Source organism: Aythya fuligula, chromosome 1 (assembly GCF_009819795.1).
Source record: "Aythya fuligula isolate bAytFul2 chromosome 1, bAytFul2.pri, whole genome shotgun sequence".
Classification (NCBI taxonomy): domain Eukaryota; kingdom Metazoa; phylum Chordata; class Aves; order Anseriformes; family Anatidae; genus Aythya; species Aythya fuligula.
In genome coordinates this window covers 79,114,718-79,186,806 of record NC_045559.1, presented here as the reverse complement: position 1 = coordinate 79,186,806, position 72,089 = coordinate 79,114,718, and the positions used below count along the sequence as shown (strand labels likewise).

Sequence of the window (72,089 nt, the reverse complement as noted above, 5' to 3'; positions counted from 1 at the left end):
AAACAGGGTAATATGTTCTTAATCTTTAGGGGCAAATTGTCATACAGACTGAGTTACTAGGTTGGGTCCCAGTGAGATCTACGGGAAAGAGAACCACTGCTTTTTACCACAGAACTGGCTTTTGACTTCTGCACCACAAATATCACATCAGCATCCTAATGTGCTCCATTAGAAGGCAGAGTGAGTTTTCTTGATAAAAAGATACAGTAGTGATGGGATTAGCATGACACCACAGAGAGATGTGTAGGTGGAGTAAGTACTGTTGGTATCTCTGGAGCCTCATCCACTTGCTGTTTGTCATTGGCAGAGGGTATGGGGAATAGACTCACTCCATTTACATTCTCTCTTTGTACACAGCTCCTGATCATGGTCTCCTCTACATAGAGAATTGAACAACTTGGTCTGTGCCATCATATTCTGTGACCACTGAGTGGGACACAGTTTGTCTCTCAGTGTTCTGCAGTTTGCAAACATGAAGCAAACTAAACTAAAATGCATAGTTTTGGGGTCATATTTTCTGATGGTGCAAATCAGCACAGCCTCAATGAATTTGGTTAGCAATGCTGACCCTGGAGTTATAAATGTTGACAAAAAATTGCTGTGCATATTATGGCAGTGCGCAGAAGACACAAAAAGAGCAAGTGTTTTTTTTTGTTTGTTTGTTTTTTGTTTTGTGTGTGTGTGTGTGTGTTGCTGTTGGTTCATTTATTTATTTATTTATTTATTTATTTATTTATTTATTTATTCATAGACGCAATTTGAAGAAAGGTTACAATAGTGGTCTGTCTTTGGTTCAGAGTTCCAGAACATGGTTCTAAACATCAGCCACAATGAACACTCCACTACTCCACTTGCCCCAAGTCTCAAAACAATCATCACTGTATGCACTAGCCTGTCATGTTCAAAGTACTATTTTTGCACTAAAATCCCCTTGAATTATATTAACAAATAACAAATAAGCTTCTCCAAGTTTTCATGAGAATCCTACAAGATATACTAGCGTAGGAACATATGAGGACTCTCTTTTTTTCACAGCTGAAATCCTATTACCTTCTATGCATAGAGAGTTGCAACAGAAGGGTCCATATGGAATCACAAAAGGAATGTTTCCTGTGCATTTGATGTTGGGAACAGCACACAGGATTCCTTCTTAATACAAGCATATGAATATCCTTTGCAAGTGAATGGAAGTGCTAGAAAAACTCGATGTCCACTCTTCTGATTATTTATTTATTTATTTATTTATTTTCAGTGTGACTTAATTTTAGGATGCAAGTGCAGCAAGTCTCTTTCCAGTCACTGACAGTCTGAAACCCCAGAAGTCTGGATGTGTTTTACAGTCATTTCCCCTAAGAAACTGAGCAGCACAATCAGGATCAAAGGCAAAAATAATAGCAGCTTTCACAGTAGCAACCAGTCTTTACTTTCTGGATCCTTTTGTCTAGCTCACTAGTAGATTTAGGCAAATTCAGTTTTAAACAGAGAAATCTTCTAGGCCAACTGAGTACCTAAGTATCACAGAATGGCAAAAGGTCTGCAAGGAAGAAAGTAGTTATTTCTGCCCCACATTCCCAAATATTCCAATAAAATCTGGAAACAGGAAATAAAATACTGGCCTTTCTACCTTTACTTTTACAGCATCTTTACCTGAATTTAATAGTTCATGACAATAGTAAATCTCAACACAAAGGATGACACAACAGCAGCTGTTGATTAGATACTCAGGTCTGTATTTCAGGAGAAAAGTTCCCAAAGGGCTAAACAAGCCTCTGTTATTCCTTTCCTCAGTTCCTTGTCTCAGCAATACGCATAAATGCAGCATGCTTTCCTTCCTTGTGTGATTTTTGCTGTCATTGTTTCCCATCTTAGTCTGGATAGCAGGGGGAAAATGGAACAAAAGTCCCAAAGGGCACAGCTGTCCATTGAGGCTGTGAGTAGCAGATGTCAAGTGAAGTGGATGCCAGAGCAGACAAGTGCCAAGAAATTAAGGAAGTGAAGTTCGAGAGTGAGGTGCATTATCAGCACTACAGAGACTACTTACCCAGCACTTGCCTGTTTTGAACCTAGCTCAAGCTAAATATGCGAGCCTGTGGATGCTCACAAGTTCTACATCTAACTGTTGGTTTTGAAAGCCCTGCAGGAACTTGCTTTTTCTCCATTTGTGTCCTCCTCAATAGCTATACCACCTCCAAGTGTGTGTGCTAAAGGGAAAGTTGGTTGAAGCAGAAACTCTATCAACAACTCTCAAGAGAATTGTTCCTTATATCCATAAATCAAGAAACTGAAATGAGGGGAGAAGAGTGAAACCTATCTTTTTTTTTTTTTTTTGGTCAAGTTTATATATATTTTACTGTATGGACTCCTTTTACTAAATAAAACTACCTGTGTCTGTCTGTGTATGTGCATAGTAAGAGTGAGTGTATTTGCATATGTCTGTCTGTTTTTCCCACCAGTCTTAGGAAGTCATATTTCTCTTGTCAGGCAGGTGAATGATCATACCTTGCACTATAATTATCAGTGTCATAGCAAAACATACATTGGACAGATATTTTATCAACACCAATAATGGTACTTGACTGCTGAAAGACTTGATGATTTGCATAACTTTTGACGAGATGGGTTCTTTTAATATAGAAGGCAGGGCCTACTTCTGAATATAAAGCAGTACCTATGTTGTCTATTTTATTTCACCAACATTTTGCTAAACTAGGGTTATAATCATTTGGTGATTTCTTAGCTTGTAGCATAGTCACTAGCAGGGTTCTGCATAGCTCCATTTTAGGGCCAGTTCTCTTCAATGTTTTCATAAATGACTTGGATGCTGGACTTGAAGTTACACTAAGTAACTTTGCAGATGACACTGAATTAGGAGGAACTGTTGACTCCACTGAGGGTAGAGAGGCCTTGCAGAGAGACCTTGACAAATTATACAGCCTGTCAACCAACAGCATGAAGTTTAACAAGTGCAAGTGCCAGGTTCTGCATCTGGAATGGGGCAACCCTGGCTCTACTTACAGATGAGGGTGGGAAGCTGGACAGCAGACTTGCAGAAAGGGATCTAAGGCCTCTGGTCAACAGCAAGTTGCATATGAATCAACAGCATGCCTTGACACCAAAAGGGCTAAATGTACCATGGGGTCTATCAGACACAGCATTGCTAGCTGATCAAGGGAAGTGATTGCCTTGCTCTGCTCTGCACTGTTGTGGCCTCACCTCAAGTACTGTGCAAAATCCGGGTGGCCACAATACAAGAAGGACATAAAGCTATTAGAGAATTTCCAAAGGAAGTCTACAAAGATGGTGAAGTCCCTAGACGGCAAGACATATGAGAAGTAGCTTGAGGTCACTTTGTTCACCCTGGAGAAGAGGAGACTGAGGGGAGACCTCATGGTGGCCTGCAGCTTCCTCATAAAGGGAATGGAGAGGCAGGCGCTGAGCTCTGCTCTCTGGGGACCAATGATAGGACCCAAGGGAATGGCATGAAGCTGCATTAGAGCATGTTCAAATTAGATGTTCTTGAAACTCAAGATTCTTGAGTGAGGGGATGGTTGGGCACTGGAACAGGCTCCTGAGGGTCTTGGTCATGGCACCAAGCCTGCTGGAGTTCAAGAAGTGTTGGGACAACATAGACATATGGTCTGGTTTTTGTGTGGTCCTGTGTGGAGCCAGGAGTTTGACAAGATGATCCTTATGTGTCCCTTCCAACTCAGGATATTCTACTATTCCATGATATAGGCAGTGGCTAAGATTATGCTCCAGAACATGGGTAGTTCCTGCCCAACCCAGTCTGCATCTTCATCTGCAGACTTTCTGTCTTGCTTGGTGACGTGTTTTTTCACTGAAGTCAAGGTCTGAAAATCTCCAAGGATGGTGATTCCACCATAAGTATGGCTGAGTTGTTCCAGTGTGGCACCACTCTCACGGTGATTTTCTTATCCTTATATCTAGTTGGCATAACCTCTGCTGCAACTTCTGACCAATCATCATGGATTAAGCAGAATATTTTGGCCAGGGTTTGGTGAGTCTGAAATGTCTTCATGGCTTTACTGGAATCATTTCATTTTGCAAAGCCTGAAATATTTTATTTGTATTTGGATCTTTTTTAAGTCATTCAGAGAACTGACATTAAAGACTCATTTTGCTATACAGTCAATCGGGAATGAAGGGATGTCTTCACACTAGAAATTTTTAAGCTAGTAGTCTTCAGCTAGACAGCACGAGCACCTTTGCTTCTAAAGAGGGAGGACAGAAATAGAGAAGTTGGCACTCGTAAATCTTTCAGTGGAGTGTTGAGTTTGCTTTTCTAAAGGGTACTGGTGCGAATGTCCTTATTCTGTGGGAAGGCAAGGGGTTTCCAGAAGTGCCAAGGAAAGCTCATTGCAGAGTTGGTGAAAACGAGATTTGGTTTTTGCAGGTTTCATCCCGGACCTGGTCACTTGACTGTTACTACCCACTTTTGCTTTGATGACTCCTCATGTTTTCACTGTGCAGTGCAGGGCAGGGGAACAATTTTCCATGGAGTTGCACTGAGATGTTCTGTCTCCATTTCCAGAAGGCTTAGTTTTGTTTTTTATTAATTCCAGGAGTTGAGTGATTGTTTAAAATACAACAGTTTGGCACCACTGTCCTGTGAAGCATATGGGCACAAGACAAAGGTCTGACATGAGCCTCAGTCTGACATGATATCCACTGACATCAGAGTAACTACACCTGCTAACAGCAGCTGAGTGATCTAGTCTCTTGTGTGCAAAGCTAAAGGTTTATTTAAAGGGTGGCCTCTGCCAGGCTGAAGGACTTGTTTTAGCGTGAGAGAATGAGTAGTTCTGTACTTCCCACATATTTTTTGCAACATTTACATCAGCTTACTGATGAGGTCTTGAGACAGGGAGAAAGCAAGCCTGATTATTCTAGGGGTGCATATATTCTTTAGGAACCCTAAAAAGGGAATACTAGCTTCCTATGGCAAGAATTTACTGGAGTTGGAAGCTGATCAACTTCCCAGGGTCACCCAGTCCTCTGGCTCTTCTGCACTGTCAGAAAAAATAAATACTCAGTGGTGCCAGGAACATGGAGATTTAGATGGTCTCTGTTCCCCAGAGTTACTGCACCAAATCTATAGCTGGGAAAAGGCAGCATAATTCTGCTTTGCTGTCTTGTCCTATTTGAAGCTTCAGCTCTGAGGATTTGTTTATCAGCTCTTCAATATGCTGTATTTCAATATGAAAATTCAGCATGTTACTATGCTAACTAAAGCTGACACTTTATTTTATAAGATATCTCCTTTCTGTGTGTGGGAAGATGGGTTTTGCTCATGCACTGAGGCACACAATAAGGCTGTTATCGAACATTCCTGTGCTGTTTTGAATTAGAAGCAGCACAGTTTAAAATCAGTAAAGCTACACCAATTTAAAACCAGAAAGCTTTCAAAGACTTTACTGGGGCATTTTGTACAGATTGTCTCAAGTGAGTATTGAGGATCACCTTTGGTCTAGAGATACATCAGTTTATATCTGCTGAGAACCTGACTTTGAATGTGTATTCTACCAAGTTTGTCAGATTTACTATGCTGTTTTGCAGTAAATGCCTAAAGGCTTGTTTGGTGCCTGGAGCAATGAATAATAACAGGACTTGGATATGCCAGTGACCAAGCAGAACAGCTCACTTTCTGGGGAAAGAATTTTAGGAAGGTCATTCATGGGGAGGAGGAGGAATTTTTGGATCATTTCAGAGGCGAGGAGGGAAAGGGAAAAAAAAAGGAAGAACAGCTCATGAAGCTCCCCAGTATAGGAGCTGTGCAAGATCTAGTGCAGAGGAGGATGTGAGTCACCTTCAGGCTTTGGCTTGGATAGCAAGGGAGGTACTTCCATCTCCAAAGCTCTCCCTCCTTTTGCTTCCTCACTTGATTTTCTCCTCTCAGACTCTGTGGTGACCTTTGATTCTCAGTTCAAAGAGGGTAGCAGTGCTACACAAGTAGGAAGAGCAGAGCAGGGAAGTGCAGCACCTGCTATCTCAAGGGCTATCTAAAACATAGCCTTTTCACTGTGAATTTGGTCAGCTCTTAGAGGAATGGCCTAGGGGCTGTGGGTAAGTCTGACTCCCCTATCTTTTACATGGTCACAGTACACCCATGTAAGTGGGGGAGGAAGCACTAACAAATCAAAGCTTCCCCATTTCTTTACACTAGACTTTGCTTGCTTTGCATTATGCTCCACACAGAGATATTACTGCAGAGCCCTAAGCTGAGAGCCTCAAAACCACATACTCTCAGTACTGTTGTCAATAAAGAGACTAGAAGACATGTAAGGGACACTTTGCTTGAACTGAACTATCTAATACCTAGGCATAAACTCTGTGTTCATTCTCTAATCTTTCTTTTCTTAGTATAAAAAACTAGGTACTGCTACCAGGTGATTCATGCCACCCTGTGATTGATTTAACAGTTAGTGGTACAGGGACACATCTTCTAAAGATGCTGGTATGTCTCCACTGGCTGTGGATTTGCTGAAGACATCTAACTTCCAGATAGGTAAATTTAAGTGAGATAAATGTTATCTCAGGAAGCAATTTCTCCTGCCATTTCTCACCTTCCTTTGCAAATGCTTCCAATGAAACATATGCCATGACTTGTAAGAAATGAACATGGGCTCTGAAATCAATATCATGAAATGTTACTGGCTCTACCCATGTACCTATGGCCAGCTTGTAAGGGACTCAGAGCACAGGGGTTGCTGTTAGACCTGCAGTGGCAACCTGGAGGATGTCAGCACTAAAAAAAAAAACAACACTGGTTTGAGGACTCAGCTTGTTTATTTATACCCAAGGAAAAAAAAAATAGAACAAAACAGAGTTATCAAACAGTAAAATCAACATAGGCAAACAAACAAATGAAAAACATAAGCAATCTCCAACAAAAACAATGGAAACTTAGAAACAACAGAAATGTTGTTTTGAAAATACCTCTGTCATGATTATTTCACAAGAAAAAGACTCTGCTCCAACAGCATTAGTATAGCCTTCATGTATAGGAAAGGTACATATTTCACAGTACCAATAACAGGTAAGATGTCAGGCTGTATCTTCAAATCAAATGCACAAGAATACAGTGTGTAAAGATTTATTCCTAAACTTGTGCTTATTCCTAACTGGAAACTAGCTGGCTGTGTGTCTGCCCAGTAGATCTCAATCTGAGTAACATTACATGAGGGATCAGTCCATGAGTTTTAAAGAGAGCTGAGGAAAGTTGTTCATGTGCATAGATATTACCTGATTTAGTTATTGAGTGTTCTCTCTTATGGTCTTATTAAGCTACCAAATAGTTGCTTATTATGTTATGAGAAACTTGTTATGTCTTTGGCAGAGTTGTTTTAGGAAGTTAAAATAAAATATGCAGAATCTTCTTTAAAAATATTATGCAGATTTTTACTTAAGGTACTCTTGTGCCACTGACAGATCATATGCTTTTTGCCAAATATGCAGAACATTACAGGCCTCTAGTGGTAGAAATTTTATATATATATATCTGTGTAACTGTTCCTGATGGTTCTTATTCCAGTCTCAATAAAATGCATAATAAAAATGCTTTGTGTTTATAGATTTGGCTTGCTAGTTTGCTCTCTTGAAGGAAATGAAAATTCTGCAGAGACCAGAAATATTAGTGACAATTTCTGTTAGCCTGAAAACCACAATGAAAAAATAAACTAGGTCAAAAAAGAGGCAAGTACATGGTGTATAACCCTGCTCCTGCTCAAAGTCAAAGGCTATTTTCAGTAGCCAGAAGTACAATTCAAGCCCTTTCAGTGGTCCTGGCAGGTTACAACCATGCCACAACATATATACTGAGGCCACTGCTTTTTCTGCTTGGTGTGTGCATACACAGGGCCCTACCAGTACATCTCAAAGACTGGACATTTTCTGATGGATATCATCCCCCTGACAGCATCTTAGTTGTTAATTGTCCAGTGTCATCCCCTTTTCAGTTTCTGTAAAGGAGCATGCCCTCCTGCCAGGCTTATTAGGTAGCATTTAACATTTTATTTGCCCAGCACAAATTTATTTTGATATTTTGTTGACTACACAGTGGCTAATCTACTTCCAGAGAGGGGTTTTCTTGTTTGAGAACGACAATTTTTCAGTAATACTAAGAATAAAATTATTAAAAATAGCTTAATTTCTGAGATAAACAGTATGTGAACTTACACTTCCTGAGGCTGGACTTTGTACCATTTTCATTACCTTATTTCTTCTGTAGCATGTTTAAGAGTTAAGACTTTCAGGTGGAGAACAGGAGTGAAGATCTGGAGGATGCGATGGTGATGATTCCTGAACTTTGGATAATACTTACTGGAAAGTGATAATGAAACCCAAAGGCTGGGGATGTGGGGAAAATTATGTCTGCTTGGGATAACAGGGGCAGGAATACCTGCATGTATTAAACATTGACCACTAGCAAGACCAGTGCATGTTAATCAGTGTCTTTAAGTAGAGGAATCTCAAAATGTTAGAGAGCTAGCAGGGTTCACAGCAAGGGAAACAAGAGCTTCTCAGAATATGACTGCAAGTGCTCAGATGTCAAATTAAGCCCTTAATTCACCACCTTTGACTGTAGTGGCTGTTGTTTTTCTAAGTAGTTACTCCTGAGGAACAGAGCTCAGGAGAAGAGGCTGCAAAATGCCCAAGAGAATCTATTTGCTAATGGGGTGGTAGGAACCTAATGATACATTATGTGGATGGCTATTACACTACTGGTCAGAAGTTCACTGCACAAACCAGACTACTTAGGCTGGCAATATGTTTTTACTTACTGAAGTCCTAAATACATACTTTTTGCAGGGAGCAGAAGGAAACCATTAGATCTGTGTTTTTGTGTTACCCATTTGGAAGAAAAATGGAACCAGCAACCTGAGGTTCAGCATATTATTCTCATTTGAGTGCACAGACAAACCACAGTGAAGGAACTAGAAATAAAGAGACCTAGGGCACTCCTACTTCTAGACTACTTCAAACAACTCATAAAACTCCTCTGCCTCTGTTTCTGTTCTACTTTGTCAAGATATCCTCATCTCTTTAGAAGTACCCCCACCTCACATAAGCCTGCGAACCATGTGAACATTTATTGAAAAACAAACAAATAAATAAATAAGATTTTCCCTTGACTCTGCCCTCTTTCCTTATATCGTTAGTTTTGACATTCCTAGCCATAGTCTTGTAATCATATTTTTATTGTCTAATACTATATCCCATTTAATTATCTAAATCTCTTCATAACAAAAAGTCATTTGAAAGGCTTCCTTGGTATGTTGGATATGAAGGGAACAAGCTGTACACTATCCATTATGTTAGCAAACAAATGAGATTGAAGTATGTGATCTGCATACTCATAAAGAGTCCTTCTTTCCAATGTCAGTGTCTGCTTTGCATTACATTGTATCTCCTGTGGCAAATTGTTTTCTTCTCTAGATGGTAGTGTGTTGACTTCCAATTAGGAGTATATGCCATTACTAAGAATGTTTATTTTCTATACTGATATATAGTAAAATTGTGTTCCAAAACACTGGAGGGCAACAAAGACAAAACTGCAAGCCCAGGAGCAAGTGCAATACTGAATGGATCCGTTCCAAGCTTCTTTCAATAGTTAAAGTGGGAAGGAATGTATGCTGCGGTCTGAACTATACTGAGCTACTAAAGCAGGATTGCTAATCCACAAGATCACTTAGTATTTGGCCTATAGCCTGTAAAGACATTAGGACTTCTGATTATAGTCTAGGACAACTTTCTCTAGTACATCATGCTGTTGCAGGGGAATGGAAAACCATAGATTTCCCATTGCTGCACACTGCAGTAGGAGGAGAGAAAATTCCTGCATGTTACTCTGGTTAATTTATTTATTTATCCACCTTTATGAGGACTCTACTGGCCAGCAGCAACAGTGATATTAATGATGCTTCATATGAACACATTACCTTTTATCTGAAGATCTCCAAGCATATGTAAACAGTAGTTAAACTTTATAACACCCCAAGGAGTTAAAAAGGGTTCACGTCACTCACTTCTATGATGCAGTTCTGTAGCTGTTTGACTGCGTATGGTCTTGCTAGTTATGGACTGATTTACAGCTAACTGAAGGAGACTGCCATAACTGAAGTCTGAAGATTTGTTGTTGTTGTTGTTGTTGTTGTTGTTGTTTTGTTTTTGTTTTTTTCTTCGGTAAGAAGAAAAATGGAGGCCTATACAGGAAATGGAAAAGCATTTTCCTATTGCTTACCTACGCTACCTTCATTACTGTGATAGCAGTATACAAATCCCAGACAAAGTCCCCCTGCAGTAAGCAAGTACCCACTGTTAGTCTGAAGAAAGGTATTTTGCCCCAATAAGGATTTCATGTCACCGTACCTTTTCTTATGAGCTATAGTAATTCAAGGCAAAGCTTTCTATTTTCGTAGGCCATGCATAGATTCAGATTATGGAAGGGTCATAACAAAGCCAAATCTTTTTTGTTATTGTAAATGCAAAGCAATTTCAGGAAGGTGTTTGCTCTTTTCCAAACTGTAATTGCACCTGAAGGACACAGATTGGAACATAATGTATTACCTATTGGCTACATGATCCACTATTAGAAGATGGAAAGTTGAATTGTTCAATTTCTGGTTCCTATAAATATGTGCTCTATTTGGTTTCCAGATCATTGGGTGCTGACATACCACATCACTGGAGAAGGAAAGAGGATTTTGCATCCTCAATTTGTATTGCTATTATAAGTACTTTTGTAGTCACTGTAGAGGGAATTGGAACCTGAAGAGCTTGCAATCTGCATGTTATATAGGATTAAGTGCTTTGCAGACATAGGCAGAATAAAGGTAGGAGTAGGCAAAATGGGAATAAAGTGGAGAAAGTAGTTAGAGTTAGGGAGACATCCTGGTTTGTCAGTTACCTTTTGAGTACCACATCAGTGATTTGCAGGCATTATTAGAATGAAAGATTTTAAGGTGAAAAGGAGTGAAACGGTAGCCATACATACTTTGAAAGGGAGGTTTCTCCAGGTGTAGGGTTGAGGCAGAAGGGTATGAAAGCATGGTGGCATCACAGAGAGATTTAGGTAAAACTAATCTGAAGTAGACATCTTTGCAGAGGGAAGGTGAGATTAGTGTCTTCCAGGTGAACAAGAAGAGAGAATTGTGTCTTTAAACTGTCACAATCCCCATAAGGTTGACAGATTTTGTTGTGTTATTTCAGAGCATTTGAATTTGAACTCAGAATACACATGCTTTGCTTCTTCATTCCAGCATTCTGATTACAAGAGCATCTTCTTTCCTGTACTGTGGACCTTGGTGTGGATAGTGGAAGAATAGGTAGGTAGGGTACAGGTAGAGAAAATGACACTTCTTCTCCAGTCACAATGGATACTCACTGGCAAATATTTTCCCTTCGATAAGAACAGCAGGTCAGAATTCATTCTCAGTTCAGTGCTATTGATGGTTATGCTTGGGACTGAAATGCAAGAGGAAAACTTAAAAAACCTGAAGCACTCAAGTCTTAAAAGGAGAAGTTTGTAACATTTTTGTATTCCCTTGACTTTGGGTGGACAAACAAGAGACAGTGGCAATCATTGCAGACCAGACAGGTATTGCACTGTAGTCTTATTATGAGGATACTGCACTAGTGGCAGCAGCAATTCAATGTATATTCTGCCTGTGTGGCTCATGCATATTGTAAACATTGAGGACTGGTTTTGGATACAGGTACCAAGTGCTGTCTGTATCAGAGGCTTTGAACAAGCTAGTTCATTCTGTGTGCTTTGTAGAGCTCTAGGACTAAAGCAATATTCCTGACATCCCTTGGGCTGGGATTCCTCCTTCCACCTTTTTTGCACTGATTCTGAACTCATAATCAGTGACCCTTTCTATAGTAAATGGAGAGAGAGAAGCAAGTCTAGGTGGCAAGTCCTTTCTATAGCTGGCTTCTGAGTTACTGTAGGCAAGCTGGTTCCATGAGGATCCTATTTTTTTGTGCAACTATTCATGGATTCTGGAGTCACCAGTTCAGAACTGAGCATATAAAGCTAGGTGAGGTAACCCCCATCCTAATGTCTAGATGAAAGCTCATCAGTTCCACCCTTTCTTTCTTTTGGCTTCTCACTTCAGGCCAAGATTTCAGCATGAAAAACTTGTTTTCTCTCACCATTCCTAAAGACTGCAGTTTTGTGTGTAAAATACCTTTTTACCCAATTGATTAAGATATTATTCGGCTCATTTCTAGGAGGGTTTTTGAATAATTAGAATCAGCATTAGGTCACTTCCCCTTACCAGTAATGGCCCAGGTTTCACACAATACAAATTCAAGTCATGATGACCATTCAGTAAATTTTGAGATGAAACTCAAAGGTTTCTGAGTTCTCTAGGCCTCTATATCATTCAGAAATGCACTCTTGAAGACAAGGATATTTCAGGCTCCTACCACCAAAGTTGATGCTTTGTAATAAAAACATGTAATGAGAAGCACTTTCTTTAAAGAACTGGTCAAGTAAGTAGGCAATAACATACTGACAAAAGGTGGGAATAGAAATAAAGAGGACTTAATCAGAAACTATGCATAGGTATCTAATGCCACTGGAGATGCCTTAGGGAACCTCTGATATCCATGTGGAACTTACAGATATGGCACAAAACCTGAAGGAATCCTTTGCCTTCTGGTGAGCAGGAGGTCAAGTGAGATACCTTGGGGTATCTTGAATGCTAATACGTGCCTTTGTGTGGGCAGCCAACTTGGTTCTTAGAGCTTCTTTAGGTATAATAGGAGCTAATACTGAAGTAGATACATATATGTTGACACCTAAGTTTAGTTATCTTTATCTGTAATTTTATTGCCCAATGTCACAAATATAATAGCCTTAGAGTCAGAAATAGAACACAGTTCTTGCACCCAAACTGGCAGAACATGGCTGGTATAGACTCAGTGCCTCTAACTGTAGGTCACCTTCACCACACTCCTGTGAGATAGGCAAGTTTTCCCTCTGGTTTACAGTTTAGGAACTGAGGCAAAGAGAGGCTGATGAGCTTTTCTGAGTCCATGGCATATACTTCATATATCATATGCAGAAGAATGACACTGAAAAATCTGTGCTCCAAAAAAAATATGTTTTTTTAAGACTATGCTGTAATTTTCCAGTCCTAAGCACAGAGACAGGCTTCTCAGCACTTATGCCAAAACCTTTATTTCCTGTTATCTTCCTGTAAACCTTCCAAGGTCTGTGCAATTAGCTGCATGGTGTAGAAGTGAGGCAATACAGGAACAAAATTCCTGTGCCAGAAGGAGCTTCTTCCTTCAAGAGTTTCAATGTACTTATGGGCTTCTGTTTGTTCAAAATAGGCAAGAGTTTCGATTTTTTTCATACACAATAACTTTGTGGACTATAGCCAAATATACTGAAAAGTTTGGTACATTTGGAACCACTCAAGGGACCCATAGTGAAAAGTATAGCAGGCAACAATTGTCATGAAAATAAACTCTTTTAAAATGAAGTATTTTCCATCTTCCCCATCCCTAGAAATGTTCAAGGCAAGGCTGGATGTGACTTTGAGCAACCTGGTCTAGTGGCACATATCCCTACTCCTGGAAGGGGGGTTGGAACTGATTGTTAAGGTCCCTTCCAACCCAAACAATTCTATGATTGTATGATTCAATGTTTTTCAGAGTCTTGCAATGATGATTGATATCACCTTAAATCACCTCTAAAATATTCTTCAAAATGAACTTCATAATACAGAAATACATTTAGCTGTATTTCTCCAGAAATATACATGAGCTGGTAATTGCATATAAACATAACAAACTGAGTCATTCAATTAGTATTCTATAGGAAATTCTATTACCGTAAAAACATCTATTATTATGTTACACATTCTTGCAAGAGTACTCATAAAAACAGCTGTTACTTATTTCTGTCATTAGCAATTGAATGCTGATGTGATATTAAAAAGTGTAAGGTAGGGTGGGATTACATGAATATCCCTTGACAAATCTGCTCATGAAGATGCTATTTCAGAAGTTCAGAGCTTTGTTTGGATGACAGTCTTGCCAAGTAATAAGGTAGTACTTCATCTGCTGGTAGCATTAACAGTATGATCCTGTCTTTCTTGAACTTCTCATAATTTTGATTTTTGATTATTTACACACACCATATGAGGCATATTATCCCACAGGTAGCTCTAGATCTTCTTTGGCAAGAGTGCAGATGTAGACATGAGCTGAATTAGAGACTTGATTTTTGGGGGGACTTTCTTTCTGTGCTGGTGCATATGCACCTTTTGCATTTATACCTTATTGAAGTCTCTCCTTCTCCTGTACCCTTCACGTCAGATGCAGCTGGTCAGGAAAGTACCACCTTATATGTATGTTGCAAACCTAGTGCTGTAAGTCATCCTTTGGACTTCACCTCTGGTCAGGCATCCCGAAGCATAAGTTTCATACATACATGTAAGTTACAAGTGATTTTAAATATATGTATATCAATAACACATTCATGAAACAGTCAAGAGGTTGGGTTCAGCTAAATTGCATATGAAGTGAATTTCACAGAATCACAGAATCACAGAATTTTCTAGGTTGGAAGAGACCTCAAGGTCATCGAGTCCAACCTCCAACCTAACGCTAACAGCCCTCCACTAAACCATATCCCTAAGCTCTACATCTAAGCATCTTTTGAAGACTTCCAGGGATGGTGACTCCACCACTTCCCTGGGCAGCCTGTTCCAGTGCCTCACAACCCTTTCAGTGAAGAAGTTCTTCCTAACATCTAACCTAAAACTCCCCTGGCTCAACTTAAACCCATTCCCCCTCGTCCTGTCACCAGGCACGTGGGAGAACAGGCCAACCCCCACCTCGCTACAGCCTCCCTTGAGGTACCTAAAAAGAGCGATAAGGTCATCCCTGAGCCTCCTCTTCTCCAGGCTGAACAAGCCCAGCTCCCTCAGCCGCTCCTCGTAGGACTTGTTCTCCAGGCCCCTCACCAGCTTTGTCGCCCTTCTCTGCACCCGCTCAAGCACCTCCATGTCCTTCTTGTAGCGAGGGGCCCAAAACTGAACACAGTACTCGAGGTGCGGCCTCACCAGAGCTGAGTACAGGGGGACGATCACCTCCCTAGCCCTGCTGGTCACACTGTTCCTCATACAAGCCAGGATGCTGTTGGCCTTCTTGGCCACCTGAGCACACTGCTGGCTCATATTCAGCCGACTATCCACCATCACTCCCAGGTCCTTCTCTGCCTGGCAGCTTTCCAACCATTCCTCTCCCAGCCTGTAGCTCTGCTTGGGGTTATTGCGCCCCAGGTGCAGGGCCCGGCACTTGGCCTTGTTAAACTTCATGCAGTTGACCTCAGCCCATCGGTGCAGCCTATCCAGATCCTGAATTTGTTGGCATTCAAGTCTTCCAAGGGATATGCAATTTTCAGGAGGCATCTGACCTCCTCAGATCTTTAAATGTGTACTGGTAGTTAAGGTTTTGGTGCCTTAGCTGGTCAGATATTCTTTAAACTAGCTTGAAACTCCTTCTGCTATTATTTGTTGGTTTGTTGACTTCAGCAGGCTGGTGATATCACTTGAAGGTGTGTTCCACTGCAGAAAAGATCTTGTCTTTCACTGTTTTCAATATCACCCCATGCCTCCCTGCAATTTAGAGCCGATAAAGAAAGTCAATTTGCTTGTTTGGTAAACTTACCTCAGCCTTTTTTTTTTTTTAATTGTTGTTGATTATTAAAGTTCCTTGAACATGGCTTATACCTTTGTAACACTGGGAAAATGAAAATAAATTGGATATCAGGTCTGAGACTTTGAGACTTTCCCACTTTATACAACTTGGTTTTGATTCTGTGGATGACTGAAATAATGTAATGATGGTCTAAAGACTGGAAAAAGTTAAAAAAAAAAAAAAAAGAAAAAAAAAGGTCTTAAATTTGGTGCAATAACTTGGTTAATATCAAGAAACAGTTCTCACTTCTTCAAGCAATTTTATCTATATTAAAAGAAACTTTTTAGGTAGTTAAGTAATTTTGGTCTTATTTTACAAGAGAGTTAGCTAAATGCTCAGAACTACAAGGAGCATGGCTAAAAGAGGTGAAGTTAGAACCCATTATGTTTTGAAATCTAGATGAGTACAAAAGCACATCTATTTCTTATGAGGTGTAGGTGGGTAAAGCAAAGCACACAGGCTTGTCAGATCTGATAAGCCTCCACTGTGGTGTAAAGAGCATCAGTAGGATGTAGCCTAGATATCCAGAACAAACTGATCCACTTCTCTTTATCTTTCTCAAGTATTGAAACAGGTTTGTTTTGTTAGTGTGTTCTTTTAACAGTTTTGTTCAGAACAATCAGAAGACTAAACAACAAACACTGTATTGGGTAGAACCTCTCAGAACTATTTTACTGATGGTATTAATATTGATAACTAATTTGTGGCAAATACCAATGTAGTGTGCAAGAAATTTGTAGGTTTTAAAATAGGTAGAATATTCAATCTTTTAAATCTCAGATTGACTTGTCTGAACTGACAGTCGTATATTGTACATAACTGAATTGCTTTTACTACGCCAGCAATACATATTCCTACAACACCTTTTCTTCTTGACCAGTCACTGAATGAAAAACCCAATTCACTTTGGCATTCAGAGCTCCCTTAATACTTCTGCAGTGAAAGAGTTATATTTTTTTTCTGTTTCATGAAACTGAAAGCCACGAGGCTATGTTCCCCATAGACTTGCTCTGACAGTTGTACTGAAATCCGTCAAAGGCCACCCATCATAGGAGTGCACAAAGTACCATGTTATTGATGCAATCTGTCCATCCGCCAGTCATGCTAATGAACATCTGCAATAGTACCATTGGGAATACTTCAGGAACAGGACAAGTTTGAAAAAATGAAATACACTTCATGGTAGTTTTTGGAAAAACTCATTTCAGCTTACATCAGTAATATCATACTTTGCCTCAAATGAAGTGCACTTGTGAAAATTCACTTAGATTATGTTTTTGTTTGTTTGTTTGTTTGTTTTCCAGTGTAGAAAGGTTTGATGGAAAATATTGTGTCTGTATTCCTGAGTTTTATACTACCATATAAATATCTTCTCAGCAAACATTACTTAAAATTACTAGAAAACAGTAATAAAATATTCTCATCTATACATAATAACAGATGGAAAAGGTTTGTCTAATTTACTGACTCACACAGATAAATCACCCAAACCTTTTAAGAATTTGGGCACCAAAACTTTAGAAATGAATTTTATTGGCTAAAGTGAAATTAAAAACTCTGAGGAAGGATGTTTATAGGAAATTATGAAAAACAAAAAAGCAAACAAACAAAAAAACCACAAACAAACAACAACAAAAAAAAACAGCATGTAAAGTAGACTGTTGTGTCCTTTAACCTGAATCAATGACGACTTGGATAAAAAAAAATAAATAAATAAACAAACCATGATACTAAAGGTTAGTCCAACTTTCTCCTAATCTGGGTTACCCTTCTGGTAACCCCAACCTCAAAGCCCACATCCTAAATCACCTTTTCTAAAGGTGATTAATCTCCCTTATAATTTCCATGTCATGAAGCATATTAGTTGTCCAACAGCATTAACAGAGTGATGTGTTTGGATCAAAACCTCCTATCACATGATATTTCTAATTATCCCATTGTCAAAAGCTAATCTTCAGTGTTTTGCTCTTCAGAAGTGCTTATGACATATCTGGTAACTGACAAAATGCAGTGGAACTGCATTATAATGCTACTCTCTTTTTTTCAGAGTTCTGCTAATAAACCATGTCCACTGGAAAAATAACAGGGAAAGTATGCACCCCAGATGCAGGTACACCTCAGATGACCAAGCAGAACCACAGAGCATGGCATTGCACTGCTTATTGGTGGGACAGAGCCTGAGTGCTGTCTCAGCATTGGTACTTCCACAGAGGAATGAATCACATAAATCACAATTACTGATTTAAGCCAGTGCCATTTAAGGCTCTCTGTATTGTTCCTTGGTATGGCTGCTGAAGATCACAGATAGGAAAACTTGGTATCACTGTCAAACTCAATAATTTTTCATGTTTGTTTAAAATCAGCAAATGTGACTACCCAGAGCTTGGATATAAGCGGACGATTCCCCCTGAATTTGCTCTCCTTTCCTTGAGTGAATGAATGAATGAGTGAGTGGGTGTGTGTTCCTACCATTCCCTGCTTTCTCTTTTTCTGGTCTTGACTGAATTTGAGCACACAAAATGAAAACTAATGGCTACCTGTGATGGGCTGAAGCATTGCTCCAAACAGACTGTTTTCCAGGTTATTGTCTAGGCATGATTCCTCATTTTCTACTGTTTGAAAAGCTGTCATGTCATGTCCTGAAGAAATCTGCAGAAGAAATGCTGGTCTGGCTCCCACATGAAGATTTGGCTAGGCTCCCAAGTGTGAGACTAAAGGTCAGTGGTTCACTCCTGTGGAGTCCCAGTCCTGTTCAGCATTCATTTTCCTTTTCTTTCCAGTTCCCTAATCTGATAAATCATGTGGGGAGAGGGAGGGGGAGGAGTATGTGATGTAACCTCGTCTCCTGCAAAGTTACGAAACTGCCTTCAGCAACAACACGGTGTCTGCATCTCGCGGTGATTTTACGGTGGGTACTTGTGGGGGATGCTGTGTTGTACTTAAAAGGCATGAAGATCAGCCACATCTGTGTGAGACCCACCAGACAGACCACTTACTCACTTCGTTTCTTCAGAGGAAAGCTGGACATGATGTCTGCTTAATGGCACATGCTCTTGCAGCTTCTTATTTTGCTGTCTGCTGCATGTACCCAGAGTGACAGGAAAACAGGTGATATGCTGGGGACACCCTGAAGAAAGGGAGACTTAAGCCATCTGAACTGGTGGGGTAAGTCTATTCTTCCTTCACAGTTTTTTTCTTTCACTCATTTCTTTCATGAGGCATGAAGTCTATGGTTTGAGGGAAGCAAAAGAAGTGGAGTGGAGTGATCTGGAATGTGTAAGGAATGTCCAAGGGCATGTAGCCATATGAAATCCCTGCTGGATTGACTCTGAGCCAGCTGATAATCACTAACTAATCTCTCTGCTGGCAGGTTCTGCCCAGATTACAAGGGTGTGTGCCTCTGTGCCAGGATGCATACAAGATTCGCTCACTCTCAGAGCCTATGTCAGAGAAGCAGACCAAAGAGTGTTTTGACTGCAGTGATTGACTGCAGAAGAGAAATATGTGCAACTATGCTTATATCACCATAATGGTGCTGTGTTTGCTGATGCATGTCAGGCTGTGAGGTCTGCAGATGGGGAGGTGTAGGTAAAGGTACATTTTGTTGTGTTTCACCAGAGTAAATCCGTGTACAATTGGGATATAGTCAGGCATGTTAGTTCAAATTTTTTTTTTGTACATAGGTACAGCTGGTAAATAGTGCACTCTATGCATTTGTAGTTCGAGCAGAACTGTGTGGTCTGGGTATTAGGAAAATGTTTATACTCATAAAGCCCCTTAAAAACGTATTTATACTAGTATAAGAGGTCTTATATTATGCCACAGTTTTTCCTGCCATGTAATGTACAAGCTACTGTTCTTGCAGCAGGAACCTCAGTGGGCACAGGAGAGGAGACAGTTCCAGAGGTGGTATGGGTATTCTTAGACTCAGCAATCTATGAGAAGTCAAAGCAGAAAATGTGTTTTTCTCAGTACCAGGAGGAGATGAATCTGGGAAGAAGATGTCCTTACATATTTTCTAATGAAACAAAACTACAACAGATAACAAAGGCTGTTGGAAATCACTGCAATAAAGTGTTTTCTAGGTGAACTTTGGCACTTCTGAATACCATTGAAAAGATCTCCCTACTAAAGGAAAATAGGGAACAGAAGAAACAACATTTTATATATGAGTATTATACTTTATAATAATATACTATATTATAGTATAACTAGATAAAGCAAAAACAAACAAACAAACCCCACAATTTATACTGTTCCTCAGAAAGCTAAAGAACCAACATAGCTTAGTCAACATCTCTAGAGTTGCAAGAGTGATAAATTAGTCCTAAATTGCATGTTAGCATGCAATCTCCATGAAAGCCTCTGAAAGAATTCAATTTTGACACCTGGTCTGTGTCCTAGTGCAAATGTTGTGCCTACACTGCTTTTTCTGTTGTGCCTAACATAATCACATGGTAGACAGAGCTCTTTATATTTTGAATACAGATAGTCAAGGTATTTTTTGCTGGTGAAACATCAACAAGGCAGTGAAATCTTGACATACAGAAGGTAAACAAATAGCTAAACATTACAAGAGGATTCTTCTCCTTCCTTCTTAAAATATGGTTCTGATCCTGGTCCAAAGTTACAGTTCCTAGAGAGAGCAAATTATTTTGTTTTTAATGACTGGAGTCCTGAGCTTTGTCTAACGTGTCTCCTTTTTCAGGGCTCAGCCAAGGCTAGGATAAATGGGGCTGATATGATCCTGAGAATGTTCATTTTGATTTCTTTCTAGAACTTGTGATGGCTTCAACTTTGCAGAAAACTCAAGAATTCTACAACTGGATCCTTGAAAGTGGAGGTAGGTAGAGATGCTCTCTTAAATAGAAATTTCCACATGAACAGCATGATCACAAAGAACAAACCTATCAGTGTGATCCTCCTATGAGCCCACATTTTTTTCACTTTTCTTTCCTCATCATCCTGAACTTTCTTTAAGTCTTCAAATATATCTCAGGGACACTCCAGTTTTATGAGAGTAAGGATGATGGGGGATTTTCCTACATTGGGGAATTCCCAACAACTTTCTGTTTAACTTACAATGGACTCTGACAGGATGGCAAGAAAGATGTGCTAAGGACTATATTATAAGTCTGGAATATTATAGATTTTTTAATTTATTTTTAATGCATGTGTTGTGGGAAAACATAGTAAATCAAAGAGTTGATACTCTAAGATTTAAACTCCTTGTGATGCAAGTTCAAGTCAAACCAGTAATCAAGATACTGACAGAAAACACAGCTCAGTGTTTGAGGTTTTCCACTTTGTAGTTAGGAGACCTCAGGTCTTCAGTAGCTATAAATTCAGTTTGGCAAAGCTCTATGAGAACTCCAAGGTTAAATGTCACAAGTTTGTATGCAGCTGCCAAGAAAGACAGGAGGGTTATTGTTGTTGGTGACTCGATTCTTAGGGGAACAGAGGGCCCTATTTGTCGGCCTGACCCTACCCGTAGGGAAGTCTGCTGTCTCCCTGGGGCCAGGGTCAGGGACGTTGCCAGGAAGCTTCCTAACCTGGTACGCCCCTCTGATTATTACCCCCTTTTGATAGTCCAGGCGGGCAGTGATAACATCGAAGAGAGGAGCCTCAAGGCTATCAAAAGGGACTTTAGGGGAATGGGTCGGTTAGTGGATGGAGCGGGAGTGCAGGTGGTGTTTTCGTCCATTCCTATGGTGGCAGGGAGGGGTTCAGAGAGGACACGGAAAGCCCACCTGTTAAACACGTGGCTCCGGGGCTGGTGCCAACGCAGAAATTTTGGGTTTTTTGATCATGGGGCACTTTACTCAGCACCTGGCCTGATGGCCGCAGACGGGTCCCTATCTTTTAGGGGAAAAAGGATCCTGGGCCAGGAACTGGCAGGGCTCATTGAGAGGGCTTTAAACTAGGTAGGAAGGGGGATGGGGCTGAGGCTAGGATTGTTGGGGCTGTGCCAGGGGGAACAATGGCAAGGCCGGAGGATAAGGCAATGGCCCAGCTGAAGTGCATCTACACCAATGCACGCAGCGTGGGTAACAAACAGGAGGAGCTGGAAGCCATCGTGCGGCAGGCAGGCTACGACTTGGTTGCCATCACGGAGACGTGGTGGGACCAGTCTCATGACTGGAGTGCTGCAATGCCTGGCTATAAGCTCTATAGAAGGGACAGGCAGCATAGAAGGGGTGGTGGTGTGGCTCTCTATATTAGAGAGTCTTTCGAGGTTGTAGAACTCGAGGTTGGGAATGACAAGGTCGAGTCCCTTTGGGTTAGGATCGGCAGGGACAACAAGGCTAGTGTCCTGGTCGGGGTCTGCTATAGACCGCCGAACCAGGATGAAGAGACGGATGAGGAATTCTACAGGCAGCTGACAGAGGTTGCAAAATCATCAGCTCTTGTACTCGTGGGGGACTTCAACTTCCCTGACATATCCTGGAAGCACAACACAGCCCTGAGAAAGCAGTCTAGGAGGTTTCTGGAGAGCGTGGAAGATAGCTTCCTGACGCAGCTGGTTAGTGAGCCTACCAGGGGAGGTGCCCCGCTAGACCTTCTCTTCACAAACAGAGAAGGACTGGTGGAGGACGTGATCGTCGGGAGCTGTCTTAGGCAGAGTGACCACGCAATGGTGGAGTTCACTATTCTTGGCGAGGCCAGGAAGGGGACCAGTAAAACCGCTGTATTGGACTTTCGGAGGGCTGACTTTGAGCTGCTCAGGACTCTAGTTGGTGGAGTCCCTTGGGAGGCGGTTCTGAAGGGCAGAGGGGTCCAGGAAGGCTGGGCGATCTTCAAGAGGGAAGTCTTCATGGCGCAGGAACGGTCTGTCCCCACGTGCCCAAAGGCGAGCTGGCGGGGAAGAAGACCGGCCTGGCTCAACAGAGAATTGTGGCTTGATCTTAGGAGGAAAAAGAGGGTTTATAAGCTTTGGAAAAGTGGGCAGGCCACTAAGGAGGACTTTAAAGAAGTAGCGAGGCTGTGCAGGGACAAAATTAGGAAGGCCAAAGCTCATCTAGAGCTCAATCTGGCTACTGCCGTTAAAGATAACAAAAAACGTTTCTATAAATACATCAACACAAAAAGGAGGACTAAGGAGAATCTCCATCCTTTACTGGATGCGGGGGGAAACTTAGTTACAAGAGATGAGGAAAAGGCGGAGGTGCTCAATGCCTTCTTTGCCTCAGTCTTTAGCGGCAATACCGGATGTTCTCTGGATACTCAGTACCCTGAGCTGGTGGAAGGGGATGGGGAGCAGGATGTGGCCCTCATTATCCATGAAGAACTGGTTGGTGACCTGCTACGGCACTTAGATGTGCACAAGTCAATGGGGCCGGATGGGATCCACCCAAGGGTACTGAGGGAACTGGCAGAGGAGCTGGCCAAGCCACTGTCCATCATTTATCAACAATCCTGGCTATCGGGGGAGGTCCCAATCAACTGGCGGCTAGCAAACGTGACGCCCATCTACAAGAAGGGCCGGAGGGCAGACCCGGGAAACTACAGGCCTGTCAGTTTGACCTCAGTGCCAGGAAAGCTCATGGAGCAGATCCTCCTGAGAGTCATCATGCAGCACTTGCAGGGCAAGCAGGCGATCAGGCCCAGTCAGCATGGCTTTATGAAAGGCAGGTCATGCCTGACGAACCTGATCTCCTTCTATGACAGAGTGACGCGCTGGGTGGATGAGGGAAAGGCTGTGGATGTGGTCTACCTTGACTTCAGCAAGGCTTTTGACACCGTCTCCCACAGCATTCTCCTCAAGAAACTGGCTGTTCTTGGCTTGGACTGGCGCACGCTTCGTTGGGTTAGAAACTGGCTGGATAGCCGGGCCCAAAGAGTCGTGGTGAATGGAGCCAAGTCCAGTTGGAGGCCAGTCACTAGTGGCGTCCCCCAGGGCTCGGTGCTGGGGCCGGTCCTCTTTAATATCTTCATCGATGATCTGGACGAGGGCATCGAGTGCACCCTCAGTAAGTTCGCAGATGACACCAAGTTAGGTGCGTGTGTCGATCTGCTTGAGGGTAGGAAAGCTCTGCAGGAGGATCTGGATAGGCTGCACCGATGGGCTGAGGTCAACTGCATGAAGTTTAACAAGGCCAAGTGCCGGGTCCTGCACCTGGGGCGCAATAACCCCAAGCAGAGCTACAGGCTGGGAGAGGAATGGTTGGAAAGCTGCCAGGCAGAGAAGGACCTGGGAGTGATGGTGGATAGTCGGCTGAATATGAGCCAGCAGTGTGCTCAGGTGGCCAAGAAGGCCAACGGCATCCTGGCTTGTATGAGGAACAGTGTGACCAGCAGGGCTAGGGAGGTGATCGTCCCCCTGTACTCAGCTCTGGTGAGGCCGCACCTCGAGTACTGTGTTCAGTTTTGGGCCCCTCGCTACAAGAAGGACATGGAGGTGCTTGAGCGGGTGCAGAGAAGGGCGACAAAGCTGGTGAGGGGCCTGGAGAACAAGTCCTACGAGGAGCGGCTGAGGGAGCTGGGCTTGTTCAGCCTGGAGAAGAGGAGGCTCAGGGGTGACCTTATCGCTCTTTATAGGTACCTCAAGGGAGGCTGTAGCGAGGTGGGGGTTGGCCTGTTCTCCCACGTGCCTGGTGACAGGACGAGGGGGAATGGGTTTAAGTTGAGCCAGGGGAGTTTTAGGTTAGATGTTAGGAAGAACTTCTTCACTGAAAGGGTTGTGAGGCACTGGAACAGGCTGCCCAGGGAAGTGGTGGAGTCACCATCCCTGGAAGTCTTCAAAAGACGTTTAGATGTAGAGCTTAGGGATATGGTTTAGTGGAGGGCTGTTAGCGTTAGGTTGGAGGTTGGACTCGATGACCTTGAGGTCTCTTCCAACCTAGAAAATTCTGTGATTCTGTGATTCTGTGCCGTGGCAGGTTTATGTGGTGGTTCTGGTAAGGGAAGGACATGGGACATAGACTGTTGGTCATAAATGTTTCAGAACTTGAATTTCAGAAGAGTTTGAATGGGAATTCAGGACTTCTGACAGACTGTTAAATCCAGAAGTGGAATATCAAAGAACTCTTGACAAAGCCTTTAAATTACATAAAACAGGAATAGTAAAAAACTTGGAGGTCTAAAAGGAATGGAGATTAGCAAAGTGCTGTGGACAGGAATGTCATTTTTAAAAAATACCCTGGAGCTCATGGCATGTTGATTGAGCCAATGAATAAAGTTCAGAAGAGGACTTCAGCAAGCATCCCCTATGAGAGGCCTTTAGGACTGGCAGGTCAAGAAGCAAAGGGAGATGATGAGGAAGTTTAGTAGAGCAGTGACTGACTCGGAAATAGGAGAGGAATGCATGGATGAGAACAACAGCATTTTTGCCTCCTGCATTTCTGTGGGTCAGGGATGAGGCAGGATTAGGAGGAGGAAGAGTGACAGAAAATCTGTTGAGCTTTCTTTTCATGAAGAACTGAAGAGCAACTTTAGCACAGAGAAGAGTTTTGTCACTTTGCAGAAAAAAAAGCTGTGCTTTTAAGAGGGTCCACCCTATAAGTAGATATAAAAATAAGGGAGTGGAGAATTTCAGATGTCCTGAACATTGTGTGTCATGAAGGAAATAACATTAGTGATGGAAACAATCTATTATTTAGCTGTAAAGTTTTATGCTCTTGAAGATTCAGGAACTCTTTGCTTTGTTTTGTGCATCTCTGATGCAGGTGTCTCAAGCTACTTCTTATTCCAGTGTGTGGGACACTGTTGCAGCCAGGGGTGAGGAGTCCAGCTCCTGACAGGAAAGACCTGTTCCCTACTGTGCCACAGGAGGTTGGTGCTCAGCAAAGCAGTCCTATGGGCACTACAGCCCTAATCCTAATGTAGTGCTAAAGCTGTTTAGCGATCTGTCACATGGAGCCTCAGTGTTTTCTGCCTTTGAGCGTGCCACAGAGAGCAGGATGAAGGGAAATAATTAAATATATCTGCTACACAATGTGGAAGATGAGCAAATTTGACTGTGTGTTTTGCTTTTCAGATCCAAGGACAGACCCATGGCCTCTGGTCCACTCTCCACTGCCAGTTACACTCCTTTTTGCCTTCTACCTCCTTGTTGTGGCACTGGGGCCCTTCTACATGCGTAACCAGAAACCGCTGAAGCTGCGAGGTCTACTGGTTGCCTACAATCTATCCATGATGATGCTATCAAGTTACATGTTTTATGAGGTGAGGAGACAGGATTGCTCCCTTCTGGATAAGAATCAGGGAACTGTTTGAAAGCCAGAAACATTTTAACAGCTTTAGATGTTGGACTCTAATGAACGGAGTGGGTGCTGATTTGGACATATCTACATTTTGCCACAAGAGGGGCAATACTGCCCTGTTAAAAGGGATGAAATATTTCCAAAGTATACCTTATTTCCTACCATTTTTGAATCTTCCTCTCATTAATAAAATTCATGTTGAAATAATCCTGAATGAAAAAGTTAAAAATTGATATTTCCTACGGTGTATGGAGGATGTGTGACACTTTTTCTCATGCCTGGCTGGTGAGGGACCCACCTCTAGGAGAACTGCTTTTTCAGACTTGTACAATCTTCTCCAGGACTGCCAAGCACACTATAGCTTCCTGCTGTCAAGAGTACTGATGACATTGTTTTCTTCTCAATGTCCAAACCTTTCTACAAGTTAACATGCCACTCTTCAAGATAGTACTGCTGAATTGTTTTGAAAAACTTTTTAATATCAACAAATTTGCCCTTTCAATTTATGATGTAATTCGTACTGGTTGTCTGTGCATGGTTGTTTGGTTGCACTGGTATAATTAATATAGTTCTTGGTTTTCCAATTAATAGGCAAATGCAAACAGCCAAAACAAAATAGTACAAAGTCTTTGCAAATGAGAACACAGAGAGATTCTTGCAGAGAGATTCTGAAGCCTAGAATTCATTATTCCTGCAAAATTTTTTGAGCACTCTCATTGTTACATAAAGAGTTATAAATATGCACAGAACAAATTTCCTTTTTCACATTCCAACACAGATGTGAAGTACTTTGTTTTAGGCTTTTACTATTTGTTCAGCTATATAAATTACATTGATCTTCTATCAGTGAACACTAAATAAAGATCCTATGACTTTTAGCATTAATACTTGCATCTTTTTGGAACAGATGGTGTTGAACATAAAATGGATCTCATTGCTTTTCTTTTGTTTCAGTTTCTGATAACTTCAGTCTTGGATGACTACAGCTACCTGTGCCAGCCAGTGGATTATAGCCAAAGTGAACTAGGAATGAGGGTATACTTTTATAAAAAACTTGCCTTAGTCCCTGTTCCTCCTGTTGGTATACAGATTATTTGCCTGGTAAACAGCAGTTGTCATCCCTAAGAACTTCTTCAACAGTTACACTTTGCTTTAGTTCTGAACAAATTAATCATCTCAGCTAATGTAGCCATCTAAGTTCTGTCTTTGATCACTGCAGTGAAGGTATTCCTACCACCTGAAAGGTAGACATCTAGTATAGCTATTGTAAATTACATCTGAAAAATATGTCTCTTTCCATTGATTATGTAAGGATTCTGAGTGATCACTGCCAACTAGAAAAACAATTTTCATATACCAAAATTTCCATGGCACAAATCTTACTCAAAATTTCTTTTAGCTGGAGGATTTGACTAAAAAATTCCTTGTCTGCCTATCACAGGGGGATTTCGGTCCCACCAACTTCAGCTTTCCAAAATGCTGATTGAGTTTCTTCTGTCTGACTACAGAGGTATTGTTTTTCTTCTGGATGCTAACAGGTTTTGAACACATCTAAGCATGGATATCAGCTTTCCAGTTCTTCAAATATTTGCCATCATGCTGGAAATGTTTTCAGGGCAGCACACCCTTGCCTTATCAAAGAGCAAGGAATTTAGTAAACACTCATCTATACTGCTAAAGAAACCTGGAATGCTTTTCCTGCAGATCAACAGTCCTTCCTGAGCTCCCAACGTGAAAAAAACAACTGTCATTAAAAAGAAAAAACAAACAAACAAACAAAAAACACCACAACAAACAACAACAACAAAACACTTAGCTTTTCTCCTTTGCTGTCCATCCCAGGTTGGCAGTGTTCACACACTTCATAGTTAAAAGTCTCAGGCAGTCATTTTGCGTTGAGGTCTAACAGCGTTTCCTTGTGATGCCCGGCAGATGGCAAGAGTGTGTTGGTGGTTCTTCTTCTCCAAAGTCATCGAACTGCTTGATACGGTAAGGAAAGCTTGGCTCGGCTCCGTAGCAGAACTGGCGCTGTAAACAAATTGCTTCCTTGTCAGAATGGGGCAGAGTGCCATAAGCTAATGTCCTTGGTTGATCCTGTATTGATTCAGTTGGTGCTTTTTAGTAAATGCTGTTTTTCATGCGTTCTGTTCTGCCTGCTAATGTGAGTAAGGCTGATACTGTTAAAGGAGAGGGTGCAGCTTCAGTGTGCTGGTTTATGACAGCATTTTGTATGCAAGTGCCCAGCAATGCCACAGGATATCATGCTGATAGTTTTCCTCAAAAACCTCTTTCCAGAAGAAAAGAATCATTCCTGTGCAGTTTGCCCATCTCTGTCCCAGTGGCTGCACACTTTCCACTCTCCAGCACTCTCCCTGTGGGAGGACATTCCCTCCTGACCACAGTGCTGGGGAGAAGCTCTAAGAATGGCTATTAACAGATGGTCTCTCAAAATCTTAGCTACCAGTTGATTAAGGCTGCTGGATATTTGCTGCCAGACAGAACATGCCACTGGCCATTTGGCTGAATAACAGTGGTTAGCTGGGCAGGAAAGAAACTGCACACATACAAGTATGTGTTCTGCTTATCTGACATAGATTGTTCTAGAGCTGTGGGTTAAAAGTTTGTGCCCCATGTAAAACTGAAAGTTCACCTGAAGACAGTATTATTTTATAGCTTGTCTGTCAGGTGTTCTCCTATACAATAAAGAGTTGACTGAACTAACAAGGGAATCATATCTCTCTGATAGGTCAGCAGGAGTAAACTGTATCCTGACCAAAGACTTCGCAGTCTAGTGCTCTTTGTGAGACAAATTGATAACACACTGTCTGAAAAGTGAATCAGCACATGGAGCCCTCCTAGGCTTCTTGCCAGTGAGTTCACCAATCCCATCTCTGCTTTTATCAGCAAGAAAAGCAGCTTTTTGTCAGTCCTGGGTCCCTGAAAAGCAGATTCACATTTTGATAGTGTGTGTGCGCGCACAAGTACAGTGACATGACACATATTCATATATGAAAATCATTCTCTTTACTAATGCAAATTCCAGAGGATTTGGACATTCATCACAGCACTGTAGATCATTCTCTGGTACCAGTAAGAATCTAATCTTTGTCCTGAAAAGGATCAGACCAAAGCAGCTGTAAATTATATGGAAGCTCAGTCAGAGACTCGAGATGAGTCCTCTTTGGACCTTAGGACCTGAATCCAAAGGTAAAAATAGTTGGGACTCAGTGGAAGAAACGGTATCCTTCAGTTTCTCTTCATTACAGATAATATGGGATGTAATGCATGTTTTGAATTTCACCAGTTTCTATCAAGAGCAGAGGAAATGAGTTTTGGAAGATTTAGAATCATTATTCACTACTGTTATCACTATCACATTTAGCATAAAATCTTCTATCAAAACATACCAACTCAAGATTTTCCTTTGGCTTCTTTCAGGTTTTCATTATTCTGCGCAAGAAACAAGAACAGGTGACTTTTCTGCATGTGTATCATCATGGCACTATGCTGTTCAACTGGTGGTCAGGGGTGAAATACGTGCCTGGAGGACAAGGTAAGTGGACACCTTGTGTTTTAATTTTCTTGCGGAGATAGCATAAACAGTGCAGATGGGCTGACTGGTAGGTAGAAAGCTCACTTATTTCCAAAGGTGTGAAAAACATGTGCATTTCAGTTGGTAACATCTGCTCAGCTCTTTGGGCTATTTAGACTGCTATAGTAACTGCCTCTTCCAGTAGAAGAATGTGCCAGTCATTCCCTGTCCACGCAGAAACAGTATTATCCTATACTAGGCCTATTTATATCTCCATCTAGACCAGCACTCTCCATTCAGCTGGGCCTGATGCAGTGGTACAGGTTCTGTCTCTGTTTCCTGTTCTGACTGTACCCAGTTCTCCCTCATTTCCTTTCTGGTCTGTATTCAGACTGCTTTCTTTTACCAGTATAGGTGGGCTCTACACAAGAAGCTAGGGTAAACTCTCTGGGGGGAGTCATTTTAACTACATGGCCTTGACACGTGAATGGTATGAAATGCCTGGGTCAGAAGATCAAGTACCTCTGTCTTTGAGGCACTTCTCTGTCCCAGAACACTAGATATGGGATGGAAATATGTTGAAAGGTGCAGGGAGAACATGAAATACATCCTAGGTAGAATCTCGATTGAAAGTTCACACATATGGGTAGTATTCTCCTCTGTCCCAGAACACTAGATATGGGATGGAAATATGTTGAAAGGTGCAGGGAGAATATGAAATACATCCTAGGTAGAATCTCGATTGAAAGTTCACACATATGGGTAGTATTTTGAAAGCACCATCACAGTGGATGTGAGCTCACCAAAAGGTTAATTTTGAATGGTTCATATGCCTTGTTCATACTGACTTCTTTACTCCTCAGCTTTCTTTATTGGGATGCTAAACTCCTTTGTACACATCTTCATGTACGGCTATTATGCCCTGGCCAGCCTGGGACCACAGATGCACTGTTACCTGTGGTGGAAGCGTTACCTAACCATCATGCAGCTGGTAATTAATTCATGTGTTTATCTCTACATTTCCATGTCTTGGGTGTGAAGGCACCTTCTGTCTGTCTCTGTTCCTTCACTGGCACAGGTCTTTGTGCTTGCTGTTTATGGAAATCACCATGTCCTTAGGTTTCCTAATGTATCAGTAATAGAGGTGAATTGGATGATTACCTGCTCTAAATGGTACTCTCAGGAAACTACCAAGAGGCCTTCAGCGACTGCATTAGTTTCCAACACTTATCCCTCTTCTGCTTTATGTGGCAACCTTTTCACCCTGCGGAACCCTAAAAACAGCTTGATCTTGAGAGGTGTGTGGCAGTTAATTTTGAAAGCTTTGAATTTTCAGGAGGGCAGGAGATTGGGCAGCCTTCACTGAATTTCTTCAGAAGGGAAGAGTATATATAACTGCAGACAAACAGAGGGGAGTTAAAGAAAAATGTGTGAGTTTCACTTGCTATGTAGATAGGCCCTTTGAATTTTCTCTTCCTCATCTCTGAAGAGGTGACAAATTTGTACAACCCTTTGTTTTTTTTCAAAGATACAGAATAAAAGCCATGTTACAGACAAGGACAATGGTTGTAGTTAAGCATGTGAGAGAGCTGATGCCACATAAAGAGAGGTTATGGAAACAAAAAGTATTCAGTTGCCAAAAAGAGAAGGAAAAGCTAGGGTAAATATAAAATAGTGTTGGGTAGATGGCTGGTCCAGAATTCTTATTTATCCTTAATGGCAAAAGCAGAACAAGAAAATTTTGTAAGAAATTAAGATACTTGTGATGCAAAAAGCAGGAAATCAGCTTTCATTTAATATACATTCAGTAGGTAGAACTCATTGCATCAGAGTATTAAGTGACGTGGTAGAATACAAAGGAAAAAGGATTCATGTCAAAGTGGATAAAAGTAACATCTGTACCACCTCTCTCTAAGCTAAAATAGCAATCAAAATCATTAACAGTATAATAATCTGATTACCAATAGGGAAGACATGGATTCTCCCACCGTTAGTTTCCATATTCCAAAACAACTGTTACCAGTTTGCGACAGAAAAGTGACACAAAGGCAATGGTGTTCTCCTAGGTGGGAGAGGCTGGATTTCAAATATGCTCCTTGCAGCAGTGCATAAGACTCAATGTTTGGTGGACATGTTGTGTTCCTTTTTAAATTGGGGAAAACACTGCTGGACTTGAAAAGCAAGTTTTTCAGGGATGTCAGGAGAAACAAGCCAGTATTACTCTGGGTTGAGAATGCTATGAGTATGTAGTATGTTGTGATATTCTTTATGATAAATTAAACATTCAGTTGGGATATGTAGGATCCCTAATCTGTCTGCTTCTTTTTTCCACCTTTTCCAGTGCCAGTTTGTGGCCATCGCTGTTCATTCTTCCTACAACCTCTTCACAGAATGCCCGTTCCCTGATGGTTTCAACATTGCAGTCTTCCTTTACATTCTCAGCCTCATTGCTCTCTTCCTACACTACTACTATTGGACGTACACTAGGGGAAAGAAGAAGAAGCTAACTTAAAGAAAACCAAAGAGGAGAGTGAGCATATTTGCAAATTCTCTGCTGCTTCTGTCATGATTGCATGAAGGAAAACGTATCTGGGGAGTGTATGTGAGGCTCGTGTGTGCAAACCCTTGGTTGCCTTCAAATATTTCAAGTTTGGAAGAGAAAAAGAACAACATAAACTCAAGAGTTAAGATATTAATGGGCTCACTTACTTGAAGCTGGTACAAAGCCAAGCCACGTAGTCATCAATGCAGAAGTCTTTGTGAAATTAGCACCATAAGAGCTCCACTTTCCGTTCCATCTGTCAGCATGGTTTGCAAAGTCTATCATTCAACTATGAGTCCTTGACTCATTTCTGTAGAGTTTCTTTCCATTCATAAGACCATCTCAGCTTACCATTGTAGACCAGGCAGGCTCAGGTACCTCCAGCCTCAAAGCAGTGTCCATGTGACAGCAGCAGCCAGGAATTACTGTAACTGTGGGATGCACTCACCTGTACACTTCACCCCAGCCTTTCCTACTGAGGAAACTTCCAGTAGGACTGTGATGAATTACAGCTATATGGCCCTTATGGTTTCACTTTATGTTAGAGTAACCATGAAGGAAACTGGACATTACTTTGCCCAACTGAACAGCTGCCTCTGTTCTTTCACTATTCTGAAGCTAAAGACGGCATTATTGTCTCTAATATGTCACACAAGCCTTTCCATCCTGACTAGGAAACTAATGTAGTAAGAATCATAATGTAACACTTTCTGGAATGCTGGAATGCTTATTTGCCTTTTGTTGCTTTCATATCAATAGAGAAGTTTTCATGCATGAGGACTATTTGGTATTGCTTGCTATAGATGCCATATTTTTGGTTAGGAAGAATAAATTAAGGCTCTCCATTGATAATTTTTTTCTCCCATTTGTTATTACTATTATTATTTCAAACTTTTGCCTCTTATCAAAGATGAAAAGTTTTCCACCACCTTAAGCAATATCTTTCATACCAAACTGTATGAGCATTAATACAAAATTTATGAAGTCAACTCACTGGCTAGTGCAAAGCTGCATAGCTCCGGTGAATTTATTGATTCACTTGTTGGCTCCTTTTTTGCTCCTAAATCAATTAGAACTAGAGTTTGGCACTTCCATTCATCTATAGACAGTTAAGTAATGTTAAAAATTTGGTCTTGAAAATCTAAAATTCAGATTTTAAACTATGTAGTTTTATTTATTTATTCCATTCTACTTTTTTGATTAAAAATAGTGATTTAAAAGTAGTGATTTTTTTTTTTTTTTTTTTTCACAGTTGAAATGCAAAGTTCTTAAAAGCCAAATTCACATGAAATTTAAACAGTCTATATTTTATGGAAAAGTCCAGGAGAGTAATCTACTGCCTAAATGGGTGCATACGAAAAAAAAAATGCACATCTTACATCAATCTGGAACTTACTAGATATCCAAAATAAATGCTACTTGTTCATCACTGATTTGTGTGCATATGCCAAACTTTTCTCTCAGCTGCTACATTCACACTTATAAGATAAATTAGTATTCTTCCATTCCTTCTTCACACACAATGATTCTATGATATTACCACAGTGATACATTATAAATGTAATTCCATTGATTTGAGTATTCTGATTTTCATTGGTGAATATGAAAAGCAAATCAGGCCTTATTTCAATCTGTGTTAGCTGTCCTTCCTGCCAAATATTTCTCTCTGCTACTTGTTATATGAATTATGCTGCTTTTCCATAATATAATGCAACTGTTGTTAAAGCTTTAAATGATAAACCTCTGGGTGAGTCCTTGGTTCTTCTCTTTGTTTGGTGAAGCAGGAGAAATAAATCTTCTGTGTATCTAGCATACTGTATTCACAGTCAAGGTTTCCCAAGGGGCCTCTCCAGCACTGAAGACTGGTGCAAGTAAAGCTCTTTTATTGTTTGGATAAGATTACTCAACACTTTTGCAAATCTACTACTTAAATAAATAAATAAATAAATAAATATATATATATATATAACTTTTTATTGTTGTTTTAAGCAGTGCATGGAGATTAATTTGTGTATGACAGAGCTTACTGCAATGGATTCTAGACTGTGACTGGCAGCATAGTTAATGACAAAATGCAAAGGAATGAGTTTGCCACCTGCTATCTTGTTATAAGCGACTGAGTACCTAACACACATCACTGTAATTGTTTGTCCTAGACAAGTAACCTCTGATCTATCTATACCTGTCCTTCCTCCTTAGCCTGGTTGAGCGGCCTGATCTTGCACTTCTGAACTGGTAGAAACATTTTGTCAGCGTGACTTCAGTGGGCATAGGATGAAAATGAAGTTATTTTCATTTAGGTGATAAGGAAGGATTAAGTTTGCCCAGAAACATCCTGCTTTGCATACTTAAATAGATGTTTATGTAGAGCACAACTATTGCAAAAGCATCAACACAAAATTCACTTGTGAGACTACTTGCTTTAACAGGGAAGATAACGTTGCATAGGTGTAACCTTCTGGCTCTTCAGGTCATGATTCTTTCCTCTTTTAGACTGCATTCCTTTGTCTTCATTCTTCTATTTTAAATTGGGATATCCGAGTTGGTACTGTCCACTTGCTGTTGTGACAAAAGCAAAAAACTGAGAGTACAGGTACACACTTCTGGAATTTAAAAGAGAATAAAGGCAAAGAATGAGATTTCCCCTCTAAGCTAAGTCCCTAGAGTTAAAGATTACATCACAGTAATGCACTGTGAGCCACAAGGGCTGGAAATTACAAATTGCAAGTTTGGATGATTCATACTGTCTGGCAGAGTCCAACACTTTGAGGCTGAATTGAAGATATCCTGTTGCAGCTGGATTTATACAAACCTTTGGGCCAAATGCTGATCCCACCAATATCAATGACAAAGCCTGCAGACTTCGCTGGAAACAAGATGGCACAGCTGTGTGAAAAACAATGCACTCAGCTACATGGTGTCGTTTTGGTGTGAGCAGACTAAAGTGCTATTCAAGCTCAATGGATGACTTCCAAGGGCACAGTTGTGTGCAGGCATCTCCCCTGTAAAATGTGGGTCATTATACCTCCTTGGAGTAGTTTGTACTTACAAAATTAAAGCATAATGTAAGTAGTCTGTTTAAATGAATAAGCCTGATAACTGGTACTGTTCAACATCTTTTCTACTGTTCAAGTCAATGTAAATTACGGATGTTTTGATGAAATTACTTTCAAATTAACCTGATCACTTACTCAGTGCTTACTATCTCTTGGAAGATAAATGAGAGGGATTCTAATTTTAATCAAAGCAAAATACACACACAAAACAATCAATTGCTATTTACTTTTTTTTTCCATTACTGTGTGATGGAAAGTTTCCAGAATTTATGTTTAAAATTGCATAACAATATAAAAGTGTGGAACATGATTGGGTTTTAACTATTGGAGTATTTCTGGATGCTATCAGAAAATATGTCAGTATATATTAAAAAAAAAAAAAAAAGGAGAATTACTCTAAACAATCAATTAAGCAAAAGCAGGATGCCTCAGATTGCTTTGTACAATAAATAAAAATCTGTTGATACAGATACAAGACATCTCCACGCTAAATATTAAATAAATAAATAAGTAAATAAGCTGATACTATATATAGAAGAGTGTGAATTTGTTGAATTCATTAATGAATAACTTCTTGGATTAGGCCTTGATAGATGAAGTGCTCGCATCCAGATGTTTAGTGTGATTTGTCAATGGCCTTGTATTTAATCCTCCTGAACAGGAAATAAGAGTCTTTTCTCTGGGGTCTCCCTTGGGGACTGTGGCAGTCTCTCTGTCATACACTCTCTCTCTGCCCTGAATCATCACAACAGAGGATCAGGCTGCTGGGGAATTAACCAAGTGGAGGAGGATCAGATTTGCCTTTAACCCTTTGATTTCTTCTCAGCTTTGGATGGCCTTCTCACCATATGACATGATGGTAATGTTATTTGGTCAATACATAGAGATAAAAAAGTGGAGTTGCCCATGTTGTCCCACAAGGTGTATTTGTGGCATCCCTGTCCCCACAAAATGTGTTGAAGCTCACACGCCTGGTTCCACCACCACGGAAGGCTGGGGCTGTGGGCAGATCAAGCCGGTGGAGGCTGGTGGATGTGTATCCACATCTCAGAACTGTATGTTAATTTTTGGGATGCTGCTGCTCCACAGCTGCTGTCAGTGATAGAGTTGGCCCAGGAGGGAGTGCTTGTGAAAGGGAAGGGTATTTCCAAGGTGCCTCCAGCCAAGTATGCCAGAACATGCATAGCACATGTGTGTCTGCATATGGGTAGATTAATACAGCATCTGCAGACTGCCTCCATTTCTGATCTCTCTACATATGAAACCCCCACATAGGGCAGGTAATTCATTTCTCAGGAAGGCACCGTCCAGCAAGGTGTGGGAGCATCCTACTGAATGACAGCTCCCAGAAGCTACTCCTGCTGCATAATAGCATGGGCGCTACTCATCAGCCCGTGACAGCTTGGGTCAGCCAGCTGCATCTATCTCAGTACCTCAGAGGAGGGAAAGGCCAGAGCTAGTATGAATATACATCATATGCAGGCCACACTGATGAGGTAAAGAAATTACAGACATCTCACGTGTGGTGCACATGATTAAACACATCAGAGCATAGTTATGTGTAATTCAGGTCCCTTGCAGGATGCTGTGCAGGGCAAAATGATAAGGTCCTTCTTTTATCCCCATGGAGACCTTGGTAAGGGGGCGCTGGGAATCTCACCTTTAGGGAGAAGATGGAAAATCTCTATTTTGGACAGAATTTCTTCTGCAAAGCTTGTGTGTGCCTCTCACAGGAACTAGTTGGTAAAGTAGGGAATCTTGGAAGAGTCACACACTAGATGGGGGAGGCGAAGCAACACTAGCATCACCTCATTTAGAGGGGATGACAACAGGCATCATGACTGGATTAGGAGAACTGAGTGGCAGTGGGAACTTCATGGAATGGTAAATTTGGGTGTGGATGTGCTGGAATGTATGGGACTGACTGCACATGTGCATGTGTTTAGGGTAAAAAAAATAGGGTTTTTTTGTTAACTCACCAGTAGACAGAGAACTATTCTCTTTGTCAGAGAATACCTGGTTATAACATCAGTAGCACAGCACTTGATATGTCCCACTAGTCTTGTGTCATATTTTCTCTCAATATTTTTGCTTTTTGCTGTTTGGGCTGTTCTTCAAGAAAGTGTTTGTAGTCATTTCATCACAGTGAGAAAATTAGGAATGCTTATTTAACATTGCCCTTTGAAATTTGCTGATTGAGTAGATGTTTCTTCCCCTTTAACATTATCCTCCCACTTTCTCTTCACCCTTTCCTCCCCTCTTCCCTTGTACCCACATATACAGACAGCATCCTAAATTGTCAGAATTGTTAGAGCTGCAAAGAATGTAAATATATTCTACTTAAACTAAACAGAGTAGCTGTGTTTTCCTGCTATATCAATTAATAATGTACATTTTCTTCATCAGGTTTTCAGTAAGGCTTTCAGTAAGATGAAAGTGAGCAAGTCTGTCTTTTTCTTAGCACTTCAGTATAATCCCATCTGCTTGCAAACTCAGGATGTGAACACTGCAACACAATGTTGAAAAGGGCTGGAAACTTGGTCTTTAATCAGGGTAGCATAATTCAGTGTAATCTCTCCCAGGCATCGTTGAAGTGCAGCTCCCTCTTGTTGATGAAAGAATGGGAGAATGGATACATCAGTCTGAGAAGCAGCAAGAAGCAGCCCTTTTTTTCTGCCCACAGAGTCATCCCTCCTAGGCTGAATTCCCCAAAAGGCTGTCTGCCATAACACTGAAGATACTGAGTAGGGAAATTTTTGAAAGTATCTCTAGGAGTGGGAGGTGAAATGTAGGAACAGGACTGAGAATGAATGTGGGTTTCTCTGAGGGATGCTTGAAAGTGTGGGAAAGGGTTAGCATGCATATGTCCCTCTAGGTAGTTGGTTTGGTTGTGGGAGCCTGCAGACACTGGTCTCATGCAATGACAGGTCATGTAAACTGAAGGTGGTTGCACGGAAAGTCTAAATATTATCCTTGTGGGGTGAGTTCCCTGAAAGGGGGGCTTGCAGATGGAGAAAGGGCAGGTATTTATGTTTGAACACATGCAGGAACAGCACACTGAATGAAAAACCTATAGAGTTGAGGGAACAAACACAGGTGCTGTCAAGTCATCTGTTTTTTGTTGTGTTACTGATACTATTATTGTGCAGATGAAAGCACAGCCTGTGCATCTGTGGATGCCTGTGATTTGGCCCCATGATGGAGACATATTCATTAAGAAGAATCCAAAGGTGTTTGCTGTGATGGCCAGGCACTGCAGCTCCTGGAGTGCAATTTATTAATTCCAATTGGCATTGCCTCTGGGAGATCTATGTGAACCTGTCTAGGGATGTTTCCTCTTTAAATAAAAGATTAGTCCCAAGGCAAGGTTTGGAGGGGAAATATCTTGCATTAGAGGAGCTGACATAGCTGGAAAAGCAGACTAGTTTCCAGCATGCAAGATCTTCCTTCGGTTATCATCCCTGATATGCAATGATAACAGGTCAGCTGTTATTTGTCAGGGTGCACAGGTGTGCCTGTATTTATTGCAGAGTTTTCCTGTTCCAAAGGGTATTGTAATACACTTTAGCAGTTTGATATATTCCTATAAATCAAAGGCCCATTATTTTCAAAGGGCTGCTCTAGAAAACATATCTGTAATTTTGCTTCTAGGAATTACTCATGTGAGTAAAGTGATCTTTTACTTCACCTGCACAATGGCGTAATAGGACAGTGATTCTGTGCTCAGATCTCAGAGGTACATTACAGAACATGACCATGTCATAGACAAATTATCATTTGCAATAATCATTCAAATTAATCCTGGTTTTCTATTTTGGTGTGGTTTCTAATGTCTCTGGGCATATTTCATATACAGAGGTAATGGATTAAATTAAGTGAAAACCCATTTATCCCAGTGAATCTAGGTAAAGTGTTTGATTGTCTACAAGTACTACCACAAGGATTCAATAAAAATGTCTCTGCAGTGATACCACCTGAAAGGCAAAGTGTTTTTTCACTTAATATTTCCTACACTTGGCATTGTCAGAAACCCAGAAACTCTAGAAGACGATATGTATATGTTTTAATCCTACACTATTTGTGTACATATTGAGAATATTTTCCAGTAGACCTTGCATAGAATAGATAAACTCATGGTTTGAATAGAGAAAATAAGATCTTAGCATTGATTACTGATTTGTAATTGAAGTCGTCATATCATATAAAGCTGCTTCGATTCATTTTCTCTAATAAAATGTGCATCTATTGAAACGTATCAGCCTTGGATGTGGTTTTAAAGATGCATCACGGGGAAAGCATGGTCCCAGACTGCAATTACTAACATTGTTTTCCGCTGGCTTTAGAAACACCCTTTGGAGCTGCGTGGTGAGGGTGAGGGGGAGGCTGGGGAGCAAAGCAAAGCAAAACAAAACATCCCCAATCCCTTTCTTTGTTCTCAGTGCGCTGGGGGAGCGGGCGGGGGGGGGGGGGGGGGGAATACCCGGTGCTCTCGGTTATGATTTTCCTGATGGGTGGAGCGGGGTCGGATAGCCGGAGCCCCCCCTGCGCGCAGCCCCTTTGGCAAGTCATCCACGCGTGGGGGCCGCACGGTAAACCCAGCTGCAGGATCGGGGGGCTGCGGGGGCTGCGGGGCGGGGCGGGTCCGGGACGCGGCAACCCGGAGGATGGAGGGGGATGCGCGGAGGAGAAGGGATCCTCGTTGACGTCAGGCGATCGCGGTGATCTCCCCTTCATATCCGGGTCCCCGGGCGGCTCCCCCGGGCCGCTCGGCGCTGCGAGGCGGGGGCCGCCCGGAGGTGGCCGGCGGCGACCGCAGCATGCCCGCCTCCCGCCGCCGCTGCCCATGGAGATCGCGCTGGTGACTCTGGAGAACGGCGGCGCCACGGCTATCGCGGGCGGCGAGGATGTCGCGACCGGCGGCAGCGGCGGCGGCGGCGGCAGCAGCGGGCGGTCTCGGCGACGGAGCGACCTGCTCCACATCGCGGGCTCCGCCGCCGCCGCGCCGCGACTGAGCGACGGCAAGGAGGGGGCACCGCCGGGCCCCCACAGCGCTAGGGCGGGCAGCCTCAACGGGCGGGCGCCGCCGCCCCAGCCGCCCCAACCAGCGCCCCAACCGGCACCTCAACACGAGATGGGACCCCCCGAGGAAGGGGGCCACCGGCGAGGCATGGCCATGGCAGCGGCGGGTGAGGAGGAGGAGGAGGCGGCGACAGCGGCGAGCCGGGGCGCCCTGCACCATCAGCGGGTGCTGATCAACATCTCCGGGCTGCGCTTCGAGACCCAGCTGGGCACCCTCAACCAGTTCCCCGACACGCTGCTGGGAGACCCGGATAAGCGCATGCGGTACTTCGACCCACTCCGCAATGAGTACTTCTTTGACCGCAACCGGCCCAGCTTCGATGGGATCCTCTACTTCTACCAGTCCGGGGGCAAGCTCCGCCGGCCCGTCAATGTCTCCATCGATGTCTTTGCTGACGAGATCCGTTTCTACCAGCTGGGCGATGAGGCCATGGAGCGCTTCCGGGAAGACGAAGGCTTCATCAAGGAGGAGGAGAAGCCTCTGCCTCGCAACGAGTTCCAGCGCCAGGTCTGGCTCATCTTTGAGTACCCCGAGAGCTCCAGCTCAGCCCGGGCCATCGCCATCGTCTCCGTGCTGGTAATCCTCATCTCCATCATCACTTTCTGCCTGGAGACCCTGCCCGAATTCAGAGATGAGAGGGAGATGCCTGTGCCCTTGCCCCCACAAAGCAGAGGTTTGAATGGCACGACTGGGGATCCGCTACCCATGCAGCCACCCAGCAGCCTCTCAGACCCCTTCTTCATCATTGAGACCACCTGCGTGATCTGGTTCACCTTTGAGCTTCTTGTACGCTTCTTTGCCTGCCCCAGCAAACCTGAGTTCTCCCGCAACATCATGAACATCATCGACATTGTAGCCATCATCCCCTACTTCATCACCCTGGGCACAGAGCTGGCCCATGAGCAGCAGCAGCCTGGGGCTAGCAGTAGCAATGGGGGTGGGGGCCAGCAGCAAGCCATGTCCTTGGCCATCCTCAGAGTCATCCGCCTGGTCAGGGTCTTCAGGATCTTCAAGCTCTCCAGGCATTCCAAGGGGCTGCAGATCTTGGGACAGACTTTGAAAGCCAGTATGAGAGAGCTTGGACTCCTCATTTTCTTCCTCTTCATTGGGGTGATCCTCTTCTCCAGTGCTGTCTATTTTGCTGAGGCTGATGACCCTGAGTCTCATTTCTCCAGCATACCCGATGCTTTCTGGTGGGCGGTGGTGACCATGACCACTGTTGGCTATGGGGATATGCGACCTGTCACCGTGGGGGGAAAGATTGTGGGCTCCTTGTGTGCCATTGCTGGTGTGCTCACCATTGCCCTGCCTGTCCCTGTCATTGTGTCCAACTTCAACTACTTCTACCACCGAGAGACTGATCATGAAGAGCAAGCTATCCTCAAAGAAGAGCACAGTAGTGCTCAAGGCAGCACAATGGGGGGAGATGCAAAGAGAAGATCCAGTAAAAACTCTCTGAACAAATCTGTTGTGCACTTGGAAAACAGTGAGGGGTTCAACAATGGCACCAGCTCTTTAGAGAAAACCAATATCAAAGCTAAAAGTAATGTAGATCTCAGAAAATCCCTCTATGCTCTCTGTCTGGACACCAATAGGGAAACAGATCTGTAAGGAAAGGAGAAAATTAGAGATGCACAAAGATTTGCTGCTGTTGGAAACTTACTACTATTCCTATTATTTTCATACCAGTTAGTTTTTTTAATCAGGCTATATTTTATAAATTGATCACTGTCCTGAGCAGTCCTTCAGGAATACATGTTTTTATGTTCTTTTTCCATGACACAAAGGGTCACCTATTTTTAAAATAGACTAAGAATAAGCTATGCTCCATGATGCAGGAGCTGGTAAATTACGAAAGTGCAAAATCTAATTTGTAGAAACTTATTTTAGCAAATAGTGTATGGTTTTAAATGGGTCATTTGTAAGCAATTCAGTTGCTCCGAGTTTAGTATTCAAGATTTGGGGGTTGTGTGTGTGGAGAATGAATGGATTTTGGGGTGGGGGGAAGGATGTGGGTTTTTTTGTACTGTAGTTTCAAACTGAAATTATTCTAATATATTTTATATCTGTATATCTGTATTTATGGGTGAAAAGGGTTTTCTTATTCCTGTGAAATACGACTTCATTAAAGCACTAGGGACATTAGCAGATCAGCACTTTCCGAATTTTCCACTTGTGATCAGTACAGATCTATTTGTCTAGAATGTGAAGTGAATTTGGTGCTCTTAACCCAATAGCAGAAAATGTTTATTTTCAATGATATATTAGTTTCTTTTGAGCCTTAAATTATTAATTATTGCAGATATACTTCTTTATAAATAATTTTATTAATTACCTTACTGTTTCAGAATTTCTAAATATTAGGTCCTGTGCTTTCTGTCCCCTCAGAAAAAAAAAAAAAAGTGCAGCTTTATTATTATTATTATTATTATTATTATTATTATTATTATTATTATTTAGTTTTACAGTTTTACACTTTCATTATCTTTTTGAGACCAAAAGAAAAATAGTACTGTCTGCTGTGACTAGATTTGATCCAAGTGCACAACAGATCAAAAACAGTAGGGAGTGGATAGATGTAACATGAAGGTAGAATATGAGTGCAGTATCTGCAAAACTACTCCTTTATTCTACACTCCAGATTGCTTTGGCACAAGTACCAGTCACCTTGATGTATCCATACCATTTTTGTACATAGCTCACTGTTATTAATTATTGTAGACTGGAAATGGATGGCACTTAAAGAATATAATGTCTTGCCACACTACTGAAATAACCATTGTGTGGCATATACCTCGGATTCAGATGGAAAGCATCACCTTTCACCAAAACACATCCTTGTTTTCCTTTGTTTCCAAACAAAATCTTTTCAGTGCTGTGGATATTACAGTTAAGATGTCATTGAGAGATGAATGAGAAATTATCTTCATCCTGATAACACAGCACTGTACAACTCACTAGTGAAGACTGACATGAAATTGCTTCTTTAAATCAAGGCGCTGTGTTACTATTTTTCTTGCAAAGGACATCTCATCCCCTCAATCTCCTGTTGTATTGCTGAAGGATGTTTCATGCCTTTACCAAGTACGGTGATACTGGAAGACTAGGAGAAAGGAGTCTTGATTGTCAACACTCAAGGTTCGTTTTTATCATTTTTTTTCTATCACTTAGGTAAATATTAAGTCGGGATTATGGTTTATGCAAGTACCTCAGATATATGCACTGCAGTAAATTTAAATCAGCCTTGCTGAACAGTGCTTTAACATTTTCTGCCCAGACACAACTTATGCTTACTTGTCTCTTACCATGCCCATTCAACAATAATGGCCAAATGAATGACATTTTCCTTCCTATTCAGTAAAACAGTCATGATGAGTGCCAAGCAAGTAGAATTTTTCATGTTTAGTGTGAAGAACTGTTACATAAATCTCAGCCCAAAACCAAAATATGGGGAGGGGGAAGGGAAGTGGGGAGGAGGTTGAATCTGAAAACAGAGAACTGGCTCTTTCACATTAATTTTGGGTGTTGGTTTCTTAGGTGTTTTGCTTGTTTATTTAGATGGACAATAATATTGTAATATTCTAAGAAGCTATCTGCATTAGACTAACAAAGTGCCCAGTCCAGGTGCATTCCAGATTTGGGCAGATCTGTGCTTTAGTAAGTCTTTTTTTGCATCAAGGTGAGGTGCAGAATTAGCCCTTTGATGAGGTTGAATCTAAAATGGAACAAAGAAATGATATAATTGCCTGTTGCAATCGCCATGATCTAGATTGTTGATGTACTTAGAATGAAGCTTTTTCACTCAGGGAAGTATATTGATTGACTTTCAGTGATTAAATCCATCTAACTCACCTGAATAAGTACTAAACAATTCATTGAGTTTTGCAGGATGACGTTTTGGTGGCGTCTTCCCCTGATGACTACCCTCACATTCCTGACCACTTTCCTCTTCTATAGTTAGCTCTTCTAGTCACACACTGTGGTGGATTAGACTGTCAGCTTGTCAGAGCAGGGAGACTTTGTGTAAATACAGTCCCTTGTTTAACAGTTCAATCCTGCTTGTGGCTAAAGCTTTTGTATATTAATAATCTGAAAGTGGTATGTAACAGAAATTATTGCAATTAGTGGAGAAACACTGGTGTAAAAGTGATGTAGGTGAAAGCAGATCAGGCCTATTGGTACTGAGTCTTAAAAGCTCATTCCTAATAGAAAGGGAAAGCCTGGCCTCCCTCCTTGCTTATCACTTTTCTTCCTTCTGTTTTGTGCCCTTTTTTTCTTACCATGAACTGGTTCTGTCCTTGTACAAGTGCACGTGCAAGTGATGCCTCCTATTCTAGGAGCTCTTGAGCTCACTATTCTGGCAGAAAATCCAGCACAGTAACAACAGCACCAAAGTAGATAGTTTTCTGTTAAATTAGTGAGCTGGAAAGCAAGTGAATGCCAAAGCCAGTGCAAGGAAGGAGGGGGAACCTTAGTGGTTCAGAGAAGTTAGCAAGCAGGGAGAACTGAAATCCTCACCCTTCAGTGGCATTAAACTCTTACATTGTCATGACTGCTTCCTGAACCTCAATTAGTGTTTGTAGATACCACAGGACTTGTTCTAGCAAGATGCTGGAAAACTTTAACTTCCCTCTGGAGCCAGTATGCTCTGGATTGCTGCTATAACTTAGAGTAGAATTTGTCTTAATCAAGATCAAGCTCTGTGAGAGCACAAAAATCTGATTTTTCCACAAGGTTGGATGCTGGCTTCTCAAATCATTCTTCAACCTTCAGTTTGGACATCGTTTTTCCATAATAAAACAACAGAACTTTCCAACAACAGCAACAAAAATATATTCTCAAAATGTAGTTGAAAATATTTGTGTGGCATAGCTTTTTAAATTAGTTGTTAAGTGCAGTCTGAACTCAGCTTTGACACCTTTACAAAGATGTATAATTTCTGTTGGCTTATATGACAGTAAAGGATATGCTTTCTAAAGAGAGAGGTTGATGCCAGGCACTGAGTAATACAACCAGAAACATGGTTAGAGTACAGTTCAGAAAAGCATTTACTATGGGCTCAGCTTTAAGTACATATTTAAGTGAAACATTAATCAGCAAGCATTTTGGTTGCACAGATCTTGGAGAATGTTACTCAGAGATGATATAAGTACCTTGCTGAAACCTTAGGGCCACTAGTTTCTGTTGGACTTCAGTGCAAATATTTAGGTACTTGGTACAGTTTGTGAGTCTGAAAACAAGTGGTGCTGCAAGACATTGAATCAGAACACCAGATTCTTACTGCAGAAAGAATGCCTGTCCCTGCAGCCGCTATTCATCAGAGCAGTACTCTTGACATGATCAGTTGTAAACTGAGTACCAGGACTGCTTTCATGAAGAATTAGCACTTTGGCTTGGATAAGATTGTGCATTTCCAGCAGCAAGAACCTGCACTTACTCTGGTTAATTTTGTTGTCAAGTTCCTTCACTGAGTTTAGTAGGCACCATGTATCTCTGTGCCGGGGATACAAACAGTGCAGAAGCCTTGTAACATGTTGATGCAAATTGATGATGTGAAAGAAAATGAGAGGAAAAAGAGAATCAAATCTGAGAAAGTTCATGTAAACGTGAAAGAAGGAAGAAAATATAGGCTGTGCATGCCAAATCTAGGCACATTTCAAGAAGGAAATCTGTCAAACCATAATTGGTTTTATGTTAGCTGATCTGGAATTGAAAGAAATCTGAATAAACCTGTCTGAAATATCACAATCCACAAGATATCAGGCCTTAATGAATAACAATTCATTGTAAACATTAAAAATAAATAAATAAAAGGAAAACAACATATTTTTATAAACCTTTGTCTAGGAGCTATGTCACAAAGGATTCCTCACGCCACACATGCCTGTATGCCATAGCTATTAATGGCTTTTCATCTTGTGCAGGACAATATGCACTGAAATGCATTACCCCTCCATTTTGAGGATGCTGAACTGAATATTCTTTTGGGTCACCATTAACACGAGTTTAGGTTGCTCAGCATGGCTCCAAGGGGAGTCTATATTCCCATTTTACTTTTCCATCATTCTAAAAATGATAAAACAGCAACAGTTACATAACATCATTCATCTCCCAGTGCTTTATGAACAAAAGTACAATGATCTTATACATGCAAGCAGTGTAAGAGAAAAGGCTGCAGAAGGGAAGACCAGGTTTTTCATAGGGGAGGGTGCTAGGAGAGGCACAAATGTAAGTAGGCTTGGCTGGACTGGGACATCTGAAACATGAGATCACCAGAAGCAGGGAGGGAGGGAGGGAGGGAGGGAGGGAGGGAGGAAGGAGAGGGATTCACTCTGTGGTCCCCTTTCTGCTTCCCTGCATGTCTCTGGCTGACTCTACAGTTAAGAACGGAATGCCAGCATCTGTGCACTGGGACCCATCTGGAGGGGGCCACAATGCAGCATGAACAAATCCCTCTTTCATTTTTATTTGGGCTATATTAAGAGAAAATGGCACTTCCGCTGACTGTTCCTCGGCTTCTCCTGTTGCAAACACCACTCTCTGAGGCTGTTCTTGCAGTAGTGGTAGTGGTGATGAGGGCTGTTGAGTCACAGCACATTGAGCACTCTCTGAAGTAGCTTTGCTTCTCCTTGTGCTTCCATCCACTTCAAAATAGGTAACAAAGGAAATACCAGTGCACTTTCTCTCACAGAAAATACATAAGTAAAAAGCTTTTCTCTTCTGAAACACATCAGTGAAGCTAGTTCTGAGGTAAAACAGGGAGACCATTTAGTGGTGTGCAACAGTTCTGCTTAGCCGTAGTGAGTAATGTAGCTGCCCAGCAGAGATTTGTTTGGGTCATTTGGCAAGATATCATGCTCAGTAGTGAAATTTGACAATGTCCTGCAGACAGATTGCCACCGTACTTATGGAAAAATGAAAAGAGAGCTTGATAGACCTAATGACTTTGGTCTTGCAACTTGCCCAGTATAGGGTCAGTATGTTGTATGGTGGTCAACGTGTTGGAAAGATCTCACTAGTAATGAGATTGATCCTGTTCAGGATAGAGGAGCAACAAGAAAACTGTGAGATAACACTTTAACAGAATATTCCTGCTTTTGGTGCAGCTGTCATTGTGTGACCATCAACTTCACTAACCTCCTCTGTTAAGCTAACTTAGTTAATTTTTTAAAATGAAATAGAAAAGATCCTTATAATATTATAGCCATTAAAATCATTCTTCCAAGGCATTCTCCCAAGGCCGTTTTGTGTATTTGTAACTTTTCTAAGTTTTTCTTTCACTGTCTTGTTGTATGCATTAACTGCTCCTCACTTCTCTTTGTTACCTTACTGGATTTCTGTTGCTTTTGCCTTAATTTGAGACCGAAGTGTGCTGATACTCTTCACTGAACTTGGATCATGCTGTCTGATGTTACTGTGGAAACTCATACCAGGAATAAACATGGAAATTCTCCAGTAACTACTTTTGGGTCCACTTGCTAGAATATCCCCCGTATTTGTATGATGAAACATTGTGAAAAATATGGGTATTGTATCATTAAAATCATGGCTAATTATATGAAATAAGAATATTTATGGCAATTGTAATACAAAAAAAGTAAAGCTTGTAATGATATGACTAAAAACTTAATTGGAATTAGAAGTTGCAAAGAAAAATAGCTTATTTAAAGAAAAATAACAGCATGCATACACAATTAGCATTAAATATTGCAGTGCTTCCTTGCTTGTGTAATCTAATATAGTGTCCTTATTTGGTATTTCTTGATTCCCAGGTATCCATATTGTATTTTTACCAGGGCTGAAAAAGGCAAAACCATAGGCAGACCTGGAGTTGTTGTTAACTAATGCATTGAAGATGGTTTGTTTACCTGGAGGCATTTTCTTCCTTCTTTTCTCAGTAGTACCAGCTAGTGTAAGAAAAGCACACTTCTCTCTCCATAAGTACTGAAAGAGAGCATGTTTATAAGCTTTGTTGAAAACACCTAAGGATTGAACCCAGTGATTGTAGCTCTAGATTCTCACCACAACGTCATCACTACTTAACTTTGTCATGTTCTCAACTGTTGTAAATGCATGATGCTAGATTCTCTGCTTGTAGTAGCCAATGGGCCACTCTCCTCTGAACTTATAACTCAAGTGGCCTCTGTAAAGTAATCACATCTTTTTGCCAATGTGGTGAATCCAAAACAGTAATGAGTTGTCCATTCTGCATTCTAAAATCCCATTCCTAGGGCACAATCGGTAACTAGTCTAATTTTTGGAATAGCTTTGAATGCCCATCTTCAGGGCTTTCTTTAGAAATTTTCTGCTAAGGATATATACCTGAATTTTGTTTTCATTTTTACCTGGGTGAATCCAAAAAAAAAAAAAAAAAAAAAAAAAAAAAAAAGGTGGATCTGCTTGTTCGGGAAGAGATAGATGCAACAGCCTTCGTAATTTTCTCCTTATTTGGCATGGAAATAAGGTTACCTTTTCCAGTAGAATAATGTTACTTTGAATTTTCATTGAGGTGACATGACTTGGAAATGGCTTCGTCTAACAGTAAAATTAATAACCTTCCTAGCTGGCAACAGAGCATTACAGCACAGGTGGCCTGTATGGTTACTGCAGAATTAATTATCCAGACAGAATTTAGAAGTAAAGTGTTGTCTGTATTAGTAATTCAGACAAGTTGGTTGTCATCAGGAGGATGTTTCCAAAGAAATCACTGCAGGTTGTAACACTTCTCTGACATGCTGGATCTCATTTCTGTGTTTCAACTACAATACGCCACATATACTGTCATTTGCTATTTTGTGGGAAGCAGCCTTTAAACAGCCAGAGATAACTGCCTTTCTTTCATGTTTGTTGTTGTTTTCTCCTCTATAATTTATGTCACCCATTGCAATCCTTCTCACACGAGTGACTGAGGCTGAGGGCTCCCCAATTTTCACAGATATTAACTGAAAAAACCAAGATCCGAGATGAAGAGTTGCTTCTACAAGTAGAAGTGATTATGTTTTTGCCTTCTATTGATCCTTCACTCTTCCAACTTTGATTATTCCATTCTCAGATTACCCTGGCCTTTACCCTTTGGATTAATACCTCACTGTGCATTCTTACCTTCACTTTTGTCACCGTCCATTTGGTAGTGATAGCAGTCATTACTGCAAAGCAGTAACTGGCAGAGCTGTCCTACTGCTGTGCATAGTAGATGTGATTACTGCTGGTAATTCCACAGCTGCCTCCCTTCAGTTTGAGATGGACACATTGCTAGAGTTAGTTGTGTTTGAAGTTGACGTAGGAAAACATCTTGCTAGAGAAGACACCTTTGATGGAAATCAATAACAGTACTCGTCTCAAGAGTATTCCATCCTCCTCAAATTTAAAAAGGAAGCCAATTGGGAGATAAAAGTTGAAATATGCAGTCTCTTCTGTCAGTTCATGGCCTCAACCAAGTCCAGGTAGCAGAGGCTGTGTGGTCTGTATCATGTAGGAGTACACAGAGTACATGTACAATGAAGCCTTGCAGCTCTGCTAATGAGAATACAATTGTGTAATAAAAACAGATCCAGGATTGCAGTTTGTGTGAAGATATTGGAAGAAGAAGTACAATTTAAAAATACTAATTGATAGCACCTCTGTCTAAAGGTCTGAGGTATATGCAGGGAGCAGAGGTCAGTAAGGCTGAAATTCCTTTGTTGTGTGGTAGCACTTCACTGGTGGTGTCCTAGTACTTGGTAGCTCCCTGGAAATACATTCCAAGGTTTTCTTTGCTCCCTCCAGAGTTGATAGGGATTAGTTTAGATTCTAACAAAAATTAGATACTCCATACTGAATTCTCTCAAGAAAGTTCGGCATAGTTAAATCTCTTCTAGCTCTTCTCTCTTTTCTCTGTTCAGTTGTACGTAGAAATACATGCAGCTGGGAGGGGTGGGGGAGTGGGAAGCTGAACATGATTTGAATTATTTAAGCAGTGTAGCCTTAGAATTTCTTTTCTGTTGTTTAAAATTATTTGAAAATCTGAGGGGGTGTAATTGAGGGAATGCTTAAGTGTTAATTTTCAGAGCAAATTTTATGAGTTCCGCAGTTCAGAAAGCACTATAATTTTCAAGGCAATGCTGCCTTATGTAAAGACAAGAAAGGTTATTGTGGTAGTACTCCAGTAATATAAAATAATGAAATAATTAAAATAATGTCACGTTGATATTATTTTATTATTACGCAATTAATTCTCAGAATGTTCTATTTAGGAAATATAATCTTTAACATGCTTAGAAATTCTGGCCATGAAAGGGAATTGATGCTAAGAAATGATTGGTCTGAAGGGTGAAAACAATTCTGAGAAGTAGTATCTTCCAGTTAAAGTTTACCCACTGTGTTTTGCAGGAAGTAAGATTCATTGGGCCAAGTAAGAAACATAGGGAAGAGAAGGAATCTATAGCTGGGATATCAGTACATTTGCCTCAGAAAGGAATGGTGGCTCCCAGAGGTGCTTCTGTATTACAGCTTTGGGCAAAATACTTACACAGCATCTCAATGGATCATGTTTTAAAAGTCTACTCGGTGTGTTGAAAGAAAGGATGCAGGTACCTCTATTTATGGAGATCCAGACTGTAGATCCTAAGAAGATACCAGCATCCTGTTGGGGGCCTCAGGGAGTAAATCCCAGTAAACATCAAAATTTCAGTCAGATTCCCAGGGCCCACTTTTCCCACACAGTATCTCTGAATGACCTTTTGTGAACATACTAAGTATAGTGGCTCTCATGTCAGTTTGTAGAATGTTTAGAGAAGCCTTGAACCTCTCAGTGTAGTAGTCAAGGCATTTCAGTCTAGATTCCTCTGGAGCCAAGAAGAGCGCTGTTTGATTCTTTAGTGGCCCTGTCCCCATGACTGATGAAGCACAGAAGAGCACTATTAGCTTACTAACTCAGGTAACTCACAGGTTACTCACTCAGGTAACTCACAGGTTACAATGCTTATAACAGGTAAACTACGGCCAAGTTGATAATTAATATTACAGAATGGGGAAAAGTTACTTACAAGAAGCTAGCATTTTCTTATTTTTATTTGTTACCTTTCTCTAATAGTTAATACTGCAGTCTGATGCAGAATTTGCTTGACTGCATAAAAGAATGCCCACAAGCTCGTTCTAGTTGGGTTTGGTGTGTTGTTTTTGTTGTTGTTTTGTTTTTCATCTTGAGAATTTCAGACTGATGTTCTAAAATGAAACCATTTTAAACAGATGCTAGAAGAATTCCAAGAAATGTAAGAGTGATCTCAGTGATGCATACTGATAAAAGAACAGAGGCTGAGGAGTGTAGGATTTTTGAGCATAAGAGGGAAAACACTCTGGATGGCTTGGAAACATTTTTAAAATGTAATTTGCACTGCTTCCTGCTAGTGGAAAATGGGGTAGGTTCTTTTTAGTAAGGAAGCTGAATATTCCACTGAGGCGGAGATATGAATTCTCATAGACATCCTGACTAAATCTATATTAGAAAATGAAATGCTCCCAGGACCATTCTCTGTCACTGAGGCCAAATGGCATATAGCAGCCTGTGCTCTTTCCCTCCATAACAAGGTGACCAGAAGCAGATTGCCTAATGGGTTCAGTTCCTGGCCTGTGCTAATTCCCGGATTGTGCCTAGATAGTATTTGGGAGAGAGCTTTTTTGTACAGACTTGCCAGTGTGACCAGAAGCTTTTAACAGTATAGGTGATTGGGATTAATTGCCCAGGAATATTTCCTCAAACTGTTTAATTGACAAGTGCAGTGTGTCCATTAAATAGCTTCTGTTTCACACTTAGGGCTGAGAAGTACACCCCACTTTGATACTGCACGGTATCTTGCCTTCAGACAATTTCTTGGAGTACCTTAAAAAGCTTTACATATTCCACCTGTTGGTAATTTCTAACCTTAAACAATAGTCAGTCTCTGTTCACTGATCAGAATTATTTCTGCAGAGTTCTGTTCACATCTAATTCTGCTTCCACGTGAACTTGTGTATAAGCAAATATACTAAAAGTCACTACAAAAGTCCCCCACTTTCCTAAGTGCAAGTGGAGAACACGTGAATCTGACAGTGAGAACAGGATACTGTTGCTTTCTTTTTTGTGTGCCTGACTTTTCTGTATGCACCATCCTGTTGTAAGCTATCCATTGTGTGTCAATCACTGCACCTTGTAATTCTGCTTAGGAACTGTAGTACAATAAAGACTCTGGTGGCCAAGCACATTATCTGTTCTTGTTATATGGCAGACTGTATTGGAAAACACAGATAAAAATACAAATACAGATAAAAAATACAAAGAAATTCAGGCAGCAGGAGACCTACAGAGATCTCATTGAAGCCAGTGTCCTTCTCAACAAAATGGTCAGCCTCACCTAAGTGATCTGCAGATATTTGCCTAGCTTGTAACTGAAGATACTTCTGTGCTGGTCCACTCTGTTTACACTGTGGATTAGGTTTATATTCCTTTTCATATATGCTAAAAAGTTAAATTTGGTCCTAAATTTATTGCAAACTGAGAGGGGATTAGTGATAGGTCAAAATATGTAAATACTTTCTGACCACTGTTAGCTTTCAAATGTTTGTGACTTCTCTAAATCCATGTGAGATAGCCTCAGAAATATGTGCATGCAGGAAAGGACTGGTCTGAAAGCATTGCTAAGCTTTTCTTACAAAGCATTAGGATTTTGCATGTAATACTGAAAACAAAACTATTACAAGTGCATGTACCTGTTACTGCTTCCAGTGCTGTAAAACAGTGGAGCACCCAGCACAGGGGTAGAGTGAACCACCACTAGAATTCTTCTGTAGCTTCCAGGAGAATCTGTGTGGCAGCATTTGCTCTGTTGTGGTTGCCAGGGACTGGAACATTAGTTACATTTAGTCAGATTGAGAAGGAAGTGTGATGTCTAGAAGTAAACTTCAACTTCAGATCTTTTCTGATGTGGTAATTTGTAGATCATGACAACAATAACTGCAATAATTTAAGATGTTAATGACCTCAGCCATCCCAACAAATAGGTAAGAAGCAAGTCACTCTGAATGAAGTGTTAAGGGCAGGTAAATGTATCGATGGGATTTCATTGTTTTAGTGTTTGTAGACAGAACAACTTATGATCTTCCAGTAAACCTAGTCTTTCTTCTAATGACTCAGTTTTGTTCTTAGTCTCTGTTTTCTGACAGAGTTTGTCATCCTTCTAGGAGGATTGGCAGGACAAGACTTCTGAGTGCTGGAGACCTGTCCAATTATGGCAATTTAAACAAATATTCTGAAGAATTTCTGCTGTGGAGGGGGTTTTACTCCAGCAAATGAGTGGGCAGGCTTATTGTGGGGTTTATGTCTTATGCAACCGTGAGAACTTGAGGTCTGGAATGCCTAGATCCACCACCTGGAAAGTTTCATTAAACTTCCCAGGGCATCAGTCTTCAAAGTCTGTTTCAGTAATGAATAATCATATTTAGGAATTATTCAATACCTAGAGACAGAACACATTCTTAAATGGATATTAAAAAACAACAACAACAAAACAAGAAGTCAAAAGTATAATTCAAACCAAACACACATTAGAGGTGTAACAAATGGCTAAGTCCCACATAGGATTACAATCAAAGTTTTACAATTTATTAAATGAATAGAGGTAAGCAAACAGCGCTGGGTGCGCCAGGAGTCTCTGCTCCACCAAGACACACACAAGTTACATCAGGCGGCTGGTTTTTATGCTCCTAGGCTCCTACATATTCATTATTACTTCTAGAAAAGGCAGGGAACTAATTATAATTAGTTCCTGGAATCTGAACTCTCCTACTGGTGCATGCGTATCAGTCTCTGGGGGTCCCTCTGGGGGTCTCTTATGCTGAAGGCTCGTAGTCTTCCTCCCAGGCTTTTTTTCTTGTCTTCCCTTGTCCATCTTGGCCGGATGTCGGAGACTTGTACAGCATCCCCTGCAAGCTTTGTCTTTTAGTCATCCTTCAGCTTTTCACTTCTCCTTAATCTCTTGGTCAGATATCAGAGACTTGCATAGTGTCCCATGCAATAGTCACGATAGTTAGCAGTTATTCTGAAACCCCTTTGTTCTCTTATCCCCTATTGACACGAATTGCTGGACCATTCCTTTGCAAAATACAAGAACTATATACATTAACCACTCAGTTTTTCTTAGACTTGTAGTTATACAAGGGTATGTAAGACAGAAAGTCACATTCCATCATATCATGCGGCCCTAGCATTGTTCCATATTGACACAAATCAGATGAACACATTTCACAGAGGTAAGTGACCAAAATCATTATGGGAGCTGGTAAGGAGAAGGGGCTTTTCTAATAATTAGCCTTGGAGAGAGAAGTTGTGATGTCATTATTGCAGTGTTTATGGGCAGAGTGATATATATTTAAAATATTTCAGGATTCCATCCGGCCCTTTGTTCACTCTGTGAATTAGTCCTACTGAAACCAACTTTTGTTCTGTTCCAGCAGTCCTACTCATATAGACTTGAGGTTTGCAGTCATGTCCTTTTCCCTTGAGTTTTGACAGACTAAACAAAGCAGAGACCTCTCTTATAGTGTTAGCATGTTGAGAACATGTGCTGTGGGGAGAAGAAAGTGTGAGGTAGAATACTGATTATTGTCCAAACTTAGCTAGCTACTTAGCGTAGCACATCTTGCTCATCTATATGTATTTCCTAGCAGGTAATGCTGGGAAGGTGTGTGAAGGGCCCACATTTGGAAGAGACAATAATGGGAGACCAATGTCTGTAGCAAAGTGCTCATGCAAAAATGCTTCTTCCCTGGGGAAGCTCTCCCACAGCTAGATGTAGTGTTATCTAGCTGTCTGGTTCTAATTCCAGGACTGCAAAGAGAGCATGGCTCTTAAAACTCTGTCTGGGATTTTTATTTTTGTATTTATTTATTTATTTATTTATTTATTTTCTGCTGTTGGGTAATTAACCCAAGCATTCAAGAATCAGTCTTTAATTTCATATACCATCCATTCTTTATCCCCCAAATCCATACTACTTCTTTATCTGATTTTCTAATTGAATTATAATGGGTGTAAATGCACACTGTTAAATTTCCTCCTGTTATTTGCATAGAACTCAGAGACAGGAGCCAGTGTAACATACTTTGAATTTGTTTTCCTTTTAAGAAGGAGTTTTCATTTTAGATTTAATTATTTATTTATTTTTCCTGGGCTAATGCACATCTGATGTCAGGCTTCCCAGATGAGAATGGTTAGACTGGTGCTGACATTTTTAGAAATATGTGCAAATGGAAAAATATCCTGGGAGTTCTGCCAATGGCTGATTCTGTAAAGTTTTAGAGTCCCTGCTGAACAGGAGACATGAGCCAGGTACCTTTATAGAAAAGAAGTCTTACTCATGAAGTACCTACTTGGGTGTGTTCAAGGAGTGCCTTCTCAATTTAAGAAAAAAGCAGAAGGGAATTCCAGAAGATTCTGATTCTGTTAGGAGATACTTATTCACCTTTCAGACCAAATGATAAACAGATGATTTAGCATCTTTCTCAAAGGAAGGCACAACTACAGCAAAAGATCCTGGCAAAAACAAAACAAAACAAAACAAACAAACAAACAACAACACACACACACACACAAAAAAAAAACAAACAAACAACAACAACAACAACAAAAAAAAACAAACACCACACACACACACAAACAACAACAACAACAAAAGATTTTCCAAGGTTTAACATGCAAGGATAACAAACAAAGTGGTTCAGACAAATTTCCTTCCTGATCCATGGCTATTCCTTCTAGTTCGGTGCTGATGTGACTGGGACAAAATAGTGTAGAGCTGAGTTGATTTGCAGTGAGTCCAACCTTTTCATTTCACACTGAGATGGCAGAATTTGGAGGATGAGTGCAGTTGATTAGTAGTGCTATGAATGTGAATTTTCATAGGCTTTGCAGCATGCTCATTTTAACTGTTCTCAACAGAGCAAATGTCTCATTAACAAATAATAGTCTTTCACGGTGTGCAGGTCAAATGCTGCTCTTTACTCAAGGAGAAGCAGACCACCCTAAGTGAACAGGGGATTGTACATGGGTTAAACCAACACGGGATATACCCTAAGGGTACAATATCAGTGCTTGCTGAGAGCAGATTGGCTATGTCTATATCCAGGGCTGCAGGCGACTCCCGCTGTGTTGCTGGCTCTGTTGAGTTTGGATCTCTGTAGGAGCCTGGGGCCAGGAGCTGGTGCTTTTCACTGAGGCAAAATAGTGCTCAGTGAGTGGCAGGACCTCAGCTCCAGCTGAGCTCAGTGCTTAGCCCCGTCTGCTGACTGGCTGTGTCTTGCCTCTGTGAGAAGCAGAATCTGCTGAATTGCCCCATGGGTCAGTGCTCAATAGGATCAGCAGCTCTTCTTCCGCCCTGCTTGGCATATTCTGTGCAGCTGGCTCTCCCCTCTCCCCTGATGAATGGTAGCATGTTTGAAGCATGCACCATTGTTTTCCCAGCATGAGAACATTTTGCAGAGTCAGCAGTCTCCAGAGCCCAGAATGCTTCATCTCATCATCATCTCTTTTCTGTTTACCTTATGTTATGTTCACTTGTTGACAAGGCCGAGTGGATGTGGCTGTGCCTGGTGCTGCACATACCAGCCCGTGTGTTGTGGAGTGCATATTCTGTCCTTGGCAGGGCTCCCTGGTCTGGCTTATATTATGGATGGCTCCCCACTCAGGGACACTGTGGCTTATTGGTGGTCTGAGCAGAAAGTCTAGGTACAGCTATTTTGACATATGTTAGGACTTCTCTGCAACTGCTGTGTGGAGTACCACAGAAATAGAGTATATCAGCCTTACAGAAGACAGCATGTTGAACTGAGTTGGATCCATTCTGATTCATTCTGTAAAAGGATTCGATTGTTTCCAAGGGGAGAGTTTTTTAGTTACTCTGTGTTTTTGGTTTTGTCTTTTGTCTGTAGTTTTTGAATGTCTTGGCTGTTTTAAAGCAAATTTGGCAGGACTCTAGCCTTAAAAAAAATATTTTAAAACTTTTGTAAAGGTAGCTGAGTGCACAAAGAAAAGATAGCCAAATGAATACTGCTCTTCTTAGGGAAAAGTTACTGCATTAGCTTTCCTAAAATCGTACTCTATGAATACAGGAAGGACATAGTGAATGAAATACATTATTAAAAAAATGTATTCATGGACTTCTCTGAAATGTAGCAAATACTGATTAGATGCCATTTATAGAATTACAGCAAGAAGCAGAGTTGTGCTTAGTAATATGGCAAATAAGAGCATATTTAGACAGAGTCCTTACGTTCTTCTAGCAGTACATTCAGAACAAATTTCAGACTTCTAACTTCTCCTAAAGTCCGTTGTAACTGAGAGACAGAGACAGACAGGCAGAGACCAAGAGACCTCTCCTGATTTCAGTGAGTTTGGGGCCAGGTTTGTCATGGTCTGTCTCATGCCATCCTGGTGTTTTACAAGTTGAGGAAACAAAATCTTGAAACCAAAACTCGTATTCTTTTCTGCTGCATTGAAGTGGAGTGCTTGGAGGGTTAGGAAAGAGTTTTCAAGAAAGCTCTCTCTTTAGTATTAGACTTTAAAAAGGCTGAGTTTATGTAGATTAGTTTGTATGCCCCATAGCATCCATGCACAGCAGTAGTGCTAACTGCAGCTTGTTTTCTTCCTGGAACTGAATAACAGCTCGTCCTATTTCCTTTTGTAAGAATAAAGTACTATGCAGAGAGTTTATTGATTCCTCCCTACTTACCAACCAACTATCCATACGTATTACTTCCACTGGTGGCATTTTCTTTATGGGATAGGACTTCATGGCCTGCTTTGAGAATAGATGGTAAGAAAAGCAAGAAATATTACTGTGCTGTGTTTAAAATGGGACCTGAAAAGCATAACTGGGCCCTGAACTACTTTCCCAAGGTCACATAGTGCCAGGGTGCACGACAGAGAATGTATTTCCTGAATGGGATACTAATATCTTAATTTTAAGTACCATGTGGTCACACTTGCTGCCAACATGTCTTACAATCATAAACTCAAACGAAAGTGTTAAGTATACCTGGCCAGAATTACTGTCAATTTAGTGACATCTAGTAGAATAGTTGTTATATGCAATTTGCTGTTGAATTTACAAATTTGTTTATCACTTCTGCTACTGGCCATTGTGATCTGTTTTATTTACATTCTCATACAGTGTTCATTACTGATTCTGCATTCACCACCTCCAACAATGCTGTAAGAAATGTATCTAACAGCCTTGGTGTATTGTTTCTCTCATCCTCTCCTTGTGAGAGCTGTAAGAAGTGAAGCAATTGGGGATTTTAAAAAGGAAATATGGATATACATGTATTAACAGTATGTGATTTCTAATAAGGCAGCGCAGAAAGTACATGAGTGTACAATGAAGTTTGTTCCTTAACCTTCAGTCTTTAGCTCAGTCCAGAAAGTGTTATTTCCTGTTCCCTTTTGGTAGGAGGTTTTGCTATGCTTGAGGAAAAGGTTCAATCATTGTAACTATCAACTCAGAGCTCTTAGCTATTATTTATTTATTTATTTATTTGTAATATCTTGGGTTGAAATTATGGATCATCCTGAAGTCAGGGCACTTAAACTTCATCAGTTCATATATGGAAAATTTGTGGGGGAATTAGAAGGTGTTTGGTCTGTTGCCATTGCTAAGAAAGAGTACAGCATTTTGTCGTCATTGTAGTGATGGCTTTCTTGTGATATCTGTTTAAAAAAAATGGTAAAATTCTCTCCAGATCAAACACTAGCAACATTTTTAACTTATTACTATGCAAAAATGCAGTATATGTAACAATGCAAAAGTAGACAGGAAAAGCTCTACATTTGAAATCTGTTTTTTTTCAATTAAGCTTATGATGCTGTGAAGTCTGACTCATGGTTGTCAAATCCTCAGCCTATTCCATTTTGTGAAAAAACAGCCTTTTTTGAATGATAATAAATACTGCAGAAAGGCTACAGAAGAGGAGCATAGGCACACAGAACCTGACTTTGTATCCAGTAAGGAATTCAAAATTTTAGAAAAATCTTCATCAAAAGCCTTGTGAATTATTTTGTTTCCCTTTATATTCTTGCATCATTGGAAAATAAATATAACAATCTGCTGCAATACAAATAGAATATAATCTGCTATTTTCTCTTGACCATTGTGAAAGTCTGCTAGAATAGTCAAAGAATGGCATGCACGCGGTTTGTAAAATCATTTTGCATGAAGGGATTTCAAAAAGCTTCCCCAAAAGCTACCTACAAGTTATTAACTCACATTTGGGGACCATCTGCCTAGTAGCTTTTCAAAATAATTCTATAAGCACACAGGCTAAAAGCAAGGAATATCTTACAAAAGCATCTTTTACAGAAATAAAAAAAAAGAGAGAGAAAGAGAGAGAGAAAGAGAGAGAGAGAGAGAGAGAGAGAGAGAGAGAGAGAGAGAGAGAGAGAGAAAGAAAGAAAGAAAGAAAGAAAGAAAGAAAGAAAGAAAGAAAGAAAGAAAGAAAGAAAGAAAGAAAGAAAGAAAGAAAGAAAGAAAGAGAGAAAGGAAGAAAAGGCAAATCCCCAAATAGTTGTTCTTTACCTTTTGTTACTTCTATAGGTTATAAATCATAAGAAGGGACAGAAGTGTAGCTGGGGCATTGCCAAAATATATACATGTTCTGAGAATCATCATGCAGTTTACATTATAGAATTTTGGCCTATTTTGGTTGCAGCTACATTTGTTTGGGCAAAATGCAGTGTCTGTGATATGGGCATTACTATGGGTCATCAGACCTTAGGACGTTACAGCAATTTTCCTGCTGTAGAGAAAGACCACATGTCGGAGATAGGTTTTTTCAAAAGCTGTAAGGCTTCATTTACATGGGAACACTTTGAAAACTTAATCTGAATAATAGCTAGATCTGATGTGTGATGGTGTGATGACTTGAAGTGGTACATACACCTCTGTAAATAAACACATTTGGAATAAAGGTAAGTCTGACTCAATATAACTAAGTCCATATCAGAATATTGAAACAAATTTAAACTTTATTATTTTAAAGGAGAATGACTGCGCAGGGACTAAACAGACTAAAAATGACTTTTTCCTAGACATAAAATCCCCATTTTTAAGAGTCATTTGATAAGTCTGAAAGGACTGAAAATCATTGACAAACTGCCATGCCATGTTTATAATTTGCTGTAAACAAATGGCATAATTTTACAATGCACTCCTTTTGCCATCTGTAGGTGTTGAATGCAATCAGTATGAGCCAGTATGAAGTACAGGTAGAATTGAGAATGACCTGTGCTGCTCAATATGCAGATATGTCATAGCTCTCATCAAATTTCCTGGCTATTGAATGAAGAGTAACTTAATCCTGTGAGCTATGAACAATACTTTACCTTTCCTAGTTGCAAAACAGACTGGTGACCTGGAATTAGGGTCAGAGAAATGTCTGCTCTATTTTTATTTGATTTGAATTGTATCTGGACTCTGAAGGCGTGATACTCTACTACAGAATTTAATGGAAAATTTGCTACTGGTTTCAATAAATACGGGTTTAAGCAGCACTCCTGCTGATTTCAGTAAACTTTCCTACTATCAGTTGGATGGAATAGCAATGTGTCTGCACCTTGCTCAGAAAGAGTGAAAAAAAAACACAGAGACAGCAGTTTGCAAAAGGTTAAGGATGAGATAATTATTATTCACTGTCATCTCTGAACTTAAATTATGATTCAGATTGGTTCTGTGCTCTCCAGAAAGGCATCACATGGAACTATTTAAGGCTGGGTGTCACTGTCAGTGCATAATGTTTAACCTGGATAAAATGGAGCTATAGAAGGCAGGAGGAATTTGAGGCAAATGGGACTGGGGAGTTTCCTTAAGAAAACTTATCTGAGGAGTTATAAGTAACAAAGTGATGTTTAAAGACATTGTATAGCGTCATAGCCACACTAATACTAAGGATTTGAAAAGATAGCTGGAATAGCCATTGATTCCATGTTTTTATTGTCTATAACTTATAATTGTGGATAATCTGGATATTCCCTTAAATATCCTGCCCCTTTGGAATACAGTTAAGTATTTTCCCTGTACAATTTCCTGTGTCACTAATTCCATGGCTTAATTGCATGCCTTGTAAAAAAGTATTTCCTTTTCCTGTTTTTAAACTTCCTGACACATATTTTATTGATTGTCCCTAGCATATTTTTCTCAGTGAACAAAAAGTCCTAGTCTGATTTACTTTGTTCTCTCTAACATAAATTTTGCCGAAAGTCTTATTTATATCCTATATGAAGTAAATAACCCAGTCTTTTCTACAACTTTACATATGATGGTTGATCAAGACCCTGGACCATTAGCATATTTTCTGGGGGCCTTTTCATATGTTTTGAACTCCAGCATCTAAATCTGTTCACAGGATCCTAAATGGTGCTGATCCACTAATTAATGTAAAGGCGGCATGACATTTTCAGCTTCATTTTATTTTCCACATGCACCCTGGCATCTTCATAGCTTTGATTGCAGCTTGCATAGTGATCAAAACCTTCACTTAGCAGGTAGTAAAGGCTGTGTCTGCACTGGTAGTCCTTCGCAGGAACTGAAGAGGAGCACTTACCCAAAGTGGGTGCTGCCAGGTCTTCTGGATGTTCACTGTGGTGAGAGTTGGGCATATTCAAATTTGAATGCTTCTGTTGAACATTCTGGCTATCTTGTCTTTGAACTGCTTGCATAGACATTCCCAGAAGTATTCTAGCCTTTTTTTTTTTTTTTTTTTTTTTTTTTCAGAATGTATACAGATATTTATATCCCTGTAATGCTTAGGAATATTTTTTCTTTATACATGATATTGTTATAAATTTTACTGGCCATTTAGGTGTATATTCATCTAGCTTTTTCCTCCTTCTGAAGGCCCTCAAAGTTCTTTTTTGTCCCAAATAGTTAAAAAAGAAGAAGGGTGGGGGGGGGGGGGGGGAGGGCATGATACTTTATTTCACTTCCACCTCTCCAGAGGAAATGTAAATATTCAAGAAAAGATCAACATGGACCAATGATGACAAGAGATGTGTTAGTGACAGTGACAGTGGACATTCAATAGGAATAAATGACTGCTGCATTCACTGTAAAATTGTCCCCTGAATACAGAATAGGATGTTATGATCTGCTGAGATCTAAAAGTTTTGATTTACTTGTTTCTGTAGGCTTCAGGAGGCTGAGATAGGTTAGTGAATGCTCTAAGTTATGAGGAGCAACAATGAATGATAAAGGACTCCACTGAGCACTGACTGGGTCTGTTAGCCATTTGGAGCTCAATAATCTTATTTCTCTGGAGATGTTCAAATGTTGCAGTGAAAGTAAATCTGTGTGTCTTGGCTGTGGGTGTGTGAGACTCTGCTGAAAGACGGTTTCATCCTTTGCTCTTTTCAATTTGTGAATGGCCTTGTTCTTTGAACAACTAGCAAAGACATTAGTGAGACTGCCTTATCAAGCTGTCCTGCTAATTTTGACAGCCTCTGTGAGGCTCAGAGAGACAACACCTCCTACAGGCTCTAGCAACACCTGTTGAAGTTATATTCTGTCAGACACAACATTGCCTTGCCAGCCTGAATTTGCCTTTGCAGCTGGTAGCTTTAGGACCAGAAACCTGCCCAATACTTCTTTGTGTTGAGGTAGATGGTATTGTTTCAGCTGACTCTTTATTTTTTCTGATGTTATTATATTCCTGGTCTTCATTCCTAGTTCACAGAGAAGTATGCCCTCACATAGCCTGGGCAAAAGCAGGGACAGAGGAAAAGCAATGCCTCAGGATGATCACTCTCATATTAATGAACATATCAGGGCTGATTTAATTAAATAGCATGCATGAAAATGAAAAGCTAATCTGACCCTTTTTGTGGCAGTTAAATTGTGCAGTTTAGATAATTACCAGTGTCTGTCTCAAAAACAATAGGCCCAGCCCTGATTCTATTCAAATCCTTGGAACTTTGCCACTGACTTCCCAATGATCTGAATTGAACTCAGCATTCTCTTTCAGACAGAGAAGAGGATTCTGACAGGAGAATAGTATACCAAATCAGTGTGAGTGACTTGGGACTATAACCAACATTAGAGACTCGGGTTCAAGTTGCTCATTAGAATACTGACAACTTGGGGTTTGAAGTGGCTGTTTGAAATACCAAGAGGATATCTTCTAAATCTGCTTTTTCGTTCTCATCCCTTCCATCTCCTCCCCTCAAAACTCCTCCAATTAATCACATCTACTGCCTAGCACATATCAAAAAATAGTGTAGATCAACCTTTAAGCTGCATTTGACTACCTGGCTGCTGTGTCTGGGAATGTGGCAAGACACAGGAATCTTCCGTTTTAATTTCTTTTTTGTGTATGTTTAAGAGTGTTTGCTGTTTCCTTGGGAAGTCACAAGGAGTGAGACCATTCTTTTCATGTTTTTAGTTAGCATCATGTTTAGACTGGCCCAGAAACAATTGTACAATTGTACAGTTACTGTCCAGGACTCATAGTCTTTCAGCCTACAGTGCCCTTACATAATTTCATCAATCATGTACAAGCAGCTGTCACAGAGACATGTTGTGGGATAAGCTTTCTTGAGGAAGGAATTTCAAGATATTGTCTGCAAGAGCTTGTAAAGACCTAGTGTCCCATCTGAGAACCTTTCCCAGAGAACTCTGAACTACATGTAAAACAGGCATGTTTCCATACTGCATATCTCTTTTGAGACCTAACATCCTCAAAAAAAAAAAAAAAAAAAAAAAAAAAAATGAAAAAGTACCTTGCTTGTCAACTACCGGTGAGCAGTGAGCACACTGGACTGTGCCTCTGCAACTTCCCTCCCTTGTGTTTGGATCACCTGGATGAGACGTGCAAGGAAGTGCAACAACACAGTACCAGCCTGATGTGAATGAAGAGTTCCTGTTTACAAGTGATTTCCCAGCTGTTATGAGCAATCATTTTTCTGGACTTTTTTGCCTCTCAGATGATAAGACAAACCTGAAAACTAAGATATTTCAAAAGCCCCATTTACTTCGTATAATCATCTTAGAACAGCTCCAAACAAATACAGATTCAGGACAAGAGACTGCAGCTCAGCACTACTTGAAAATATTGTTGATGTGAGTTTTACAAGCAAAAAGTTTTGTTTAAGTCAGTAGTACCAAGGAGCCTGTCTATTGAACAGAAAGCCCACAGCTGCTCACAGCAGGACACTGCTGCTTTAACAAGCTTTTCTCTAACTGCTCCAATACCCTGTAGCGGGTGGTTTATGTTGTTGTTGTAATCATCTATCAAACTGCAACATCATTTATTGTCCTGAGGTGCTGACTCTAGTGGAAGCTTCTACTGCAGTTTTCCCAGGCTTCATTTCAGGTCACTAATCATATCCTCCGCAGGCTTTTGCATGGATTGTCCTCCAGCTGGAGGAATTATCCAAGAGAAATGACATGACTTACCAGTCTGGGGTCACATTTCTAGATTGTGAGTGGACTGAGGGAAGCTTCTGTCCTTTGTCTTCATGGAAGACCTGACATTTGAATGTGGTGAAGATGTGCAAGCCTTCAGTCTTAGTTCTTTCTCACGCACATCCTCTTCCCTCCAGGCAGCCAGCTACATTGGGAATGGACAAGAAGAGAGAGCAGAGGATGTGATGGGTGACTTGAGCTGGCATCTGGATGCTGAGCAGCAAAATGTCTCTGCTGGCTTAGGTTACCAACAAAAGATTTGTTGCCTTGTCTCTGAGTCACCATCAGAAATCCACATATAGGACTTGAGTTGAGTTGACAGTATATGAAGTTTGCCCCGAGATGAATTTGGAGAACAAAACAGTGATAGGAATAAAACATATTTTTCTTTATTTTGTTTTGTTTTGTTACCTGCAAAACAAGATTTGATAGAGTGGAAAAGCAGGAGGCCACATGATTTAAAAGGGATAGATAAAGGGCTAGTTGAGACCTTTTGGCAGATTTGTTTGTGAAAGCTGGAATAATGCACTGTAGCACAAATGATCCCTCTGCTAACCTTACCCCATATCCAAGCCATTCCTACCTACCATCTCAGCAAAAAAGCAGAACACTGACTAAATACTTGCTAAAGTCCTTGGAGACCTCACTGCTCCAGTAGCTGTGTGAGACAAATATTGTTACTGAGTGGAATTCTCAGCCCTGAGATTCTCTTTCCTGATACAAGTGTCGTTTTTTGGTAGGATGCAGATATTCCACTGACAAGGTTTCTTTGACTTCTCCTAATGAAAAAGGAGAAAAGATGACCATCTAGCCTTAGATTTATAATATTCTTGAAGGAATACATGGTATCCAATTGCTAATTCACATGTTATTGAGGTATTCCCTCTAACCTAGGGAGTTCACAAAAGAAGTGAACCCTCTCTGTTCTTGGCTTCTGTTTGGTTAGAAAATGCTCTCAGGAAAATGGAGTTGAAAGTGCTGATTCTTGAAAGAGGTCTCTAACACTCAACAGAAACATAAAGAAATGAATGGAATGGAATGGAATGGAATGGAATGGAATGGAATGGAATGGAAATAGCCTAGAAAACTGTGTTTCCTATGATCACTGTCATTTCTGGAATTTGATAATACTCAGATTCCTGTCTAGTTATTTCTGGATTCCAACAGAATCTAGAGTCTAGGACTCGAGAAGATGAGTCCCTTAAGAAGTGTGAATACAGGTTTATACTGCAGCAGACTGGCATGGGATTTTGTATTACAGTACCTAAGCATGCAATTACTAAGGGTTTAAGCATCTAATTCCTCTTATGACCTGGCCTTCATCACATGTCTGCCGGTGAGGGATGGCTCTCACTATTCCATATCAGGTAACTGTGTTTTGGGTTCATGAAGCATAAATCCTTGATGGTCTGTCTGTTGTGGCATCTAAGATCATGCCCTAAGGTGATAAAGCTAGTCAAGAAATGTGTAATGAACAGCTATTTTATTGATACTGCATTTCATTAACGTGTCTCAAAGGGGCCCGCAACACCTCACAGGAGGAGGCTAGTAATTTTTCTAAAGGTTTTGTACAGTGTCAGTTTTCCTTAAGACTACCAGAAATTTGAATTTTTTAACCCTTTTCATATCTAGGGACATTACCAAGGCAATATGAACAGGAAGAACTTCAACCTTCACAAGTACTGAAGACTGATTGCTAGAGAAACTGCACAAGTCAGAGTAGTTGCATGATAAATCAGTAAATAATTCTGTCTCTGTGCTTTTCAGAGTGGCCTGGAGCTCATGCAGTAGTGCAGGTCTCCAGATGGCTTTCCACGGCATCGTCTTCCATAGCACACCAATGAGCCACAGGACTGAGACAGAAATTCCAGTGTGGGGAGGGTGTGAGTCATGAGACGGTGAGTTGAAAGAAACAGCAGGATAAAAATAACAGAGCACAGTATGATGCAGAATATTAATCTCTTACTCTGTGTTATCCTAGCTTGTATTACATACACTACTATATTATACCGTAGATGCTCTACTGCTCAAAACTGACCTCTGTATGCTGCTCTGAAAGATTACGGCTCAGGATGCCAGTTTACAGGGACTTCTAATACTTGTGCCTTTAAGTAGTCTGACAATTCTTAATCAAGTTCATACAGTAAAAACATGTAATCAAAGAGTATAAAAATGCCACTTTTGCAACATTCATCATTTCTATATTTTATATGAATATGTCAAATTAAGTTAATTTTAAATTACAAAGAAAATTCATTTAATTTTAAAATAAAAACAAAAACTGAAATAATTTTTCTTTTAAAATTCCTCTCTTTTTCCAACTTTTTTTTTTGTTTTGGTTTGTTTGTTTGTTTGTTTGTTTGTTTCTTCCTGTTCTCCAGGAACAGGAAAGAAAGAAGAAAAGTACAAAAATACTAAGAAAGCTGACAAAAAAAAATCAACTTTGATTCAAGCTAACACAATTCAGTAGAGAGAAAAAAAAAAAAAGTAGAAAAAGCAGAGGAAAATTTAGGTATTTAAGTTTGAGATGTCATTCCCTATTTTTCTACTCAAATCTACCACTCCATCCTGGCTGAACTTCATGCTGAGAGAATTAGTCACAACAGAATTAGGAGCCCTCATAGGGAACCACTGTTTTCAGTTCAGCTGTTTGAAGTATTTGAGTAAAACATCTAACTCAGTCACCTTGATGCCTCCTACAATCAATGGAACAAGAGAGTGATCTACAGAGAGCTATTTGAAGCTTAGGAAGCCTATTACCATGTTATTTCTCAATTCAGTCAGGAATCTGGGCATCATAACGGCAGCAGGAAACTCTCCTTTAACTTCAAAGGGTACCATCTCTGGCACTAAGTTTTCACTGCAGATTAACACACAGACATCTCTTTTGGAAGAAGACATGTCTTTTGTATTCGGGGATAGGAAGAAGTGTTTATTTTACTTCATATGGATTCAGTTCAAAAATTTTCAAATGGATTTCATGTGGCTTTTTTTATGTTAAGTCACAACTGAGGAACATGAAAACAAGTGACAGGGCAACCTTCTCTGACAAGCAGCAAGGTGACAGTGTGGTCCCTGTGCTGCAGCTCTCAGAATGTGGACAGATGTTTGTAGGGTTCTCCCTCCTACTTGTCCTTTCAGGCTGCCTGAAGGAGTGAAGCATCTGCACACACATTGAAAAAAGGTGCTGTTAAATCATGACCAATCTAAAGACACGTGATTTAAGTCAGGCATGTGTTTGTAAAGTATTATGGCTGAGGTGTATGTTTATGGTCAGAGCAGTTCTCACTCCCTTTCAGACCCAGTTGAAAAGAAATTCTTCAGTTCCTGTAATTGAAACTACTTTGATTAATCCTTTTTATTTATTTTTATTTTTATTTTATTTTTCTTTTTTTTTTCCCATGTTTTGTCTTACAGAGTCTGCCTAGGAAGCTATTTTGGAATATATGTTCTATTTCTTTTTATACTGGTTTTAAGCAGTTATTTTATATTTTTATTTCCATCTATTTAATTTATTCTTTATATTTCAATTTATTTAACTTGTTCTTATGTTCTTATGTATCATGTCTTTTTATTTTCCAATACATAAAGAAAATACATTTATTTTAGAAGTTATAGAAAAATTGAAGTCATTGTAATCATGATGTGATGCCTTTGGAACACATTTTGTTTACTATTTAGTAGCCACTGTTTTTCTTAGGACATTGTTTGTTTGAATGTAACTTTAAGCCCAATAAAGTTCCAAGGACTAATCTCTTGGAAGGGGATATTTTTGGCCTATATTTTCAGAGTGGGAGATTGGAATTAGAAAAGGGTTTAAGTATTTAGGCCTCTATTCAACTCTGAGGTCAGGGGAAATCTGTCCATTGGAAATAGTCATTTTACCAGTTGAATTAGTTGCATGTCAAAATGCTCAGCATGAAGGGGTTGTTACATTTACTGTATTCATTGCAAGCAGATAGGTAGGCCTTGTACCGTGTATATTACTGCAGGGGAGCTGACCTATTTTTCTGAAGAGAATAAAGCCCTCCATAAAAATCTAATTTGCAAGAACAGTAATAGGGGAAGCAATACTGTTTTCCTGTAGGATGTTTCATTATGCATAAAATTGATGAAGGAAACCTTTCCAGCAGGAAAACCACTGATGATGCTTAGTGACACTCAGTTAATATTAGCACTTCTGAAAGAAAAGTGAAATAATGGTGCATTTTTCACTTGAATCTAAGCCATTATTCTGTATGCAGTGTAGAGCCTAATGATTTTATCTTGATACTTTCTATAGTTTTTTTGCATTACCTAAGTGTGGTTGCTTTCCTCTTGCAGATACTGACTATTGGGAAGATACTGTTGCAGAGACTGAAACCAAACATATTTATTCCTTGTTCTCAAATCATCTTTGGTTAGCAGAAATAGCTGAAAAAACTTTCACCTGGACAAATAACTGTGATATCCCCATGAAGCATGCACTCTCAGTGAGATGGATTTCTTCTTTCAAACTGTTAAAAGCCTGTTCTTCTTGGAGGTTTCTTTCATAGAGAAATTGTTTAGTACTACAAAAGGAGTGTTCAGAGTGCAATAAAAATTCAAAACTTTTGAATTCACTCCCAGGCACAAGAAGACCTAACTACCTGAGCTTTTGTTTGGAAATAAATAAATGTCTCTTTTTATCCCCCAAACCACTGGGGCTCTGTGCTTTCTCTTTTGTAAATAAGTTCTTATACTTTGGGTAACTTTTACAATGTTTCTAACATAGCAAATTTTCTCATTGTTCTGGAAGAAGATTCAAATGTTGGTTCTTATTTGCATTCATCTTTATTTATTTTGTAATCTTGAGATACGTTGCATGTCTGGAGTTTGTATTTCAACTTTTAACATAAAACTGCTGTACATACAAATCTAAAATGCATCTGAAGATTAGTCTAATCTTTCATGTGATTCTAACTTGAACATTTTTCTGTTTATGTTTATATTGCTATTTGAAAAATGTGCATTACCTGTATTCTTTATGCCTTTTTTCCTGGCTATAACTCAATAAAATTATTTCCCCCTTCAGCAGATCCACATCACATGTGTATAACAGATATAAGTTTTTAAAAGAATAATGTCTTATAGTCATAAATATCTAAATCTATATCATTATTTTTATCTACAGCCTAATACATTTCTATCTGTAACAGCCTGAACATCTTCTGACATAGGATTTGGGATGGTGAAAAAATTACCAGTCAGTGGTAAATTCAGTTTAGTAGTAATGCTTCACAAGGCTGTTTGGACTTGAATAGTAGATTATTCTATTCCCTAAATGTATATGCTCTTAATTACAATTCTGACTATGGCTAAGTTTAGAACTGGTATTAGCCATGTGAGTCAGTTGGGTGTTACACATTTCATCAGGCTGCAAGTAACTTCTATGTCACTTCAGCTCAGGGATTAATAAATGTCTGCAATATGTCCTTTGTCACAGAATATGCAAGTTTCTAAGGACTGCTAGCATAACCTTTCAAAGCTCCCAGTCATTGTGTTATTTAAGAAGGAATGTAGCTCTAGAGATCTGCCACTGGCCTGGGATAACAGAGACTTTGTTAATCTTGAATGGCATAGCATGTTTTTTGTTTTTGTTTTTGTTTTTGTTTTTGTTTTTTGTGAGAGCAAGCAAGTATATTATGTGAAATCCAACCATGTGGCTTTTTCTGAAAGTTAACTGAAGTACTAATTTGAGGACAGCACCTAAAATGTCTGTGAGAATCTGCATCTTGCTGACTTGCCCATGGGCCCTAATTCTGAGGCAGAGAACAGACAAAAACAACATTTTCTGGTGAAAATTGTTCATTGAATGAGCCTGATGAGCACTAAAACAGCAGACCCAAGGGAAGCAGGTTGCTTTGCTACACTATTTGAAGTTAAATTCAAAAGAGAAGGCTCGAGGAATTTGTGTGAAAACACTACTTTCCTGTGCTACTTTTTGAACTGAATGCTATGAGACCTGGCTCTGCCATTTTGGAGTCTAATCCAGGCAGATTCTAATCTGGCATAAACTAGCCTAATTTCTTTTACATTAGTGGAGCTCTTCTGGTTTATACCCATTGAGGACCTGAAAGCTCAGCTGCATTTATCTGAAACTTATTTATATGAACCACATCCTTTTAAAAGAAACTGTTCTTTGTATCCGCTTTAGAAACAGGGAAAAAAGAAAGAAGAAGAAAAAAAAAAAAAAGCAACCAAGCAAGAAAAGAGTAATTTGGCTTGGGGAACTTGTAGGTTGATGCAAACCTCAGGCCTCTAAGTGGTGGGCTTCCACCCTTGTCATGTGGATGTTCAACTGCTTTTCAACTACATTTTCTTTTCTTTTCTTTTCTTTTCTTTTCTTTTCTTTTCTTTTCTTTTCTTTTCTTTTCTTTTCTTTTCTTTTCTTTTCTTTTCTTTTCTTTTCTTTTCTTTTCTTTTCTTTTCTTTTCTTTTCTTTTCTTTTCTTTTCTTCTTTTCTTTTCTTTTCTTTTCTTTTCGCATATTTTTGTCAGTGAGCAGATCTAGTGAGGTGCTTGATTATGTGCTTAAGTGTATCCCTAGCTGACATAAACAGACTACACATATGCACATGTGGAGGCAGAATTAAGTCTTTTTTATGGATAGTTTTGAGTGTTTGAAAATAGACTGATTTCAGAGTGAACTTATCAAACTTCTGTGGGCTATGAGCATTCATAGATATTAAAATCATTCAGAGCAAGGACATGAAAACCTCCAATATCTTTTCCGCTTTGGGAAGATTCAGCTTTTTTTGGCATATTTGTTAGAAGATGTGCATTGGCAGGAGGAACTTGAGGCCGTTATACAAGAGTAGATTTTGCTGCCATAATATTCCTTTTGGACTCCTGAATTTAGTGAAGTTGATGCAAAATTTTCTGATAGTTTCAGTGGGTTGTGAACTTATCCTTGATCCATCAAATATAGTAATTTACAAAGCAGTCAAAGAGGAAAAGACATTTCTCATTCTTGTATATTTAATTCTGTATGCCAAGCCTGTGTTTCAGATTTAAAATCATACACAATGAAAAGTGTCCAATTTAAATACAATGAAGTATGAATCAATTAAATATTGTTACTTTGTGGGATATTTGTAAGTGGAAAAAGGCAATGAGACTTCCAGTGAGATGTCTGAGGACTGTAGGAAATGACATCGGTCATGATCATAGCATTATAGAATCTCAGACTCATAGAATAGAGTGGGTTGGAAAGGACCTTCAAGTTAATCTAGTTTCAATACCTCTGCCATGGGAAGGAGCATCTCCCACTAGACCAAGTTGCTCAAAAGCCACATCAAACCTGGCCTGGAACACTTCCAGGGATGGGGCATCCACAACTCCTCTGAACAACCTGCTCCAGTGACTCACGACCTCCAGAGTAAAGAATTTCTTCCCAATATCTACTATAAATCTACCCCCTTTTTAAAAAAAAAACATTACTCCTTGTCCCATCACTATACT

At 40.4% G+C, this 72,089-nt stretch overlaps 2 protein-coding genes and 1 long non-coding RNA gene across 5 annotated transcripts; all 3 read left to right on the top strand.

The window, feature by feature from the left end:
- The first annotated feature begins 15,356 nt into the window (after nt 1-15,356).
- On the top strand, nt 15,357-32,866 carry LOC116491627 (elongation of very long chain fatty acids protein 4-like). Of its 3 annotated transcripts, none has more exons than XM_032191757.1 (8): nt 15,357-17,848; nt 20,516-20,581; nt 25,715-25,902; nt 26,895-26,975; nt 27,873-27,929; nt 29,379-29,493; nt 30,336-30,463; nt 31,814-32,866. In XM_032191757.1, exons 1-8 carry the CDS (start codon nt 17,803-17,805, stop codon nt 31,982-31,984), a joined length of 852 nt encoding a protein of 283 aa, XP_032047648.1. In that variant the 5' UTR covers nt 15,357-17,802; the 3' UTR covers nt 31,985-32,866. The 3 variants fall into 3 exon arrangements, with proteins under 3 accessions (XP_032047648.1, XP_032047666.1, XP_032047658.1); XM_032191775.1 differs by having other exon boundaries at nt 15,357-18,903; XM_032191767.1 differs by having other exon boundaries at nt 17,033-17,043; nt 18,292-20,581.
- A 7,047-nt stretch (nt 32,867-39,913) lies between these two features.
- Nucleotides 39,914-42,552, top strand: LOC116502260 (potassium voltage-gated channel subfamily A member 5-like). Its single transcript, XM_032208073.1, has one exon. The coding sequence runs from the start codon at nt 39,914-39,916 to the stop codon at nt 41,759-41,761; it is 1,848 nt and encodes a 615-aa protein (XP_032063964.1). The 3' UTR covers nt 41,762-42,552.
- Nucleotides 42,553-42,621: 69 nt separating this feature from the next.
- On the top strand, nt 42,622-69,660 carry LOC116502188. The gene is made up of 3 exons (XR_004254544.1): nt 42,622-43,288; nt 66,376-66,506; nt 68,932-69,660. It is a non-coding gene; the product is annotated as an uncharacterized LOC116502188 (long non-coding RNA).
- Nucleotides 69,661-72,089: the final 2,429 nt, after the last annotated feature.

Excerpts from the sequence above, each read along its gene's own strand:
- LOC116491627 (XM_032191757.1), top strand. The coding sequence starts at position 17,803 with ATGTCCACTGGAAAAATAACAGGGAAAGTATGCACCCCAGATGCAG. Across the intron at positions 26,976-27,872 it reads AAAGTGAACTAGGAATGAGG|ATGGCAAGAGTGTGTTGGTG; the intron begins GTATACTTTTAT and ends GATGCCCGGCAG. Across the intron at positions 30,464-31,813 it reads ACCTAACCATCATGCAGCTG|TGCCAGTTTGTGGCCATCGC; the intron begins GTAATTAATTCA and ends CACCTTTTCCAG.
- LOC116502260 (XM_032208073.1), top strand. The coding sequence starts at position 39,914 with ATGGAGATCGCGCTGGTGACTCTGGAGAACGGCGGCGCCACGGCTATC.